Source organism: Arachis hypogaea, chromosome 13 (assembly GCF_003086295.3).
Source record: "Arachis hypogaea cultivar Tifrunner chromosome 13, arahy.Tifrunner.gnm2.J5K5, whole genome shotgun sequence".
Classification (NCBI taxonomy): domain Eukaryota; kingdom Viridiplantae; phylum Streptophyta; class Magnoliopsida; order Fabales; family Fabaceae; genus Arachis; species Arachis hypogaea.
Genome location: NC_092048.1, coordinates 110954077 through 111026165, shown reverse-complemented (window position 1 = coordinate 111026165; position 72089 = coordinate 110954077). Strand labels below are relative to the sequence as shown.

At 35.6% G+C, this 72089-nt stretch overlaps 5 protein-coding genes across 19 annotated transcripts in view; 1 reads left to right on the top strand and 4 right to left on the bottom strand.

Annotated features, from left to right (window-relative positions):
* LOC112732674 (general transcription and DNA repair factor IIH helicase/translocase subunit XPB1-like) overlaps positions 1 to 3501 on the top strand; it is a 13280-nt gene extending 9779 nt beyond the window's left edge. For 5 of the 14 annotated variants that reach the window (XM_072212260.1, XM_072212263.1, XM_072212259.1 and 2 more), the window contains 5 exons: positions 470 to 553; positions 673 to 769; positions 910 to 1428; positions 1614 to 1742; positions 1944 to 2332. The gene's annotated coding sequence lies outside the window, so the exon portion shown is untranslated. Of the gene's footprint in view, positions 1 to 469; positions 554 to 669; positions 770 to 909; positions 1892 to 1943; positions 2333 to 2380; positions 2975 to 3052 lie in introns of those variants that run through there. The other 9 variants (XM_072212255.1, XM_072212256.1, XM_072212249.1 and 6 more) reach the window with 6 other exon arrangements.
* Positions 3502 to 6851: 3350 nt separating this feature from the next.
* Positions 6852 to 8862, bottom strand: LOC112732673 (uncharacterized). 2 transcript variants are annotated; one of them, XR_003168071.3, is made up of 5 exons: positions 8194 to 8862; positions 7965 to 8099; positions 7303 to 7452; positions 7072 to 7219; positions 6852 to 7038 (listed from the first exon to the last, which is right to left on the bottom strand). XR_003168071.3 is itself a non-coding variant. In XM_025781420.3 (4 exons), the coding sequence occupies exons 1-4, from the start codon at positions 8860 to 8862 to the stop codon at positions 7133 to 7135; spliced, it is 1041 nt and encodes a 346-aa protein (XP_025637205.1). In that variant the 3' UTR covers positions 6852 to 7132. The 2 variants fall into 2 exon arrangements, 1 of the variants encoding a protein (XP_025637205.1); XM_025781420.3 differs by having other exon boundaries at positions 6852 to 7219.
* A 31343-nt stretch (positions 8863 to 40205) lies between these two features.
* Positions 40206 to 41479, bottom strand: LOC112735229 (uncharacterized mitochondrial protein AtMg00810-like). The gene is made up of 3 exons (XM_025784791.1): positions 41350 to 41479; positions 40514 to 41161; positions 40206 to 40327 (listed from the first exon to the last, which is right to left on the bottom strand). The coding sequence occupies exons 1-3, from the start codon at positions 41477 to 41479 to the stop codon at positions 40206 to 40208; spliced, it is 900 nt and encodes a 299-aa protein (XP_025640576.1).
* Positions 41480 to 43092: 1613 nt separating this feature from the next.
* On the bottom strand, positions 43093 to 45158 carry LOC140177673 (uncharacterized). The gene is made up of 2 exons (XM_072210822.1): positions 43593 to 45158; positions 43093 to 43392 (listed from the first exon to the last, which is right to left on the bottom strand). Exons 1-2 carry the CDS (start codon positions 45156 to 45158, stop codon positions 43093 to 43095), a joined length of 1866 nt encoding a protein of 621 aa, XP_072066923.1.
* A 22186-nt stretch (positions 45159 to 67344) lies between these two features.
* Positions 67345 to 67800, bottom strand: LOC140177672 (uncharacterized). The gene has a single exon (XM_072210821.1). It carries the CDS (start codon positions 67798 to 67800, stop codon positions 67345 to 67347), a length of 456 nt encoding a protein of 151 aa, XP_072066922.1.
* Between the last annotated feature and the right edge of the window lie 4289 nt (positions 67801 to 72089).

The following is a 72089-nucleotide window of genomic DNA, read 5'->3' as shown; positions in this document are numbered from 1 at the left end:
TTATATGGAATGAGACTGAGCAGTGAGCTGGACTGAGCAGTGAAGCTTCCAGTACCTTCTAGTAACTAACTGACTAACTGAAAGGGGGAAGTGGAGCCTAACAGAATTAACAGCCTAACTGAATTAACAGAAAGCACATTACACATTCTAAACGTGCCAAAGTCTAACTATGCCATGACTCCTATCAATCTGATTGCTTGTTTATGCTATGCCGTGTTTGGTGAAAAGTAAATGTAGGTAACAAAACTATATATAAAATCAAAGTCTGAATATTAATACAGGGGCTCGTTCTTTTTTTTCTTTCCAATTCTCCTAGAAAATGTTGCATAATTGCCCAATTTTTTAGAAAATGTTTCATTAAGTGTTGCATAATTGCCATGCTATATCAATTGCAATTCATCTTGGCCATCGGAAGTGTTTTACCAAGATTTTAGTTGGTATATGCTTAGCTTTTGATTATACTTGACAGGTAATTACAAGCTTGCCTCCATCTGATGAAGGGCTTCGTTTGAGCTATTATCATCTTGAGGATCAACTTGCACTTCTTGCAAAGGTCTCCATTTTCATTCTGTTTAGAATTGGATTCAAATTTTTTCCAAGGAAAACAACTGACGCCCATCTATCTGGTATTGAATGCTGGTGATGATGCTGTTGGATCGGAACAACTAGAAGAAGATACAGATGAAATAGCTCTTCATGGTGCCCGTCGTTCTCAAACATCAATGAGCACCTTGTCAGGTGCAAAAGGGATAGTGTACATGGAGTACAGGTTTGTTATTCTCTTTGTTTGCCTGCTACATTAAAGTGTACTGCGTGTTAATCCATCTTGAGTTGTTGAATTTTGTTGTTCTTTACAACCTTAATTTGTTAACTACACATCTGTGGTGATCAACTTTCTTCCGCATGCAGTACTGGGCATAACACCGTCAAGCACAGATAAAAAATAAGCCAAAGGATCCATCAAAGAGACATTTGTTATTTCAAAAACGATATAGTTCAAACTGAAGCAAGCAGGGTATTGTGCAAGATAGTGATCAATAGAGTTTACAACCTGTTAATATAATGCTGTTCTCCCTCCCTGTAACAAAGTACATGTAGATATAAATCATTTGCCCCCTTTCCCCCCCCCCCCCCCCTTTTTTTTCAGTTTTTTCATTAGTCTATGTTGCGAAATGAAAAGCTTGCTTACCCTGTGCCTAAGGTGCATTTGTGATTTGCAATCTTAGAGATGAAGGGAGGGACGCAATGAATAAAGTGGAGAGTTCATTTTACTCTCCAATTTATTCCCTTTCCTTTCTTTCCCTCTTTGACCTCAATTCACAAATGTGCAGTCTAAGGGGCCTTTTCTGGTTTTTCTACTAGTTGGAGCACAGAATATCAATAGCACTCATCTGGCATCTCTTCCCAAAGGAAACAAAGTCAATTCAGGTAGTTAGGTCTTCCATAACAGTTGTTGCACCATCTGTGTAAATGGCTCCAGTGCATGGATGTGAATGCAACTGGCTTGATCATCTTGAATTTAATTGTTTGTGTACATACATATGACATGTACTAATCTAGCTTTTCTCAAATTTTTAGTTTGTCATGGAGTTTCATTTGAGAATGAATTTCAGGTTCTACCATAAGCAGCAGTCAGGAAAGACTGAAGAATAGAAGCTGAATTTTAATCTTGTCTAATCCTCACCCAAAACAGCTAGGCCCTATGTTGAAATAGCTATGCACCTTTGGGGCATATTTCGAAAGTAAAAACTCGAGTAAAAGTTGCACTTGCACCTCATATTTCTAAAATATTTGCAAGAAATAGGCTTTCCCATACTGCTATATTATTATTATTATTGTTGTTGTTGTTTGGGTTAGAAAATTCTAATCTCATATTTGAAAATTTCGTGCTGATCTGCTCTCTGAATGTGTTGCCTAATTCGTAATTGCGTATAATTATGCAGGCTGGCTAATCAGATTGTTGCTCTAGAAAGTAGGTGAAGTGGTTCGCAGACACCAATCAACCATGTAAGAAAACACAAGGTACCTCTAAAATAGAGTACAACATGCTGATTTATGCTATTGCAAATTTCAAGTCTTCCTTTTTTTGGTTCATCTCGGTGTATTTCACTTAATTTGTTCAAATTATTCAATAATTAGATGGTTGGGTGTGTCTTGGATCACTTCTGCTTTGATAATTTGTACTAGATACTTATGGAGTAATTAGGATGATTTATATTTTAACGGTGTTATGTTGAGGCTTGAGAGTATCCGTGCATAGTGTGAGCTAACAAACTTCATATTACTACTCATGTGCTCGTTCTGTTGTTTTTTCCCCCTGCAACTTTTCTCAGTTCTTTTGAATTTTGATTAACTAATTGATAGTGGAGTACGAATTCAGAGATGTACAGGGCAGAGAACAGTGGAAATCACTAATCATGTCACTGTCAGATATTTGGTAAGAGGCCCACAAGAAGCACACTAGAGAGAGAAAACGAATTGATGGTTGCTTTTTGTGGATACTTTAGATGTTGGTGAAGGAACCTCTTGTCCTTGCAAAGACCTAATAAGGAGATCTAGCATTTGACTACTTTTGGGACATTCTCTTTGCTTTTGGCTTATGTGCAAATTGTATTTGATCATGAATCCCATTCCAAGATAAAGAGCTACTCATTACACCATGCTCGTGTGAAAGAAAAGTCAGCTAACCTACCTCAGCAATCGTTAAACATTTCATCTTTTCTCACCGGCATATGATTGACTTTCACAAATTCAAAGCCTTCAAGGCAAACATTAGACATTACACACATGCATTTGTCACCATTAATGTCTATTAAAGGGAAAATAAAACTCATTAAGGGAAGAAAAAAGAAGAAAGAAGTAACACTTTGTGGAAGCAATAACTCCCATTCTTAGGCATAGTCTGAGTGTGATGAAGTTGAGCCACTTTTGGTGACCATCTTGTGCTCATGGGATTCCCCACTGAAGCTAAAAGGTGCATTTCCAGTCTTACCCCTGACAAAAGTTCCATCGACATTAACATATTAACATGAGCTCTTTTCTTGTCTGCCAGATCACATATATTTTATGTAACTTGGCTTGTCCACTAAGGGCTCACACCATGGCATTCGTGCGAAGAAAACAATAAAATATCGATTTTGTGTTTGATTATCGTCAATCAAATCGCTAGAAATATATTCTATCGAACAATGGAACCTTCGATGTACCAATCATAAGCCTTTTGTTGGACTAAAGAAAAGGTCTAACCCTGTCCCTGTTGGACAACTTTCCTAAGCACTTATTATTTCCCCCTATATCTCACGGGAATGAAATTCGTTCTCCGTTGTCTGTAAATACGGCTAGGCAAATCATCTAATAATCTATAGCACTGCAATGATAGGATGTTGAAGTGTTTTTTGATATTCATTCTTGCTGGTCAAAAGTGGGTGTTTGGAATCATTATGGATGCTTAATTAAGATCAATTTTATAAGCATTCTTTTCTTACTGCTCTCCCCATTAAAGGCATTGTCTCCCTCTATTTTCAATTACATTCTCATTATAACAGGAAGCTAGTTACTTCATTATTATTTAACTATGAAGAATTCTAGGACCAGATGGTATAGAAAAGGCACTCCAACGTCTAAGTCATTGTGTATTAGAGCAATATTCTTTGTTATCCAACTATAACTTGGTTTTTAGCACACATTTTATTTTCTGTAACTGATTTGGAAAAGTAACTGCTCTTGTCGAGTTATTCCTAGTAGAAGATTTATTGATGAAAAAAAGGGTAGCTTATGGAGATTATAAACTGTGATAAACAACAATGGATATATTTTTAGAGAAGCAGCACGAGCTTTATAAATTGAAGCATCTCTTTTGGTCTGGCACTATACCATATATAAATATAAATGATTGACATTGTTTAGCTGAGAATCTGTCAAAACGGTCTTGGTATCTGTTTGCTGTGTTGCTCTGTCTTCAAAATGTTCTTTTTCATTTTCAGCATAAACTGATGTTGTGATAGCATCCTGTACAGAGTGGAACTTCCTTCCATTTCTCACATTATATATATATTATGTGCGAGTGAGTATTGCTGCCAAAATGGCAGCTCAACACATGTTACCGCACTTTATACCAGTGTATGGCATCTAAATAGCTTCACATTTTTTTAATTGGCCATTAAATTGCGTCTTTATGCTCTGAAGAGCAAAAGTATGCAACTTTGTGCTTTTGAAAATCGAAGCTAATTCTTAAAAATAGTTTATTAGTGTTTATCGAAAATACGAGGGATAAATTTAAAATTAACAAAATGTCGATGCAATTTTTTTAGTTTCTGAAAAGGTGGGGTGAATTACAATTTTTTATTAAAAATTTTTAAGAAGTAATTCACTTGGACAAATTGTATTTTTTTTTTAAAAAGGGCAAACTGTAAATAGTTTATTAATTCGTCCGTCAAATTGTTTGTATACCATAACTCAATAAATAAACAATTCCGCTATATCTATATCCTTCGTAATAAACATTAGAGTAAATTGACAATTAAATCATCGAACTAATTTGTTTTCAAAGTAAAAAAATATCAATTAGGCTTTCTACGATAATAGGCGGTGGATATGTATATTTTTCTGTCAATAAATAGTGTGAAACAAAATAAAATTGTATAATGGTGCGAATCCTGATGTTATTATATGTGTATAGAAATGATGTAGTTTCGGATAGTAAAATATTTTATTATTTTTTAAATTTTCATATAATTTTTATCAACTGTTTTTTATTTATCACGAATCCTACTAAAATAAGTAAAGTTTTGCTCTAAAAATTATTATTTATGTGATAATTTTTCATAAATAAACACATAACAGTAATTAACGGTATATATAAGTATCACTATTAAGTTTTACTAGATAAATTAATAGAAGGATATAATGTATCTATCGTTTGCTATTGTAAAAAAATTTATTGTCACTTTACTCTAAGCATTATTTTGACACAAATATTTTTCTAATAACCAAATACGTGGTAATTTTATTTTGTTAGTTAAAAATAATTTAAATATATAATTAATTAATAATAATTATATTTTTATATGGATGTCAATAGTATAGTATATAAATATTGCTTTTCATAAACTTTTATGCAATTCACTTTCTCTATTAATAAAAGAGAATCTTTTGCCTTCCATGATTCTGTATTGCAGGCTCATCACCGAAATGCCCAAGCCTAGTCCTACTATTATTTCCATTCACCGTTGGTTTACCGTTTACATTTTTTAAAGAGTAAAGTATCGTTTTTGTCTCCAACATTTGGGGTAAGTTCTATTTGTGTCTCTAACGTTTAAATCGTCTTATTTGTATCCTAAACTTTATAAATGGTTCAATATTATCTTACTATCAATTATACTAACAAATCAGATTATATTTTTTAATTATTTTCACTTGGATGTATTCATTTTCAATTAGGTCTCACTTGGATATGTTCGATTTTAATATTATACCCACTATTTGTATTTAGATTCAATTATGTCTCTAGAAAAGTGAATTATGTAAATGTTGTAGGAATTAGTTTCAACATTTGATGAGCTATTTTTTAGAGTAGATCATTGATTTTATCCCAAACATTTGTATTCTAACTTTAAGAATAGATTTTTAAAACTCAAATTAAAGCGCTCATGATGTGTAATCGACGGCAGGATAACATTGAATCACTTTTATAAACGTTAGGAATACAAATAGGACGATTTGAACGTTAGGGACACAAATAAAATTTACCCCAAATGTTGGAGACAAAAAAGATATTTTACTTTTTTTTTTTTAAATGAAAAGGTTTTCACTTTCAAGAAGATAGGTTAGAATATTATCCTTTTTTTTTTCCGTAGTCTACGATTAATTATTAATTTAGGAACGTTGTATTTCAAGAAAATAGGAAAAGTTGTGTTGGGAAGCTGAAATTAATCATAAGTAGTCCACTTCTGCTGAAATTATGTTTATTTTCATTCTGACTTCCAATTCGCGAGAAAAATTTATATATCAGTTAGAAGGAGGTATTGAAATTGAATTTGCACTTTGGCAAACCCATCATTCTTGTGTGCTAAGTCATCATTACGGCCGAAGATTTGACGGCACTAGATTGTAAAAATATAAACTAATTAACCTTTATATCCTTGGAATTTGTTTGACTGGTGTTTGATTGGAAGATACAATTCCCACTGCACTAAATTGTTATTTTGAAATTAAAGAGACTACTATTTTAGTTATTTATCAACCTTTTTTTTTCTCCCCCAAAAAGGCAAGCACAAAAATTTTCGCATTTGCTATTTCATATGTTTTTTGAGAGTCAAATTGTGAAGATTACGATTTACGAGCCAATTTGAACCTATAGTCCTATACCATTGAACTGTTCTAGGAATGTTGCGGCACATCTCACAGTCGATTATCATTATTCGTTTTGACTCCAATATAAAAAAGCGATTATGCGGTAATTGGGTTGAATGCAATAAAAAATAAAAAATCACCGAAGATGAAATGTAGTGGCATGTTGTGAGGAACAACTTGTGATTTTCGTTAGTTAAGCCAAGTTGACAATTTGTGGTAGCTGAGTAGCTGCATAGCTAGAAAATGCTATGCCACATTCTGCTCTAAAAAATTGTTAAATATCGAGTTTGCGGTGACCGGGGTACCTACTTACTAGACTCCACATGGGGGTTCGAATTGAGAGAGAAGAGACAAATGATAAGTTAAAAGTTGTTGTGTAAATAAAATTTAGAACCACATAATTTTTATTTTGGTATATGGTATAAGTTGAAGACGAATGGATGAAATATATATATAATAAGTTTGGTGTAAGGGCTTACTAGAAAGAAAAGCATATTTACTATATCATGTCATGATTATGGGATAAGTGATATTATTATTTATTATCTATACTCTAATTGGCGACAATCAATCATAACCTGGAAGAAAAAAAAAGAAAAACAGAGAGAAAATAGGGGCCAAGAATAACTTAACTATAAACTAACTAGGGGCTCCCTCCTCCAAGTACCCAACTTCTTCATATTTGACCTCATCAATACCTCATATTCTACATATTTTGACTTTGTTATCTGTTTCTTAAAAATGAATTTCTTTAATTACCACCAACAACAGAACTCTGCTGTTAGAAACGAAAGTACTGAAACTGATTAGGTCCATAAGCGTTGACTGTTACATCCTCCTGCTCTTCATGCAACTGCAACCCTTCAATCTAATATTATAACAATATATGATAAGTTCAAATAAGCGATTTATGTATTCATGTTGGAATTTGATAGAGAAATAGTAGTTTACCCAGAAATCGACTTCTTCGTCTTCATCATCTCGGGCTGAACATGGAGCGTTGTGATTTGGAATAGGAATAATGTCGCGCTCCTCGTCGTTGCGTGCGAATCTGCCACGTATGCGCGGTCGATTGTCGGCTAGTGTTTTTCGGCATGCATACTGTTACCCCACACAACAAATTAAACTATGGTGCTTCAAAAAAAAAAAAGTGAGGTCTAACTTGCTATTAAAAAAATTAAAAATTAATATTCAATTTAAAAAAATAAAAAAGATAATTAGATACCAACCAATAAGTATTATAGAATTTGTTTTAAATTATTCAAAAATAATACTAAAATTAATTATCATATATTTAGATACAAATATATATATTATTTAATTTATTTTTAATACATATGTTATATTTCAATATATATTTTATATTAATAACTAATTTTAATAACAGATTTTAATATATATGTGCATAATTAAAATTATATATTTACTCTATATTAGTATTTTTTTTTTTTAAATCTTCTTATACATTTCTTTCTTTCTTTTTCAATTAATTTTTATTTTATCAATAAATTATTAAACTAATTTGGTTGAAATTGATTATCAAAATAGTTTGGTCAGTACTAATATTAATACCATATTTTATTCTAATTATTCATCTTAATTATTATACATACCTTGATGGTTTTGTTGAAGTTCCTCTGGCTTCTCTTGGCTCTATATTTTGATATTCTTTCTTTTCTTTCTTCAGCACTATAACGCCCTACTTTGAAATTCGGTTCCTCCAACAATGATCCTTCCCTTTGACACTTCTGATACATGATCATTTTTTCAGTCAAACAATTAATCAACTTACAAAAGGAAATAATAATGCATAAAATATGTTTTTGATTATTTAATTTGTACCTGCAGATCTCCAGTGCTGCACACCCTCCTCATTTGTCCATTGAAGGCACTGTTTTCAGGTGAACTCATATCATGTCTTTGAAAACTTGGAGATTCCATGTTGTTATTATTATTATTGTTGTTTAGTGTGTCAGAGTGATTATTTTGGAACAGAAAATTCCCAGGTTTGCCATGAAAGGAGTTGCTGCTGAAACTCCTCTGCATGTATTTTGCCACATTCTCAGCACCGCTATAACTGTGGGGAAAAAAGTGTTGGTGATTATGATTATTATATCCATAATCAAATTCAACAGCGATTTGGCACTCCTCGCTCTTCACTACTTGTGTCACATCAAAACCCGATGAGAAACTTGCAAAGTCACTCTCCAAATTGGGATCAACACGGTTGTTCTTGTTGTTGGCCTGAAGGCTAAGGTTTTCTAAGTGCGTACTTGGAGGAGAGAAAGAAAAGAAGCAAGATGAAAAAGGGTCAACAGAAGAAGAAGAAAGAGCCTCATCGAACATGCTTTGGTTGCTCGAACAGTGTTGACCAATATCATTAGTAGTGCTGTTTTCGAAGAAAGGAAAAGGGTCAGTGAGAAAAGCAAGGTCTCCTCCATCAGCAGTGACCATGTCTGAGCTTGAATGTGCTTGGAAAGTGGTTTCAAATGAATACAGACCAGAAGACATTGAATTGAAAAATGAAAAACAGGAACAAGCAGCTAGTTGTGTTTTGTCGTTACAATGAACAAAAATAGAAACGAAATAAAAACAAAATTATGACGATGAGGGGTGCTATTTTGTCAGTGTATTATTATATTGGTAACTTGTTGAACAACAAGACATAATCCAAGCTTATGTTACTTTCTTCAATGACGTTCCATTCATCTCTGCTTCAATGCTTATATATACAAGAATGATTAAATAACATATTTACAAATTTGCACATTTGCCCCTCCTCTTTCAATATTCTACTTCTACTACATGCCTTCCAGTTGACTGGTGGGGTCCTTTTTAATTAATTTTAAATAATTCCCTGTCGCCGGAATTCATTTGATATTTTTTCAATTTTATACTATTATTATATTTAATCTCTGATCAGGGGATGGTCAATAATCTTTTATTTCTCTTTTTGGTGAATCATTCTACTAGCTAGCATTACGTTAACTCATTGGTTGAATAAACAGGTAGAAAGTTTAATTTTGGGCTACTGTTCTGTTGAACGAATGAAATTAAAGTGTGGTTAACTTGATATTGTTGATACATTCTTAGCACAACTTGTTAAGTCCAACATGCAATTTGGTTTTTGAATTATTATTTATATTGTCTCAACAATATAATATCTTAGCACTGCTTTGTTGTGATGAAACCGGCTCAAGTTTGGTTTGATAAAGTTTTTATTTATTTTTTAAATAATTTATAAAAATTAATTTTTTAAAAATAAATTTTTAAAAATTATAGTATTTATATTTAATAAATTCAAACGATAACAAATATATTTGATAATAATTTTTAAAATTAAAAATATTATAATAGATATTAATATAAGAATTAAATTTAAATATTAATTAATATATAAAGTTATATTATATTTTTTAATTTTAATAAATATAAATTAATTTTAAAAAAAATTAAAAAATTTTAAATATACCATACCTTTTAAAAATTATAAATATAAACATAAGATAAGAGATTTACCAAACCAAGTTTTAATATATCTCTCTGGTAATAGAGTCCAGCCTGTTGCCTAAACTCAAATGAGGTAAAAGCTTACTTTAAGAGTTTGTTTCAGTCTCATGAGAGAATTAACTCTTTTTTTTTATTAAAGATAGAGAGACTCGAACTGGCAACTTTTTAGGTGAGTATGGAGAAACTATGCTATTTGAGTTATAACTCATTGGCAGAGAATTAACTCTTTTTATTCATTACTTTTTTTTAAATTAATTTTTTATCCTTATATTTATGACCTTTTTATCTTGAATTTTTTAAATCATAACACTAAATCTTAAAAAAAATAATTTAAAAAAAAATCTAAAATAATCTTGAATGTTTATACCGTTTTAGGTTTTTATCTACTGACATTCTTTTAGATTATTTTTTTAAATTAAATAATAAATACCGTGCTCAAATACAATTTTTAAGGATCCAGTTTAATGACTAAAAGATTCAACTCAAAACTACTATCTATATCTGTGTTTTTCTTATCTGTTTTGTCTATGTTTGTTTTTGAGAGATCCCTTTAACAGGTGGAGGAGGCACTGAGGGTTGTTCCACCTAAAGTTGGAGGATTGCTGAGAAAAGAAACGGAGAGTTAGATTAGAAACACTTAGATATAGTCACCATGAGTTTGGTTTAGAGAAAACTTTAGGACATGAATTTGGATTGTTGGAGTTTTGGAATGTCTCTGGCTTTTCGAGACATTATTTATTAACTATTCGGGCACCTTTACCATGTTGAGAACTCCCAATTCTCATTCCATACATATATTGTTGTTTTTCAGATGCAGGACGCGAGGCACCTCGCTGAGCATGTTGGAGGCTCTGCTGAAGCGAAGATCTACTTTTGGGTTTTGTGTTGTACCTTGTATATGTATATATGTATATAGGTTCTCCATCTTGTGTATATTTTTATTTTGTCCTCTTAGAGGTTGACTTGGAGAAACAGGATCTTATTCCATCTTTTGGAACTATTTTGGGGTTATATATATATATATATATATATATATATATATATATATATATATATATATATATATATATATATATATATATATATATAAAATTATACTCTGACCGGTCTTTGCTTCGCAGGTCGAGTTAAGAGCTTACTACTTGTATCTTTTTGGAACTTCATGTATATATATGTACATTATCTTTACTATACGTTGTTATCTATCCCTTTTTACGCTTAGCCGTTTCGATGCAATGCGTTTCTGTTTGTTTCATCAAGTTTTTCTTCAAGACTCCTAGTTAAAACTTCTTTCCATACATGCCTATGTATGCATTTTTCTTTTAGAGGTCATAATACTCCACTACCTCTAATTTATGAACTTATGCGTAAAGTTCTGTGTGGTATGGTGCTACATTAATCATTCTGTAATTTACATTGAAAATAAGAAAAAATTAAAAGAAAAAAAATACCAGAATAAAAATGGAGAACCAAATTGCTGAATCAGTACAATCAACATTGAGAAGTGCACCTCGGTAGACAAGTCATGGAGAACTTGAAGTTTAATAGAAAATCAATCGAGCCAGTCCAAACAAATTAAAATTCTAGACCCAAGAATCATAATAGCATGCTTAATTACTTATGAACTAAGATAAATGCGGATAAGAGAATTCTAATTTTAATCTAAATTAACCTAACTAGCAAAAACTAGTTTGACTAAATGAAATTACTGAGTAAGAATTAAAAACTAACTAAACCGTAATGAATTAAAATAGAGAAGATCAAAATGAGTTTTTCCAAAAACCTAAAAATTGAAGAACAGAGAAATAAAAGGTGGAGGAGAGGAGGTTGCAGGCTTGCATGCAGCTGCACTGTAGTGTCGCCAGAACAATAGAGCGGTAGAAGGGTGGTCACCAGAATGCGTTAGAACTCGCCAGCAGCACAGGAGTTGCTACGGTTCTGCATCTTTGGTTCGCGAAGAGGAGGAGACAAGAAAAAAGAATAAGAGGAAGAAGGAGAAGAGAAGGGAGAGAAGGGTTGCTCGCCGGTGGTGGTTCGGCGACAGTGGATGAGAAAAGAGGTGTTTTGAGTGGTGGTTCGGCACAGAACAAGGAGTGCATCGCACGCAGTGGAGAAGTGTGCGTGGAGAAGAGCACCGCACGTGGAGGAGAGCACAATGCCATGGAAAAGCATACCGCGCGATGGAGAAGAGCGTTGAGTTGCGCTGTCACCGTTAGGTTCATTGATTGGAGCTGCACAGTAAAAAAGAGATGCGTAGGTTAGGGCTTCTGGTATTGTTTCAAATGAACTGATGATGATACCTAAATCTATTTTTATTTTTTTTTCTTTTTTTAAGTTATTTGGAGGAAAAAAAGAGGTGAGAATATGATTAAAAATTTTTCTCTAAAATTTTTAACTATGAACAATTTTAGGCAACTTTTTATAAATTTTATTTGTTAAAATTTTTTATCAACTCTTATAAAATGTTATATTTCTATTTAAAAATATTGTCTTAGTTTTTTTATATTGCAATATTTTATAAATATAGTTTTAGATATCAAAGACAACTATATTTTTGGGTTGTAAAAAATTTTGTTATCTTTGTCCTGTTCAAAGGTAACTCGTCGAAAATATTGCCTTTGCCTATTTGAGGCAACTTTTGTTAAATGTTGTTTCGAGTAAAGATTACCTTAGGCAAAAAATATTGTAGTAAATAATGATGATGATGATGATGATGATGATGATGATGATGATGATTTCCCATCACTTGAGTTAATATATATTTTTGTGTGATTATGCTTTTTGTTTAACTCATCCAGCTCTAGTTGAGCTTACTATTTTTTCAATAAATGAGGTACACTTTGAGTGTCAAAATATTTCTCCAATGTATAACTCATTGAAGGTGTTCCTGCGTGGATCTGGATGATCCGAGGTATAACTTGTCCTGTTGGAGCCGAGACCGGCTTTCCTTGGAGTAGAAGGGTGGAACGTTGTCTGTTTACTGGGAGGGCGGCGTTGGGCACCTGCAAAGGGACTCCAACACTCAAGTAAGTAAGAGTGTAAAGTAATTCAGAGTGAAACTGAATGTATTGTGTACCTGTGACTGAGTGAATCACTCGTATGTAATGGAATTATTAGAAGACCGTTATCTACATTGTTTGTTACTGATTTGACTGTAGCCCGATATTTCGGGACTTGAGTGGCTTTGGAGAGAGATTTGGGAGGAGTTGTGTGCTGTTCTTGATTCCGAGATTCTTGTTATGACTCGATTTTAGGCTAACGGATCATAACCCCCAAGGTTGACCTGTTTCGGGAGTCGAGATATAAACATGTTAATCTTTTTTCAAGTGTTATAACTCGGAACCAGGATCTGAAGTGGGTTGCTTTCGTTTGTTGGCGACTTTGGAGTGTGGTGATTTAAGTGTGCCGAGTTATAGCTCGGAGCCCCCAAGGTTAACTTGTTTATTGTCGGCTTCGAAAAGTGGGAGGAGGTTATTCTTTTGAATTTTCGTGCTAATAACTTTCGTGCGCCTCTTAGGGAGGAAAGAGAAATGTTGGAAAAGATATTTGCTTTTAACGCGTGTTGGGTATTGTAACGGCGGTGAGATCTAGCTGCTGATTTGCTTTTTGGGTTTTACGATCGATGGCTAGGGATTGTTCTTGAATGCATATCGTTTGCAGAAGGTATGGGGTAGTGGGCTGGTGGGTGGTTTTTTGTTTGGATTGTTTGATTATCTGGTTTTGGGACTTGCTTTTCTTTTTTCGCTTGTGTTTCCGGAAGATGAGTAAAAAAGGTTAGTTATTCCTTTCCCCCCTGTTCTTTATTTTCTGTGTGCTTGTTTATTTTCGGAATGGATAAGGGAAAAAAGGTTGAGATAGGGACAGCTGTGAGTGGTAAGACAGAAGTTAAACTCGTGGAGGATGTCTGGGTTTGGAATCCTGTGAGTCCTTTTTCTGAGGTGGCAAATTCGGTGAAGGGGTATGCTTCTGTATTTGACGATGAGCAAAGTATGTCGCAGTTAGGGTTAGTGTCTTCGTGGGTTAGAGAAGGTAGTGATATTAAGCTTAGGTTCGTGCCGTGTAGTGCCGATGATTGTGTCTTTCACCGTGGGGAAGGGTTTAAGTTTTTCTTCATGTACAGTTGCATTTTTGTGGATTTGGGTGTTAAATTTCCCTTTTCTGAATTCTAGTGTGGCATACTTATGCAGCTTAAGTGTGCACCATCACAGCTGCACCATAATTCCTATGCGTTCATTAGGGCTTTTCAGATTCTGATGGGATATTTAGAAATTGAGCCATCCTTGGAAGTCTTCTTTGCTCTGTTTCAGTGTAAAGGGGTTAGGCGTGGTTGTTGGTTGAACCTTGCTAGTGTTTCAGGTCGTGCTATTTTTAGCCTATATAGTTCTTCGTATAAAGGGGTTAAGTCTATGTTTTTGAAGATTGGTGTTGCTGAAGGTGAATTTCCATGGTTTGTAGATGAGTGCTTTTTGGAGAGGTTCCCGTTGTTCTGGGTTCCGAGGCCTAGGAAGATATTAGGTATGGAGGGGATGGAATATAGAAATGAGATGGTTGTGGAGTTTTTGGTTAATCATATTTCATCTTCGGGTTTGTTGTTGGTTGTTGAACTCCTAGAGTTGGAAATGGATAAAGATGCCTTGGCTAGATATATAGGTATTTGTTTTGTGTAACTTATTTTTGTGTGGTTTGGTGATGGTTGTTTATTCGTTTCCTGTTTATTTTGCTTATAGTTGAAAAGGCTCCAAATTTGACCTCAAGCAGCTTGCGAGCGTATTTTCGAACGAAGAATGTTAAAAGGCAAGGTTCCACTAGTCATATTATGGCGGAGAAAGGTACTGAAGTTAATCAGCCATCTCCGAAGAAGGTTAGAGTTAAAAGGAAAAGGGGTGAGGTAAAGAAGGATAGGCCTGTGGGTGTGGCCGAGGATAAGCTTGGAGGAAAAGAGATTGATCTTGAGGTGGTCAAGCGTTTTACCGAGAACCAAAGGGCGCTTCATGGTTATCGCGGGGATGAAGATTTGACTTCCCTTTGGAGTGAGCATTTCCCGTTGAGTATGGTGGCGGATGAGCATTGTCAAAATCCGGCCGATGTTAGACTTGTTCAGGAGATTGGTGATATTGGAGTTTGTCAGTATCTGCAAGTATAACAAGTTTACGTGGCTTTTTCTTAGTAGTGTTTGCTTGTGTAGGTTTTTACTTGTTATCTTTGTTTATTGTAGGTGATGGGAGTTCGGCTGATGTTTATTGGCCGAACCCAAGAGTTGAAGCATGCAAGAGATTCGTTTGATAGGGATGTTGTTGATTAGCTGATGCGAGATAACTTGGAGAAGGGAAACAAGCTTCGTACGGCTTTGGATATGGTTGATTCTTTGCAGGAGAAGTTGACGGCTGCTAAGGATGCTGGAAAAAAGATCGGCGAGGAGAAGACAGCCTTGGAGGCTAGGCTGATTGTCCTTGGTGTTGAGAAGAAATAGCTTGAGACTGAGAAAGAGGATCATGGGATTGAAATGTTCGCTGCTGGTTTCTAGAGAGCTGTTGAGCAAGCAAAGTTTCTGGCGCCTGCTGCTGATTTATCGATGATAGATTCCTGCAAAGTGGTTGTTGGGGACAAGTTGGTGGAGGATGATGATGGTGTTAAGGGTGAAGGCAAGAATCCTGGTGCTTAGTTTGTAATAGATTAATTTGGTTTCATAGTTTGTCTGTTTTTGTACTTTTAAACAATTTGCATTTTGGTTCTGTGCGTTTTCAGAACATGTTTGACTTTCTTTGAACAAGTTGGTATGATATTTCCTCGTATGAGGATTTGTTTTGCTATAAGTTTTCAATAGTTTGTTCATATCTGTGACGTGTTAGGTCTTTTGGCGAAGTGTTTGTCGAATATTTCGTACTGTTTGATTTAGTCTTTGTGTTTTTGGTAGTATTTGGAAAATTGCGAAACGAAATATATACTGTGAGTACTGTTTGTAGTATAAGATAATGAACGAATGAATTACGGGGTGGTGTGCCTCATTAAAACCTCTCCAACAAAACCCTCCTTAGGGATAAAATCTGGTAGTAGAAAAAAGAGTGCATTACCATGTCCGACTTATAGACTAGCTGAAATACATTTTTAAAGAAGATGTATTCCAAGTGTTTGGTAGGATTGTTCCATCAAGCTTTTGTATTTTGTATGCTCCTTTACCGATCACTTTTTGGATCCGGAATGGGTAGTCCCAAGTGGTGCTTAGTTTGCCGTGCCCTTGTGGTTTACGTATATCTTCTATCCTTCTGAGAACGAGGTCTTCTTCTGAGAATGTCCTCGGTTTGAGCTTCTTATTGTATTTCCGAGTTATAGCTCGTTTAGCAACTAATTGATGTAGTGCTGATTTGTCTCGATTTTCTTCGATGAGGTCAAGCTCGGTCCTTCTGTTTTTGATGTGGTCGCTTTTGTTGACGTTTGTAGTTCTGGTGTTTTGTAGAGATACCTCGACGGGTATCATGGCATCACATCCGTAGACGAGCCTAAAGGGGGTTTCCCTTGTTGATGATTGCTTAGTTGTGTTATAGCTCCATAGTACTTCAGGAATAAGCTCAGCCCATTCTCCTTTTGAGTCTTCAAGCTTCTTTTTAAGGCCATGTAAAATGATCTTATTGCTAGCTTCGGCTAAACCGTTAGTTTGTGGGTGTTCGAGAGAAGAGAATTGTTGAACTATTTTAAAATTTTGTAAGAAAGTTGTGAACTTTTGATCTATAAATTGTCTACCGTTATCAGTAATAATGAATTGAGGAATACCGAATCGGCATAGTATGCTTTTTCATACAAAAAAAATTATTTTTTTGGAAGTGATTTTTGCCAATGGTGTTGCCTCTATCCATTTTGTAAAATAATCACTGGCGACAATTAAAAATTTAACCTGGCCTGGAGCGGGTGGAAACGGTCCGATGATATCTAGCCCCCATTTGTTGAATGGCCAGCATATCTCGGATGTATGTAATTGGTCGGCTGGGTTGTGAATGATTTGCGCATCGCGTTGGCAGTGATCGTAGTGTTTGACTTTGTTCATGCAGTCTTGTTGTAACATCGGCCAGTAGTAGCCGGATCGGAGGATTTTGGCGGCTAGACTTCGGCTGCCAATGTGCGTTCCACAGACGCCTTCGTGAACTTCGTCTATTGCTAGCTTGGCTTCTGCCGTGTTTAGGCATCTTAGGAGAGGTCTTGTAAATCCTCTTTTGTATAGTTCGGTTCCGAGTATTGTGTAGAAACTTGCTTGTCTTTTGAACTTTCTTTGGTTTTGAACATTGCTTGGTATGCTACCTGTTTGCAAATAGGTTATGAAAGGTGATCTCCAGTCATCTTTCCGCGAAATGCTCGAAATTGTTGTTAGCATAACACTAGGTTCGTTGAGTGTTAGTTGAGATAATATAGGTGTTGTACTTTGACTTCTTGTTGTTGCTAATTTTGAAAGGATGTCAGCCCTATCATTTTGTTCGCGGGGTGTGTGGGATATATGGAATTTTTGAAAATTGTTGACGAGGTTGTTGAAAATGGTATTGTATTTTTCTAGTAATGTATCTTTTACCTGGAAGTTAACTGTTACCTGTTGTACCACAAGGAGGGAATCGCATTTCACATTCAGCTGTGTGATGCCCATTGTGTGAGCCAGTCGCAGTCCTGCTATTAGAGCTTCATACTCTGCTTGGTTATTACGTGCATGGAAAGTAAATTGCAGGGATTGTTCTATTGCTATTCCGTGTTCGTCCTTGAGGAGTATTCCTGCTCCAGAACCCTTGCTGTTTGAGGCTCCGTTGACATATAGTGTCCATATGTTGTCTTTAGGATCTTTCTCATCTAAAGTTAGTTCTGCAATGAAGTCGGATAGTGCTTGCGATTTGATGGCTCCTCTGGACTCATATTGGATGTCGTATTCTGACAACTCGATCGACCATTTGATTAGCCTTCCTGCTAGTTCAGGCTTCGTCAGTATTTGTCTTAAGGGTTGTTCTGTTCTGACCACAATGGTATGGCTTTGGAAGTAGTGTCGCAGGCGTCTGGCTGTTGTGACAAGAGCTAGAGCCAGTTTTTCTAGCTTCGGGTATCGGACCTCGGTGTTTTGAAGGGTTTTGCTGACAAAGTATATCGGATGTTGTTTCTTTCCTGTTTTTGTTATCAAGACAGAACTGATGGCATGGTTAGTAATAGATAAATAGAGATAAAGTAGTTTACCAGCCTCTGGGGTTTGGAGGATTGGAGGTGCTAAAAGTATGGCTTTGAGCTCGGTGAAAGATGTTTCGCATTCTTTGGTCCAATGGAACTCTTCTTATTTCCTTAGAGTTTTGAAAAAATGATGTGATTGGTGGGCTATACGGGGTAGAAACCTGGCCAATGCTGCAAGTCGGCTAGTCAGTTGTTGGACTTCTTTGACTGTCTTTGGGCTCCTCATGTTTAGGATTGTCTGGCATTTGTCGGGGATTTGCTTCAATACCTCGCCAAGTTAGCATGAAGCCGAGGAATTTTCCACTCTGCACTCCGAAGGCGCATTTTTCTGGGTTGAGCTTCATGTTGTACCTTCGAAGTTGTTGCAGTATCTCTGTTAGATCGTTGACATGGTTTGCCGTATGTGTTGATTTTGCCACCATGTCATTGACATAGACATCTATGTTTCGGCCGATTTGATTTATGAAAATTTTGTCCATAAGTCTTTGGTAAGTAGCACTTGCATTTTTTAGTCCAAACGGCATAACCTTATAGCAGAAATTGCCATTGTAAGTAATAAAAGCAGTTTTATCTTGGTCAGTCTCATGCGTTAGGATTTGGTTATAGCTAGAATAAGCATCCATGAAACTTAAACATTGAAAACTAGAGGAACTATCGACAAGTTTATCAATGCATGGGAGGGGGTATGAGTCCTTTGGACAGGCATTGTTAAGGTTTGTATAGTCCACACACATCCTCTACTTACCATTGTTCTTTTTTACCATTACCACGTTGGCTAACCAAGTAGAGTATCTGAGTTCTTTGATGAAGCCAAAGTTGAGTAGTTTTTGGGTTTCTTCCAGAGAGGCTGCTCTCTTGTCTGTGCCGAGGTGTTGTTTCTTCAGGGCTACAGGTCGGACTGATGGGTTGGTGGCTAACTTGTGGCATATGATGTTGGGATCTATTCCTGGCATGTCTGTTGGGGTCTATGCGAACAGATCGACATTTTGTCTTAATAGCTTGGCTAATTGATCTTGTTCATCATTTCTTAGTGTGTTGACGAGGTATGTATATTTTCCTTCGTCGGTTGTGAACTGGATCTTAGTAAGGTCGTCTGTTGGCATCGGCCATTCTTAATAGTTGGTTCTGATATGTACTTGCCCTGTTTGGGAGTTTGATGAGTTTTGAATGCAGTATGTCCTTTATAATGTCCTCCCTCTTTGCATTAAGGTGGGTGTAGCTGTCAAACTTGGGTGTTAGTCTGAACGATCTTTGGTCTGTTCTACTGCTTGGGTGCATGTTTCGTCTTTCCTCTTCCCTATTTGAAGTAGGTTTTTCCGCTCTCCGCAGTGCTCAAAATTCTTCAATTTCGATCTGAGTTGTTGCTTTTTCTCGGAACTCGGCCAGGGTCTTTGGTTTTGCTATAACTATAGATTCTTGGAATTTTCATGGGCGGAGACCACTCTTTAGGGCGTGGAGATGAACTTCGGGATTTAGGTTGGGTATCTCGTTGGTTGCTTCGGCGAACCTGGTCATGTAGTCTTTCAGGTTTTCGTTCGACCCTTGTTTTATGGTGCTCATGTAATCAGAATTGTGGACGTATATTTTGGATGCAGCGAAGTGATTGACGAACTGGTCGGCCAGCTCATCGAAGTTTGAGATGGAACCTTCAGGGAGGTTGGAGAACCAAATTAAGGTAGCTCCATCCAGAAAGGTTGGGAAGGTTCGGCATAGGATCGAGTCGGATTCTTTGTTCATGAACATCATGGCATGAAATTTGGTGACGTGGACATTTGGGTCTCCTATTCCTTGGTAGGGTTTTAGGATTGAAGGTAGTGTGAATTTTTTGGGCATTTTAAAGCTCATAACTTCCTTTGTGAAGGGGTTGGTTCTTTTGGTAGTTGTTTTTGTGGCTTTCGGGATGGCGTGTTTAGTTTCTGAGGTGTGTTCATCGTTGTTGTCTTTGTTCTCGGCATTCTTGTCTCCTTCTTTACTACGGTCATGCTCCATCTGGCATAGGAGTTCGGCCATCCTTTAGTTTTCTGCCTTGAGGGTCTCATTGATTGCCAGGATTTCGGCTTGATTGATACTCGAAGGAGCGTGACTATGTTCGTCCGCCATGCGTCGTGACCTGCAAAAAAGAGTAGAAAGATATATAGAGTAAAAGGCTGTGGGGTTAGAGAAATCGTTGGCCCCACGGTGGGCACCAAATGTTCCTGCGTGGATTTGGATGCTCCAAGGTATAACTCGTTGTGAGTTAAGAGAGAAGGGGATAGTGAATCAAATAGCGCAATTCTTCAAGGCGTGTGTTACACACACTTTTCTTTAGGCTTAATTCGCCCCCACCAATATACAATGGTGTGCAAAATAGGTTACTGGCGAATTTTCTGTAGGATACAATGAAGAACACTTGACTTGTTTATGCACTCACACAATCAAGCCTTACACTAAATGATAATTTACAGAATAATATTCTCTATTCTTTCTTTTGCGCATAAAGAAAGTGTTGAGATGGATGCTGGCAAAAATGAAATGAGGGAAATTTATAGAGATGGAGTACATGCAGCTACATACTCAACAGACACAACTTTTCAAATAGTTACAACCTTTCAACAGACATAACTATTCAAATAGTTGAATAGTTGCAACCTTTCAACAGACATAACTATTCAAATATTTGCAACCTTTTAATAGACATAACTATTCAAATAGTTGCAACCTTTTAACAGGCATAAATTTTGATTAAGTCACAACTCTATGAAGAGATGTAACTCTTCAAAATAACTTTTCACATATTTTGAAAATATATCTCACAATCTCCCACCATTTTCAAAATTTCTTTTCAATCCTATTATTCTGGAAGTTTTATGCTTTCAGTAGAGGTATCTTGCGATTTGAACCTTTACCTAGTAACCAGTGGTATTCACTCATCCGAATTTAAAATGGTAGACAAGCTTTGAACCATTTAACTCATATGAACAAGCGTGCACTGATGACACATAAAATTTCAGTATCATTTAAATGTTATATTTAATATGACACATTTAGTAGGCCTTGTGTCTTGTATCCTTTCGTGAGTGCTTTAAGAGTAAAATCTTAACTCTGAAAACCAGCCTCAGTTCACACTCATATAGGTAGACCCTATCAAAGTATCTCATAATTAAACACTTCAGCAATAATATACTTGCTATAGGTCTATTAAGAGCAAAGCTCATCCTGTTCCTTTATACCATTATGGTTCCAAGTACTTTTTACTTTGGGATGAAAGAAATTATTATGAGTACTTGCAATTATTCTAATAGTGTACTTTACCGCATTGAACTCAAGACTTGATGTTACTCAAGTGTGAGTTGGGTTTCCACCATTGGTGATTATTTAAAATACGGATTTTAGTCCCATCCCTTTTGATGTTTTAAACACCAAATCCCTTGTCAATCTTTTCGTCAAAAGATCTGCAAGATTTTGTTCTGACCTTATAAAATTTATAGATATAACTCCATTACCAATAAGGTTTTTAATATAGCTATGTCTTACTCCAATGTGCCTAGATTTTCCATTATAGACTTGGCTATAAGTCTTTGATAATGTTGCTTGGCTATCACAATGTATAGAGATTTGTGCCATTAGTTTTGGCCAAACTGAAATTTCATGTAATAAATCTCTAAGCCATTCAGCTTCCTTGCTTGCTGCTGCCAAAGCAACAAATTCTGCAGCCATGGTAGAGTCCGTTATGTAAATTTGTTTCTTGGATCCCCAAGAAACAGTACCCCCACCAAGAGTAAAGATCCAACCACTTGTTGATGCATGATCCTCTGTATAGCTTATACAACTGGCATCTGTATATCCTTCTAAAATAGAAGGTTCACCACTATACAACAAAGTATAGTTTATTGTTCCTTTCAAATATTTTAATATTCTTCGGAAAGCATGCCAATGGTCTTTACTTGGATTGCTTGTATACCGACTTAAGCGACCTACAGCATATGCTATATCTGGTCTAGTACAAGTCATAGCATACATTAAGCATCTAATTATTTTTGCATACTCAATTTGTAAAACAGACGAACCTGTATTGGGTACTAATTTAATACTTGGATTAAAAGGAGTACTCACCGAATATCCTTCAAACTCATCAAACCTTTTTAATAATTTTTCTTTATAATGAGATTGAGATAATCCTAAATTATGACCATCTCTAACAATTTTAATTCCTAAAATTATATCTGCAGCTCCCATATCTTTCATATCAAAATTACTAGACAAAAAATGTTTAGTTTTTTTCTACCTCTTCTAAATTAATACAAAAAATAAGCATATCATCAACATATAAACAAATCATAACACCTTTACCATTTTTAACTTTACTATACACACATTTATCAGATTCATTTATTTTATATCCATTAGCACGGACAGTTTCATCAAATTTTTTATGCCATTGCTTAGGGGCTTGTTTCAGTCCATATAAAGACTTAACTAATTTGCACACTTTATTTTCTTGACCAGCAACTATAAATCCTTCGGGTTGCTTCATATACACCTCTTCGTCTAGTTCACCATTTAAGAAAGCTGTTTTAACATCCATTTGGTGAATGACAAAATTAAAGATTGAAGCAAGTGCTATAAGCACTCTAATTGTAGCAATTCTTGCTACTGGTACATATGTATCAAAGTAATCAATTCCTTCTTTTTGTGCAAACCCCTTAGCAACTAAACATACTTTAAACTTATCAACAGTTCCATCTACTTTCATTTTCTTTTTGAAAATCCATTTAGAACCAATGGCTTTTGACCCACGAGGAAGATCCACTAATTTCCAAGTGTTGTTTCTCATTATTGAGTCCATCTCATCTTGTATTGCTTCTTTCCAAAAATCTGAATCTCGAGACCTTATAGCCTCTTCATAGGTCTCAGGATCACCTTCTATATGAAGGCATATAGGTGCAATGCTATCTATTGATTCTCCTGTCCCTTCCACAAGGAACATAAAGAAATCTGGTCCATAAGTCTTTGCTTTTCTTATTCTTTTACTTTTTCTAGGTTCAATATTTTCAACGGGCTTATTTTCTACATTTTCTTCTATTTCTAAGTGAATTTTACTTTCAGGTCTTGGAGTTGAATTAAATCTATCCTCTAAGAAAATTGCATCTCTTGATTCAATAACTGTATTAACAGAGTATGATTCATTAGATTCAATAACTACAAACCTATAAGCTTTACTGTTCTCAGCATATTCTAAAAAAATACATTCTATACCTCTTTCTCCTAATTTCTTTCTTTTAGGTTCAAGAACTTTTACTATTGCTCTACAGCCCCAAACTTTAAGATATTTAAGATTAGGCTTTTTATTCTTCCAAAGTTCATATGGAGTTATTTTATTCCTTTTATTAGGAATTCTATTTAAAATATAACATGCAGTTAACATAGAATCACCCCAATAACCTTTTGCTAGACCAGAATAAGATAGCATAACATTAACCATTTCTTCCAGCACCCTATTTTTTCTTTCAGCAATACCATTCTGTTGTGAAAAATATGGTGCAGTGGTTTGATGAATAATACTAGTGGACTCAAAATAACTAGGATTATAATATTCTCCTCCACGGTCAGACCTTAAGCACTTAATACAGGTTTCATGTTGTAATTCAACTTCAGTTTTAAAAATCTTAAATTTATCCAAGACTTCATCTTTAGAATGCATCAAATATATGTAACAATATCTACTGAAATCATCAATAAAGTTACAAAATATTTCTTTCCACCTATAGTAGGCCAACCATGCAAATCACATACATCAGAATGTATTAATTCTAATAACTTTGAATTTCTTTATACTTTTTGAAAAGGAAGTCTTGTTATCTTGGTTAACATACAAGTTGTACATACATCTGAATTTTTAATTAATTTTGGAATAAGATCATATTTTATCATATCATTTAATTTATAAAAATTAACATGTCCTAAGCGATTATGCCATAAATCAAAGGACTCAGCAATATAAACAGAAACATTATTATTATTATTAGTATTTACAATATTCAATTTAAACATATTCTCACATAGATATCCTTTACCCACAAACACTCCACCCTTAGACAGAATAAATTTGTCTCCTTCAAATACAGACTTAAACCCATACTTGTTAAGTAGAGGACCAGAAACTAAATTTTTTCTGACTTCGAGTACATAATTCACATCAGTAAGAGTCAGTACTCTTCCAGAAGTGAATTCAAGTTCCACCATTCCTTTGCCCATTACTTGAACAGTTAATGCATTTTCCATGTATAGAATAGTCCCATTCTCTTCTTTGAATGTCTTGAAAAAATCTCTATTCTCGCATACATGTCAAGTTACACCAGAATCTATCCACCATGATCCAATATCTTCAATTATGTTGATCTCAGAAATTACAGCAATAAGATTATCTTTTATTGCTGTGTCATTCTTTTCTTTCTTTTTCCATAAGAAACGACATTCTTTCTTAAAATGTCCTACTTTTCCACAATGAAAACAATTTCCTTTCTTTTTATTTTTTCTGAAATCACCATTGTTACTTTGAGATTTATTAAAATCTCGGTATCTCTTCTTGCTGGGCTTGTTGGATTTTTCATCTTTCATTACGTAAAGATTAGCATGAGCACTTTGCTTTTTAGTATCGTCTTGTTTACGATACTCTTCTTCAAGACGAAGGTGATTACTTAGTTGCTCAAGAGAAACATCATCCTTTCTATGTTTCATAGTTCTTTTGAATTCTTTCCATGATGGAGGGAGTTTATCAATAATTGAAGATACAATGATGGTATCATCCATGTGCATGTTATGTTGCTTAAAATTATTTAAAATACGCTCAATTTCATGCAGTTGTTCCATAACAGATCTACCATCAACCATCTTATAATTATTAAAGCGGGTGACAAGAAATTTCTTACTTGTTGCGTCCTCGGCCATATATTTTGCCTCTAATTTGTCCCATAATTATTTTGCGCTCGCAACATTTTGGTAGACATCAAATAGTGCATCAATCATGCCATTGAGTATGTGCCCGGTGCATATATAGTCATCGTTGTCCCATTTTTGCCTGGCTTGTGTTTCTGCAATAGCCTCCCCTTCAATTTCGGGTGGTTTTGGTATGGTAAGAACATATGCCACTTTTAGTGTTGTGAGAAGGAAGTGCATCTTCTTTTGCCATCGTATGAAATTTTCACCATTAAATCTTTCTAACTTGACAAAATCCGATGCCATCTCCTTAATTGATGCGGTGACCATTTTTTGTTTTATTGGTGAAAATTAAGCCTAAAGATTGTGAGTTAAGAGAGAATGGGATAGTGAATCAAATAGCGCAATTCTTCAAGGCGTGTGTTACACACACTTTCCTTTAGGCTTAATTCGCCCTACCAATATACAATGGTGTGCAAAATGGGTTACTGGCGAATTTTCTGTAGGATACAATGAAGAACACTTGACTTGTTTATGCACTCACACAGTCAAGCCTTACACTAAATGATAATTTACAGAATAATATTCTCTATTCTTTCTTTTGCGCATAAAGAAAGTGTTGAGATGGATGCTGGTAAAAATAAAATGAGGGAAATTTATAGAGACGGAGTACATGCAGCTACGTACTCAACAGACATAACTTTTCAAATAGTTACAACCTTTCAACAGACACAACTTTTCAAATAGTTACAACCTTTCAACAGACATAACTATTCAAATAGTTGCAACCTTTCAATAGACATAACTATTCAAATAGTTGCAACCTTTTAACAGGCATAACTTTTGATTAAGTCACAACTCTATGAAGAGATGTAACTCTTCAAAATAACTTTTCACATATTTTGAAAATATATCTCACACTCGTCCTGTTAGAGCCAAGACTGGCTTTCCTTGGAGCAGAAGGGTGGAACGTTGTCTTCTTACTGGGAGGCGGCATTGGGCACCTGCAAAGGGACTCCAACGCTCAAGTAAGTAAGAGTGTAAAGTAATTCAGAGTGAAACTGAATGTATCGCGTACCTGTGACTGAGTGAATTACTCGTATATAATGGAATTATTAGAAGACCATTATCTACATTGTTTGTTACTGATTTGATTGTAGCCCGATATTTCGGGACTTGAGTGGCTTTGGAGAGAGATTTACGAAGGAGTTGTGTGCTAATCTTGATTCCGATATTCTTGTTATGACTCGGTTTTAGGCTAACGGATCAGAAGGTATGGTTGACAAATGGATTTTTGATGGTATAGAATTTCACAAATGAATTCTCGTTGCAAGTATAGTTTCTAAACCAATCACTAATCCTTTCATACAAAAAGTTGTTTGTCACTAGTACAAACCCCTAAAATTTATAAACCGAAGTATTGGACCTCGGGTCGTTCTCCCTAGGAATTACAATAAAGTGTCTTGTTATTGGTTATGAGTTATTTTGGGGTTTTGGATAATAAGCATGAAAAGTAAATGGCAATGAAAATAAACTAACAACTATAAAAGGCTCTTGGTAAGGTGTGAGAACTAGAAGTCCTATCCTAGTTATCCTTCTCAATTGTGATGAGAATTGTTCATTGCTACCACTTAGTTAACCCTTACTAATTAAAGGAAAGTCAAGTGGATGAATTGACTTGAGCCACAAGTCCTAGCCAACTCCCAAGGAAAGACTAGCTTTAGTGCACTCCAAACCAATTAGCAATCTCTCCAATTATCAATCAACAAAGGAATTAGATAACTCAAGTGTCACTAATTACTCTACCTAGGCCAAGAGGAACAAAATCTACACTAAGACTAAAAGAGACATTTCAACAAACACATAAAGTGCAAGAGGAGTAAACATTATTAAATGCAAGAATTAAAGGAATCTACAACTACAAAAACAAGAGATCAACAATAGAAAAGCAAAGAAGACACATTTATTATGAATTACCTCTTATTGAATTGGAAGAATGTAGAAGGAACAATACTAGATCTACAACAAAGTATAAGAACAACATAAAGGAAATTACAACAAAGGAATAGAAGAAGATTGAATGTAGCAACAAAGAATTGAGAGATAGAAGTGGAAGAAAGCAAAGATTAAAACCTAGATCTAAAAACTAAACCTAATTCTAATCCTAATTCTAGAGAGAAGAGAGAGAGCTTCTCTCTCTAGAAACTAACTCTCACTACTAAACTAAGCTAAAACTAAACTAATGGTAACTAACTTCTAAAGTATGAAAAGTATGTAAAAGTATATTGATTCCCTTTCAATCCTTGGCTTAAATAGCATCAGAAATGAGTTGGATTGGGCCCACAAGGCTTCTAAAATCGCTGGCCACGTTTGCATTAAGTGGGTCATGTGCCACCATCGGCGCGTCCGCGTACCGTGCGCGTGCGCGCCCCTATGCGCGATGCAACTATGGCAAATCTTATATCGTTTCGAAGCCCCGGATGTTAGCTTTCCAACCCAACTGGAACCGCATCAATTGGACCTCTGTAGCTCAAGTTATGGTCGTTTAAGTGCAAAGAGGTCGGCTTGACAGCTTTCCGGTTCTTCCATTTCTTCATGAGTTCTCCAACTTTTCATGCTTTCTTTCTTCATTCCCTTGATCCAATCTTTACCTCCTAAACCTTAAATCACTTAACAAACATATCAAGGCATCTAATAGAATCAAGGTGAATTAAATTTAGCTAATTTGAATCCTAAAAAGCATGTTTTCACATTCAAGCACAATTAAAGGAGAATATAAAAAATCATGCTATTTCTTGAACAAATATGGGTAAAAGGTGATAAAATCCCCAAAAATCAATACAAAACAAACCGTCAAATTGGGGTTTGTCAACCTCCCCACACTTAAACCAAGCATGTCCTCATGCTTAAACCAAGAATGAAGTAAGGGTATGGCATTTATTCAATGGAAACTAACTAAGTGCAATCTACCTATATGCAACTATCTAAATGAATGCAAGTGCTTAGTCAAAATAAATCAATTCCCAAGAAACATATATGCACAAGGGCTAAGGACTAGCAAGTCTAATCTACAATTGAATTGAGTTATTAAATATTTTTACAAACTTGCATGAAGAATGATGATCATAGGTGAAAACATGTAATTGAGCATCAAACCCTCACCGGTAGTGTTTACACTCTATTCACTCAAGTGTCTAGGGTTGATTCACTCAATTCTCCTCTATTTCATGCTTTCCAAGATTTGTTTTTCTTCTAACAATCAACATTTATTTCATGCATGCATACAAGTATCATGAGGTCTTTTCATTGGTTGTAATGGGGCTAGGGTCAAGGTAGGATGTATATTTGGTCAAGTGAGCTTGAAATTTGAATCTTTGATAAGCTTAAACTTCCCACCTAACCTATGACATCCTATACAATTAAGTTCTAATCTAGCTACCCATTTTTCACCTTTTCACATACTCATGCATTTTCTTTTCATTTCACAACTCATATGCATTGATCTTATTGAGCTTCACCTTGGGGCATTTTGTCCCCTTTTTATTTCTTTCTTTTTCGTTTTCTTTCTTTTTCCATTTTTTTCTATACTTTTCATATATATTTTTTTGTTTTTCTCATTTTTTCTTTCTTTCAAACTATATACAAGAGTACCAATGCATAAGGTCTATACATTTAATCAATACATGAGCATGTACCCAATTCCCAATTTTTACAATAATAATACAAAACACCCTTTTATTCACCCAATGTCCCAAGGTTCCCACACTTGAATGATATTCACACACACTAGCCTAAGCTAATCAAAGATCCAAATTAAGGGACAATTATTGTTTTTCGCTTTAAGGCTTGTAATGTGCTAAAATAAGAATAAGTGGGTTAAGCGTAGGCTCAAAGTTGGCTAACAATGGGAGATAAAAGGTAAGGCCATTTGGGTAAGTGAGCTAATGAAATGATGGCCTCAATCATATAAATGCATGAATACACAAAATAATGGACATAAAGAGTCAAACAAATCAAAGATTACAATCATAGAAAGAGAATCATGCACACAAGAAGGAAAAATAAGTGGTTATAAGATGTAACCACGCTATTAGGCTCAAGTCTCACAAGCTTGTGTTCTTAGCTCAAAACATGATCCATAATATATATAATTCAAGCAAGTTCTATGAAAAGTTTTCACTCAAATCAATTGAGGTGCCCTATAGATAGAAATCCTTGAAAAATTTCATTATTTTGACTAAGCTTATTGTGTATACATATGCAAAAATAAGAAAATGCAAGTGAAAATCCTAAAATCCTAGAATGAAATGCAAAAGTATCGGAGTTAGAAATTTGTCACCCAAGATTGCCGATCGGTCGGACGACCTCCCCACACTTAAAAGTTTGCACCGTCCTCGGTGCACTCAAAGATGAGCAAGGGGGTACGACGACTCTCCGGATTGCTATGTGTTCTTTCTTCCGCCTCCATGGTTGCTTGTGGTGCATGCGTTATGAAAAACAAAAATAAAACACCATAAGATGAGAAGATATAAAAGCAAGGAAGCATACATTGTTGGAATGAGGTAAATCACTAGAATGAGGTGAGTGAATTAGTGTGACATTAAGAAATATTAGGTGTGTGAATTCTAAATTGCGTGGTTTAGAATACACATTAGCATAAAAGCTATGTCACAAAAGAAGCATGCACTTCACTTATCCTAGTGTGCTTGAGATGCTTTAAGTAAGCTTGTAAGGTAAGACAAGCATTAGAGAAGCATGAAAGCATTCAAGTCAAACATATGGATGGATATAATCATGAACACAATGCATTAAGGTAAATGCACAACATCATCCATCAAAAGGTTGCCTAATTCGAGGGAAAAGGATCCAAATCACATGGTGGCTAGCTACAACATGCAATTCAAAAGAGTTATAAGCTTGAAGACAATTCTCATCACTTGGTATTTTTTCAAAAGGTAAGCATGAAGAACTCAAAACCAAGTAACAAAATATAACCTCAATCATAGAATCCAACAAAGATTATCTAAAAACATTCAGGCTAAAATAGCATTTAGGCAACAAGGGGCAGCAATGTATAGTAAACAAAGTCAATACTCCAACACTTATGATGAAAAGAGAGAAAATAAAATGAAAACTAAACTAAAACTAACCAATCAACTAACTAACTAACTAATTTGTTAACTAAAATAAATGGTTGTCAATGGTGTTTGGAAGTGTTGGATGAGGGGTAGGAGGAGGGAAGAAGAAAGGAAAAAGGGAGAAATGGAAGGAGGAGAAGAAAAGAAATGGATGGAAGAAAGGGCATCCACGCGCACGCGCGCATGCCGCGCGCGCGTTGTTAGCGTATTTCGAGAGTGGCGCGTACGCGTCATGTGCACGTGTACGCAAGTGGGGTTTGTGCCAGAGGCACAACGTTGGCGCGGCGCAGGCACAACTCTCTGGAAAATGTATGGAGGTTGGAACTTCTCAATCCACGCGTACGCATGCATGGCGCACTCGCGTGGATGGTCCAAGACGCTTGATGCACGCGTACGCACGTAGTGCGCGTACGCGTGGATGGTGCTCTGTTTTTCAAAATATTTTTAATTTTTTTTTAGTATTTTATTTATTTATTTATTTATTATTATATTATTATTATTTTTTTTTTTTATTAAAAAAATTTTTTCATTTATATTAAAAGAAAAAAATTTCTAAGAAAGGAAGAAGAAGAAAAAAAAATTAGAAAGAAAGAAGAAGAGAAGAGGAAAGAAGGGGAAAGGAGGAAGGAGAAAAGCAGGGTGCAAATCCGCGCGCGCGCGCACAGCGCGCTCACGCGTGGATGCAGCAAGGACGATCCGCGTGCGCGCGCACAGCGCGCTTACGCGTGGATGAGCTTGTGCTCCCAGCACAATGCTGGCACAACGCGCGCACAACTCTCTGGATTTTGTACCAGAAGTTGCGGAAGTGCAATGTGCGCGCGCGCGCACAGCGTGCTAACGCGCCGATGGCCGTTTTTTTTTTTTTTTTTTTTTTTTTTTTGCACCAATCTCAGCATTCTAAACCTCCAAGCATCTACCAAAACACCCTAAAACCTTATTTAACATACTAAACTACCAATTAAACTCAACTATCTAAACAAAACATGAAATTAAACTAATTCTATCAATATGTACAAAAGAGAAAATGAAAGGATTTTACCATGGTGGGTTGTCTCCCACCTAGCACTTTTGTTTATTGTCCTTAAGTTGGACTTATGGGGAGCTCCTCATCAAGGTGGCTTGTGCTTGTATTCATCTTGGAACTCCCACCAATGCTTGGTTCTCCATTGTGCCCCAAGATTCTTCATGGATTGAGCCAAGTCTTGATGGAGTTCTTCACAAGCTTGGGGCTCCCAAAGTTGATCCTCTTCTTGTAATCCGGGATCCCACACTTTGTTTTCACACCCGTCTTGAGGTTGATCATCATTATTAGTCCAACCGGGTGGTGAGTGAGGTGAATTCTCTATATAGTGGCCAACAATCCTCCTAGACCCATCTATTTGAGCACTACTCCAACCTTTATATCTCATGTTTGATGCATCAACCATAATGAGCCTTGATTTGTAACGCCAACCACAAAACCTTTTTCGTTTACGCTTCATCCCACAAAGCTCCCTAAGTTGGCCATCCGTTTCAAGCAAACCATATTCAAGTGGGATAATAAAGCTAATAGAAATAAATTTCACCCACTCAAATGAAGGAGTAGATGGCAACCTAGGCAAAGACAACTCCAAGAGTTTTGATAAAGCGTATTCAATTCCCATCCTCCTTTTTCTAAGGATTTCCACCTCTTCACAAGACTTCTCAATTATAATCCTTTGTTCAACAATTTTATATAAACCTTTTCTCCTACTCAAGTCATAAATGGGAGGGTAAGAAAAATTTACCTCCACATTGCTTTCCATCTCGTTGGGAGAAGGTTCTTCATGCTCAAAGGATTCTTCACCACTAAGGTTTGATGCTTGATCTTCATCACCAAGGGAACTCACTTCTTGCTCTATCCCATCCAAATCTTCATATGGAATATGTCTTGAAAGGTGTGCACTTTCCTTCCTAGCATCAATTTCAATCATCTTGGAGGGGTTTTCTTCAATTCTAGATTCCCATGGAGGCTCCGCATCTCCTAAGTCTTCAACCAATTCTTCCCTTTCTTCAATAATCATAGCTTCCTCCAATTGTTCCAATACAAAGCAACTTCCCTCATTCTCCACCAATCTCTCTTTTATGTTATGCTCTTCATTTGATTCCCCACATGTAACCATGGGAGTTCCTTGAGAGTTCAAGCATTGGGATGCTAACCGGTTTACCACCTCATCCAAGGCGGCCGTGAATTGTTGCACATCCCTTTTCATTTCCTCTTGTCCTTGAACAAGAACATCAAGGATGTCATCCATTGGAGGTTGGGGTGGATGGAAGGGTTCATCAATTTGGGGGAAGGGTTCATAGTAGGAAGGTGGTTCTTCTTGGTAGAGTTGTGGTGGTTCAATAATTTCCACTCTTTCCACTTGTTGCACAACACACTCCATGGTTGCTTGAAATTGATCCAATGCTTCCTTGAGACGATCCCTTGACTCTTGTTCCTCTTGGATAATATGATTAGGATCATGTGGCTCTTGGATCAATGGATATGAGTATTCTTCCATGGGAGGTTGTGGTGGAAAGTAGTATTCATCTTGTGGTTGAAAATTTTCATATATTGGAGGTGGTTCATCTTGGCAATAATGTGGAGGAGGTGGCTCTTGAAAATATTGATGTTGGAATGGTGGTGGCTCTATATGCGGTTCATATTGCTCATATGGTTGTTGGTAGGATGGATATGGATTAGGGTCATATGAAGGTGTTTGTTGAAAATAGGCTTGTGAGTGTGGTTGAGGGTCATGTTGAGGATATGACTCATAGGCATATGGTGGTGGTTCTTGAAAATCACAAGGAGATTCACCATAGCCATTTGATTGATATGCATCAAAGAATGGCTCTTCCTCATAGTGCATTGATGGGGGTTGTTGCCATGAGGATTGATCGTAAGCATATGGCTCTTCCCACATTTGATTGTCCCATCCTTGATACACATCTCCATTATAGTCCTCATCACCTACAACAGGTTGATAACCAAACTCATAGCCAAGGTGAGAATTCATGATAGCAAGAGGAGAATGAAAATAAAATCAAATAAGAAGCAAGAAAATCAAATCCTAAAACTAGTAAGAGCTAACAAAAGCAAACATATTCACACTATTCACATATATACAATAACCAATAACATAACACCATTGCAATTCCCCGGCAACGGCGCCATTTTGACGAATGGATTTTTGATGGTATAGAATTTCACAAATGAATTCTCGTTGCAAGTATAGTTTCTAAACCAATCACTAATCCTTTCATACAAAAAGTTGTTTGTCACTAGTACAAACCCCTAAAATTTATAAACCGAAGTATTGGACCTCGGGTCGTTCTCCCTAGGAATTACAATAAAGTGTCTTGTTATTGGTTATGAGTTATTTTGGGGTTTTGGATAAGAATCATGAAAAGTAAATGGCAATGAAAATAAACTAACAACTATAAAAGGCTCTTGGTAAGGTGTGAGAACTAGAAGTCCTATCCTAGTTATCCTTCTCAATTGTGATGAGAATTGTTCATTGCTACCACTTAGTTAACCCTTACTAATTAAAGGAAAGTCAAGTGGATGAATTGACTTGAGCCACAAGTCCTAGCCAACTCCCAAGGAAAGACTAGCTTTAGTGCACTCCAAACCAATTAGCAATCTCTCCAATTATCAATCAACAAAGGAATTAGATAACTCAAGTGTCACTAATTACTCTACCTAGGCCAAGAGGAACAAAATCTACACTAAGACTAAAAGAGACATTTCAACAAACACATAAAGTGCAAGAGGAGTAAACATTATTAAATGCAAGAATTAAAGGAATCTACAACTACAAAAACAAGAGATCAACAATAGAAAAGCAAAGAAGACACATTTATTATGAATTACCTCTTATTGAATTGGAAGAATGTAGAAGGAACAATACTAGATCTACAACAAAGTATAAGAACAACATAAAGGAAATTACAACAAAGGAATAGAAGAAGATTGAATGTAGCAACAAAGAATTGAGAGATAGAAGTGGAAGAAAGCAAAGATTAAAACCTAGATCTAAAAACTAAACCTAATTCTAATCCTAATTCTAGAGAGAAGAGAGAGAGCTTCTCTCTCTAGAAACTAACTCTCACTACTAAACTAAGCTAAAACTAAACTAATGGTAACTAACTTCTAAAGTATGAAAAGTATGTAAAAGTATATTGATTCCCTTTCAATCCTTGGCTTAAATAGCATCAGAAATGAGTTGGATTGGGCCCACAAGGCTTCTAAAATCGCTGGCCACGTTTGCATTAAGTGGGTCATGTGCCACCATCGGCGCGTTCGCGTACCGTGCGCGTGCGCGCCCCTATGCGCGATGTAACTATGGCAAATCTTATATCGTTTCGAAGCCCCGGATGTTAGCTTTCCAACCCAACTGGAACCGCATCAATTGGACCTCTGTAGCTCAAGTTATGGTCATTTAAGTGCAAAGAGGTCGGCTTGACAGCTTTCCGGTTCTTCCATTTCTTCATGAGTTCTCCAACTTTTCATGCTTTCTTTCTTCATTCCCTTGATCCAATCTTTGCCTCCTAAACCTTAAATCACTTAACAAACATATCAAGGCATCTAATAGAATCAAGGTGAATTAAATTTAGCTATTTTGAGTCCTAAAAAGCATGTTTTCACATTCAAGCACAATTAAAGGAGAATATACAAAACCATGCTATTTCTTGAACAAATATGGGTAAAAGGTGATAAAATCCCCAAAAATCAATACAAAACAAACCGTCAAATTGGGGTTTGTCAACGGTTCATCGTCAAAATGAAGTGGTGATTCAGAGCTATAACTTAGCTGGAGAGTTATTCGTCGTAAGCTCTTCAATGGTAGTTGTTAGTGTCGAACCAAAAATAGATGGGGTGTACTTACAAAAGAAATTCAAATGCTCAAGTCAGTAGATATTTAGAGATATAATAATTCTCTTGTTATATCAAAAATAATATATTCGACAAATTTTTGATGTCGATGAAATACGACATATTTGGTGAAAATAACTCTTAAGTAAGTCAGATTTTGACAAATAAAAAAGGAAAGTAAAGTTATTTAAATTTTCGTAGGTCGATCAAGTTCCAAGTGTAAAAAAAATAATGCCTTGTGTTTTACATGGTCAACAGACAAGAATTAAAAGGAATGGAAGCAGTTACAATTTGCAAGGAAACAACTACTAAAAGTGCAAAGGAGCAGTTCAAGATTAAGATGTTTCACAAAGGGACGATGAGTAGAAGAAATCATTTAGCAATTATTAAACATTTTTATGAGCACCCCTGAAAATCAGACACCAGTCACACCACATAGTAATATTGATCAAGAAAGCATACCTATTGGAGGGGTGATAGTACAACTAGATAACTCACCCTCTTCTACTTTACCCAAAAAAAAAGCTGGTATTACTACGCCAAAACTATATACTGCTATTATGACAGATCTTGAAAATCTTAGACATAATGTGCCAACATCTATCTCACATATGGTTCCTTGTGACCCCTTCTCTTGATTCTAAAATCATAGGTAGTAGATGGATTTTTTTCCATCAAACACAACCCGAATGGTGATATTATGAAATATAAAGCTCGGTTGGTGGCTGAAAGCAATCACCAAATAGATGGCATTGACTTCGATCAAGTCTTTGCCCCTGTGATCAAGCCTACAACAATTAGGGTAGTATTAACAATGGCATTGACATATAAATGGATAATAAGACAATGTAATTTCAACAATGCATTCTTGAATGAGTTGGTTTTAATGTCACAACCTCCAGGCATTAATTCAGGTGATACTACTAAGGTTTGTAAGCTTCATAAATCTCTCTATAGGCTCAAACGGCTTGGTCTATAAAGCTGCATTCCACTCTATCTTCATTTGGATTCTTCAATACAAGGTCTGATCCATCCTTTTTGTAAAACAATCTTGTAATCTTCCTTACATTCTAGTTTATGTAGATGATATTTTAATAACTGGAAATGATGCTAAAACTATTCAATCCACCATTGATTAGTTACATAGTAGTTTCTCTTTAAAAGATTTGGGTGAATTTAGCTATTTTTTGGACATTGAAGTCACAAAAACATATTCTAATTCTTATCATATATCTCAAAGTAAATACATTAGAGATGTTCTCCATAAGGCTGGAATGCTGGATGTGAAGGGAGTGCCAACTTCTATGATTACTACTTACTACAATCAAACTATCAAAACATGGTGATGATGTCTTTGATAATCCTTCTATATAGACCAATAGTTGGTTCTTTACAATATGCAACTTTAACAAGACCAAAAATTTCATATTCAGTAAATAAAGTAAGTCAATATATGCATAGACCATTGATTTCTCATTAGAAGTGTGTAAAACATATTCTAAGGTATTTGGCAAGAAGTATAAATTGTACTATGTCTTTTCATGCTTGCACTAATTTGAGAATGTTTGCATTCTCTGATTCAGATTGGGGTTCTGATATCGATGATAGGCGCTCAACGTACAGATATTGTGTTTATATTGGTTCAAATTTGGTATCTTGGTCTAGCCGAAAACAACCAAGTGTCAGTCGAATTTAGGGCTGTACATGGTTTGCTTAATCCAAAAATCAAACTTGTTTTTGGGTTAGTCAAAAATATAATTTGGTTAATTAACCAAATTGGTTTTATATGATAAAATTGGTTATTAATCGGTTAGAAAATTCAAAATTGGTTTTTAATCGGTTATAAAAATAAAAACTAGTTTTGAAAAATAATCAATTTTTTTAAAAAAATTCAGTTTTTACATAGAAAATTTGAATTCTTCAAAAAAAAAATTTAAAAACGGTTTTTAACCGGTAAAAACCAATTTTAACCGGTTAAAAATTGGTTTTTACAAAAAAATCGGTTAACCAATTTAAACACAAGAGTTGCATAAAATTTTGTTTTGATTTTAGTTAACCGATTAAAAATCGATTTTTAAAATTTAGTTTTAGTTAACCACTTTTTAATAATATAGATATAATTTTTAAAATTATTTTATTAAATTAGTTAACTAAAATGTGGTTGAGTTTTTAACTGGTTAACCATAATTAGTTATTTTATGTACACCCCTACAGTCGATCATCAACGGAAGCAGAATATAGAGGCTTGGCAGCTGCAGATTCTGAGATAATTTGGATTCAAAACTTGCTTCAAGAACTGAGAGTCACATGTTCTATCACTCCAACACTGTTTTGTGATAATATTAGTGTTGTTCTATTGGCTGCTAATTCTATACTTCATAACCGGACAAATATTTTGAGTTAGATTTACATTTTGTAAGAGAATGTGTAAATCAAAGAAAATTACAAGTAGTTCACATAAAATTTTGGGTCAGGTGGCTGATATATTTACCAAGTCCCAGTCCATTGATTTCTTTGATAAGTTCAGATTCAAACTCAAAGTTACTCCAAAAATAACCTTGAGTTTGAAAGAGGCTAATAGAAGATTAATCTATAACAATCAAAATGCTCAGCATGTAGACAAAGTAGTTAAGTAATTGATGGTTCTAGTTGAACTTGAGAAGGGGGGTTGAATCAAGTTGGCTTAAAACTTAAAATTTCAAACTCTGTTTTTGCTGTTGCTCGAGTTGCAGGAGATTATTTGAAATTATCTCATACGCAGAAAATTAAAAGTGCAGAGAAGAGGAGAAAGAGGCCAGCATGTATCCTGGTTTGGATTCTTTGTACCATGAATCCTATATCCAGTCTCCACCATAAACCATGGTAGAATTTTCACTATAATTCTTAGGTTACATACACCAATACTATTGAATTACTCCCTAATTCAACTAGTATCTACCCCTAAGCTTTCTTCACCAAAGCTTAGCAACCCCAAAGTGCTATCCCAACTTGGAAGGGGAATCTACACAGATTCAATTCTCACCAAGTGCTAACCCAACTTGGCAAGGGGAACTAATCCTAGTTCATAAACCCAAATTACATCAGAAAAACAAACAGTGGCTATTTTTGCATCACTCTTGCCTTTTCTCTCTTGACTTTTGAACCTCACATAATTGCCTTTTCTCAAAACAGAAAATAACGCAAGACAGCCATAACAATAAATCAGAATTAAGCTTGAGTAGAAGAAAGAGATTTCAGCTCTGTGTTAGAGAAGGTGCTCTGAAAGTGTGTGCTCTCTTCCTTAACCTGAAATGTTGGAGTGAGGCTTGTTATATATCTTCAGCTTGGCTTCATGGTAGCTTCATCCTCTTTGCTTTTCCTTGCTGCCCGTTGGACTGGTCCTTGATGGCATGCAGTCCTTTCTTCATCCTGCTCCACCTCCCCTGCTGTCCGAGGAGCTCCACCACTACCTCTGCTGTCCTTGGTGTTTCTTTCTTCCTTGGCATGTTCCTCTTTTCCATTCTCCTCCATTTCTTTGCTGCAGCTCTATGCAAGTTTGTGTTTTGTATAACCACAATCCACAGCAGTGCTTTGCTGATGTCCTTGGGTTAGTGTGTGTGCCCTTTGTGTCCTTGCTTGCTTTTACAGAGCCACACTTGTCCTTGCATGATACAGCTGTCCTCATATTTCTTTTTTAGCAAATATATACATAATCATTTAATGTTGCTGAACGGTGCTATGAGGAATTGTTGGACTTGTTTACTGCACTAAGGAACAATGTGAGCTGTTTTTCTATTTGCTATGATGGGCTGTTGCAGCATAAACTAGTATACTTGGGCTTGCTACAATAAAACACCCATTAAACCATATTGGGCTTTCAACCCAATTAAATGTTTGTCATCATAATTAACCCAAAATTAAACTAGGCTCAACAATCTCCCCCTTGATGACAAACATGATAAAATAGGGAAATTAAAGACTAATTTGAAAGTGTTAAGAACACTTCCCTTTGATGACATTTGGATTGTGAGTTGCTCCCCCTCACTGTTAGCATTACTCCCCCTTGATCATGGCTTACTTCTTAACCTGGGCAAAACTTAAAAACAGCCAAGACCAATATTTCCAAACAGTATATCACAGTAATGAAAGAACAGAGCAATTAACACTAATCTCAACACAGGACAATTCACAGCAAATCATAGCACCACAAATCATATCATTGTTCTTAACTATTACTATTAATCCCTAAGCCAAAACTAACATTCCTTTTCTTTTCTCCCCCTTTTGTCATAAATGGAGGAAACGAAAAAATAACCTACACAAAATTTATTAGTGGCTGGTGCATATAGTTTAAGTAGCAGAGTAGTTAAAGTCTTTACAGTCATCCAAAATATTTAACAAGTTCAAAAGGAAACTAAGTCATAATCACAGATGAGATAAAATGAGCTAGGCATCAGAGTTGGATTCATCAGAGGTTCCATCGTCCTCCCCCTCATTGTCAGATGTGGTGAGGCTAACCTCAACATCCTCCACAAAGTTCCGCAGAATGTGAATCCTTCCTTTGGTCTTTTTGAGAGTATTTTCCTCCAAAACTTGGTTCCTTTTGTGCTCAGCACCATGATGGAGAATAAGGTCAGTCAGATTTATGAATTCTTCAAGCACATTCTTCAGAATGCGTATCATGACCTTGATTGTAGTGGAGGTGGAAGGGGGAATCAGAGGGAACATCAGTGCTGTCATCAGTTTGGCGATGCCTAGGAGCTGTTTTCTTTACTGCACCACCCCCTTTGATATATGAGTTACAATCTTTTGCAATTTCAGCCCCAAAATCAACATTGTAATATTGAAAAATTTTTGTAAGAAGCATGCGATATGGTAATGCATTTTTGGTACTGACACAAGCATACATATGCCTTACAAGTAAATAAGCAAAAGAGATGGGAATTTTTGAAAGCAGTGCATACAAAACCAGAGTGTCACAGAATGATACACGTTGAAAATGAATATAAGCCCCAAAAAAATTTGAAAGCCCATTTTTAGTAAAAATTGAAAAAGCCCCAAAGTGTTCAATAAAGAAAAGCCCATGAGTGCAGAGACTGCTTCAGCACTAGACGACCATCATGTATTGTGTTCAGATTTGAATCCATTGGCTTCATGGTGATTTAAAGAAGTTTGCTCATCATCTGCCAAAAAAATTTCACCGCGATTTATGAGATAAAACATAAAAGATCTCATAATCAGAAACATTACGAAAACAGGGATGAAATAAGAAAGCCCAGTTCAGTTCTCAACTTGCAGAACATCTCCTCTATCAATGGTTTGGTGAATATATCAGCTAGCTGACCTTCAGAATTAACAAACTGAATATCTAAATTTTTATTTTACACATGTTCTATTATAGAATGAAAACGAACTTCAATGTGCTTTGTTCTTGAGTGCAAAACAGGGTTTTTAGAAATATTAATAGCACTCATGTTGTCACAAAATAATGGAATATTTGAGACATTCAGTTTATAGTTAGCTAGTTGAGTTTTCAGCCATAATAATTGAGAACAACAAGAAGAGGCTGCAATATACTCAGCTTCGGCTGTTGAAAGAGCTACTGTAGCTTGCTTTTTGCTAGACCAAACAATGAGAGATTTTCCAAGAAAGCAGCACATGCCACTTGTGCTTCTTCTATCAATTCTATCCCCAACAAAATCTGCATCACAGAAACCCACTAATTGAAATGAATCAGTCTTAGGAAACCATAAACCATAATCAATGGTACCAAGCACATATCGGATGATCCTCTTGACAGCTGAGAGGTGGGACTCCTTAGGCTTTGATTGAAACCTTGAGCAAACTCCAACACTTTGGATGATATCAGGCCTTGAGGATGTTAGATACATCAAAGATCCAATTATCCCTCTATGGCGTGTCTCATCAACATCTCTACCATGTTCATCCTTATCAAGCTTGATGTTAGGATGCATGGGGGTTCCCATTGGCTTAGCACATTCCGGCCCAAAATTCTTGACAAGTTCCTTTGCATATTTTTCTTGATGGATGAATATGCCTTCTGCAGTTTGCTTAATTTGCAAGTCTAGAAAGAAGTTGAGCTCTCCCATCATGCTCATATCAAATTCATTGGTCATAAGCTTAGCAAAATCTGCACACAAATCCTCATTAGTCGAACCAAATATAATATCATCAACATAAACTTGCACAAGAATAAAATGATAATGATAGTTCCTAATAAATAAAGTGGTGTCAGTGGCTCCTCTTTGAAAATCATTTTTCAATAAAAATGAGCTAAGTCTCTCATACCAAGCTCTAGGAGCTTGTCTCAAACCATATAAGGCCTTAGCTAGTTTGAAAACATGGTTAGGAAAAGATTTGTTTTCAAACCCAGGTGGTTAAGCCACATAAACCTCTCTCTATCTATTATGCCATTGAGAAAAGCACACTTTACGTCCATTTGGAATAGCTTGAAGCCACAATGAGCTGCATAAGCAAGTAGCAATCTGATGGCTTCCATTCTAGCTACAGGCGCAAAGGACTCATCAAAGTCGATCCCTTCCTCTTGATCATATCCTTGAGCAACTAATCTAGCTTTGTTTCGGACTATGGATCCATTTTCACCCAGTTTGTTTCTGAAAATCTATTTAGTGCCAGTAACTTTCTTTCCATTTGGGTAAGGCACCAATGACTAGACCTAATTTTTCTCAAACTGCTGCAATTCCTCCTTCATAGCTAACACCCAAGATGAATCAGCAAGAGCTTCTTGGATGTTTTGAGGTTCAATCTTTGATAAAAGAGCTAAGTTGTTGGATTCAACTCTTTTCAAAGATGACCTTGTTGAAATACTTTTGGAGGGATCACCAATTATGAATTTTTCAGGATAATTTTTCAGAAACTTCCATTCCTTGGACCTTCTGATTTGTGTTGAAGATCCAGGTTCCTCTTGATCAATAATAGCTTCTGCATCAGTATTTTCTGCTGTGACAGGAGATAATTCCAAATTATCTCCTGCAGAATTGGAATTTTTGCAGCTAACAGGTGTAACTTCATGAGAACTTGGATTTTGTGGAACTGGTTCAGTGTTCTTTGGTAATTCATCTTCAAAACCTGGACTATCATCAATGCAAACACTGGGAACATTGTTAGATTCACAGAATGTAACATGCATGGTTTCCTCGACAGTTTTGGAGTTCTTGTTATAAACTCTATAGGCCTTGCTATTAGTGGAATAACCAAGAAAAATCCCTTCATGTGTTTTAGGATCAAATTTTCCTAAATTTTCTTTGATATTCAGAATGAAACACTTGCAGCCAAACACATGAAAATAACTAAGATTAGGAGGATGCCCTTTCCAAAGTTCATATGGGGTTTTCTTCAAAAACTTTCTAATGATGGTTCTATTTAAAACATGGCAAGCTGTATTCACAGCTTCAGCCCATAAGAACTTGGGGATTTCATATTCACATAACATAGCTCTAGCCATTTCTTGTAAACTTCTATTTCTTCTCTCAACAACACCATTTTGTTGAGGTGTTCTTGGACAAGAGAAGTTATGTGGTATGCCTTGTTCATCACAAAAAGATTCAAAGTATTGATTTTCAAATTCTTTACCATGATCACTTCTTATTAAAACAATTTTTGAACTTTTTTCATTTTGAATCTTTTTGCTGAACTTTTCAAAAACAGAAAAAGCCTCATGTTTATAAGCAAGAAAGAACACCCAGCCAAATCTAGTATAGTCATCCACAATTACCATGCCATAACTCTTTCCTCCAAGATTTTGAGTTCTAGTAGGTCCAAACAGATCAAGATGCAACAACTCCAGTGGTTTCTTAGTAGAGACATCTCTCTTGGGTTTGAAAGAGGTTTTAATTTGTTTACCCATTTGACAAGCATCACAAATGATGTCCTTATCAAATTTTATATTTGGAAGACCTCTAACTAAGCCTCTTTTTACAAGCTTAGAGATTTGAAACATGCTAGCATGTCCTAACCTCTTATGCCACATCCATTTTTCAGATTCCATTGAAGAAAAACAAGTTACATTTTGAACCTTTAGATCATCTAGAGTGATTCCATAAATATTGTCACTCCTTTTGGCAACAAATAAAACAGCCCCTGTTTTCTCATTTATGACCCACAATCAGATTTTCTAAAGGTTACAGCATATCCAAGGTCACACAATTGACTTATGCTCAATAGATTATGCTTTAACCCATCTACTAAAAAGACACTATCAATGCAAGTTGAAAAATCTTTGCCAACCTTACCAATGGCAATTATTTTACCTTTACCATTATCTCCAAAAATAACAAATCCTCCATTATACTTGTTGAGTTTAATGAAGAAAGTATCCCTTCCGGTCATATGCCTTGAACATCCACTATCAAGATACTCCATGTCCATTTTCTTCTTGGATGCAAGGCAAACCTGCATGTTCTTCAACTAACCTTAGATATCCAAATCCATTTGGATCCTTTGATGTGAAATCTTCTTGGTTGCCCAAGAGCATTATAATCATGAACAACTTTATATAATTTACTATCATTACCAAAAGACTTAAGAAAGATGAAACATTGAGGAGGATCATGACCATTTCTATTGCATTTGTAGCAATGATTCTTGCTTACTGATTTTTGAGTTTTGCTGAATCCTTTTGGTTTGAAAAGCTTGGAAGAGGAGGCTTCAGATTTTTTAAAGTTTTGTTTGAAAACAGCCTTGTTTTCCTCTATGAATCCAAGTCCAGATTTTTCAGATCCAAACCTTTGACTAGCAAGTAGTTTGTTCAGATTTTGAGAACTTTGAACAAACTTTGCTAAGTCTTCATTCAAATTTTTTATTTGTTCATTCAGCTTTTTGTTTTCAGAAATCAAATCAGTGGAAACAGTAACTTCATGCTTGAGTTTGAATTTTTCTAATTCAGTTCGCAAGGCAATGTTTTCTTCTTTTAAAAACTTTTCATTACTAGTTTCATTTGCCTTAACCTTTTTCAAAAGAAGATCATTTTCTGTCCTCAAAGCCTCATTTTCTTTCTTGCATTTAGCATACTTATCCAAGAGTTTCTTAGAGTTCACAGAAATGTCTTTGATAATGTAGTGCAGTTCATCAATAGATAAGTCAGAGAGATCTACCTCATCTTCATCATTATGATCTGCCATCAGACATAGTTGAGCTTCTTGATTTGAGCTCTCTGAGCTGGTGTCGTTCTCCAAGTCCTCCCATGTTGCCGTCATCACCTTCTTTTTGTCTTTCTTGGATTTTTCACCTTTCTTAAGTTGAGGGCAATCTGACTTGAAGTGACCAGGCTCCTTACAGTGATGGCAAGTGAACTTGACTTGATCTTTCTTGACATCTTTGGATGAAGAGCTTCTTTTGCCTTTGTTTTTGTATCTCAGTAGTCTTCTCATTTTTCTTGCAAAGAGCACCATTTCCTCATCTAAGAAACTGTCATCAGATTCTTTTCCTTGGGCTGTCATTCTTGATTTTAGTGCTATACTTTTCTTTTTGTCATCTTTGTCTTGAGACATGTAAGTGGTTTCATAAGCCAGTAGCTTGCCTCTCAGCTCATCATAGGTGATTTTGATCAAATCATTCCTTTCAGAGATGGCTGTGCTTTTCACTTCCCATTTCTTAGTAAGACTTCTCAGAATATTCCTTACCAAGGTTTCTTCAGAGTAGTTTCTTCCCATGGCATCCAGATTGTTGATGATTATTGAGAACCTTTCGAACATTTGATCGATGCTCTCGTCCTCTTTCATACTGAACATTTCATACTCCTTCATTAGCATGTCAATTCTGGTCTCCCTCACTTGCTTAGTGCCTTCATGAGTGAGTCTGAGCTTATCCCAGATTTCTTTAGCCGTTTTGCACCTTGACACTTTTCTGAACTCTTCAAAACTGATTGCACAGTGCATCAAGTTGATTGCCTTGGCATTGAGTTCAACCTTTTTCTTTTCTTCATCTGTCCATTCACTGTCTTCCTTTGCCACTACTTCTCCATCAGCATTCTGTTTGGTGGGAACGTCTGGTCCGTTAAGAATGATCTTCCAGATGTTGTAGTCGATTGATTGCACGAAGATTCTCATTCTTTCTTTCCAGTAGGAATAGTTGCTGCCATTGAAATAGGGAGGTCTATTATTAGACTGCCCTTCAGTAAGAGTGAAAGCCACGATGTTGGGATTCAAGTTGTTGGCCATAGATCTTTACTCCAAGCTGTGAAGCTTGCCTTTCTGAGACCTTGCTCTTGATACCAATTGATGGTTCTAGTTGAACTTGAGAAGGGGGGTTAAATCAAGTTGGCTTAAAACTTAAAGTTTCAAACTCTGTTTTTGCTATTTCTCGAGTTGCAGGAGATTATTTGAAATTATCTCATACGCAGAAAATTAAAAGTGCAGAGAAGAGGAGAAAGAGGCCAGCATGTATCCTGGTTCGGATTCTTTGTGTCATGAATCCTACATCCAGTCTCCACCACAAACCATGGTAGAATTTTCACTATAATTCTCAGGTTACATACACCAATACTATTGAATTACTCCCTAATTCAACTAGTATCTACCCCTAAGCTTTCTTCACCAAAGCTTAGCAACCCCAAAGTGCTATCCCAACTTAGAAGGAAAATCTACACAGATTCAATTCTCACCAAGTGCTAATCCAACTTGGCAAGGGGAACTAATCCTAGTTCATAAACCCAAATTACATCAGAAAAACAAACAGTGGCTATTTTTGCATCACTCTTGCCTTTTCTCTCTTGGCTTTTGAACCTCACATAATTGCCTTTTCTCAAAACAGAAAATAACGCAAGACAGCCATAACAATAAATCAGAATTAAGCTTGAGTAGAAGAAAGAGATTTCAGCTCTGTGTTAGAGAAGGTGCTCTGAAAGTGTGTGCTCTATTCCTTAACTTGAAATGTTGGAGTGAGGCTTGTTATATATCTTCAGCTTGGCTTCATGGTAGCTTCATCCTCTTTGCTTTTCCTTGCTGTCCGTTGGAGTGGTCCTTGATGGCATGCCGTCCTTTCTTCATCCTACTCCACCTCCCCTGCTGTCCGAGGAGCTCCACCACTACCTCTGCTATCCTTGGTGTTTCTTTCTTCCTTGGCATGTTCCTCTTTTCCATTCTGCTCCATTTCTTTGCTGCAGCTCTATGCAAGTTTGTGTTTTGCATAACCACGATCCACAGCAGTGCTTTGCTGATGTCCTTGAGTTAGTGTGTGTGCCCTTTGTGTCCTTGCTTGCTTTTACAGAGCCACACTTGTCCTTGCATGATACAGCTATCCTCATATTTCTTTTTTAGCAAATATATACATAATCATTTAATGTTGCTGAACGATGCTATGAGAAATTGTTGGACTTGTTTACTGCACTAAGGAACAATGTGAGCTGTTTTTCTATTTGTTGTGATGGGCTGTTGCAGCATAAACTAGTATATTTGGGCTTGCTACAATAAAACACCCATTAAACCATATTGGACTTTCAACCCAATTAAATGTTTGTCATCATAATTAACCCAAAATCAAACTAGGCTCAACAGTAATAGTCCATGCATACATGGGCTCCTTCATCTTATAATAGAATCTTGATGATATTCTTGCTCTACATCTATATAGGAAGAGTGCGTGAGCCTTGTATACACGCTTCAGATCAATAATCATTTTCATTCAGTCTTAGTAAATTTTCTCCCATTTAATTTCTTTACAAATCTCTTTAATAATGATTAAAAACAGTCTAAAATTAAAGATTAATTATAGAGATATTTATGAGAAAAATTTTATTTGATAACTAATTTATTGTAACTTTCATGTACAGGTAAGCATAACCGAAGGTCCAATTCCTATATGAAATAGAAGATCTACAGCCGTTAGCTCGCTGCTCCGCCAAAAATCGGTTGCCAACAAAACTATAATTTAACTGTGACTCCACCAAATAAATAATATAAAAAAGGGTCTCGTCTGTTAAAATTTAAGATGGCGAGTAAGCAGGGGAAGCAAGTAATTAATTAAGCATGCTTAATTCATGGAAATTATAATTTTCTTTGAAACACGGAGCCTTATTTTATTGCAGTTGCACCAGGTCACACTACCGATTTTATTATATTAATAATTTTGACTAGGTTGCGTGGAATGGAGCCAGACAGGACGAAGAACGTTAACATAAGCAGCATTCATTCAAAGTTAAACAAACACCTTGTCTCATAATTTATCGATTCTGCCCTCCTCTCCTCTATTCAACAAACCACGCCGGCTTACCTTTTCTCAGTCTTATTTAATTTTGATGAGACATGAATGAATTGATCACGTGTAAGGAAGTAGAAGCTAGCCAGCTATTACCATATAATCATAAGGATAATGTTAGGTAGACAAAAAAAAAAAAAAACAGCAAAAACTTGCCTTATTTAACATTAATTAATTGTCGCAACAATTAATGAATGCTAAATAAGACAAATTATGACTGTTTTTGGCTGATTTTCTTTGGTTACCAAACATTTCTGAATCATAATTGATTCCTCAGGTTATTTGCCTTACTCCTAACTTTGAAACCAATGAATTTAATGACTATCATTGTCAATTTAATGACTATAAATCATAACATCAATTTTATTTATCAATCTCTTGTTATGAAAAGAGCCCTTTGTATCACAACAAAGAGATATACTCACATGATTAATTTTATGATTTATATATGACTTGGACACATGATTAATTTTACGATTTATATATGATTTGGAAGTCGGAATGTCTTTTATAGTAGTCACGATCTTCTTTGTCCAAGTATACCTACCAAGTTCAATTTTTTCTAAGGCCAAATATAACTAAGAGGATTATCTACACTGGAACAATAATCTATAAGCAGAGAGAGGAAGAATGCAATGCAATGCAAGGCAACTGGTAGCAAGCCAAATCCAATTCTGTATATGAAAAAGTAATCTAAACCGAGATGGATATAATACCAATTCAATTAAACTGTAGGAGCCGCGGGTCCATTTGGAGGAGCTGAACTATGTACACACATAGATACATAGGGAAATGAAATGAAGAGATTAAGAAGAAGAAGAAGAAGCTAAGCATGAAATTCGGGAATGGCAGAAGCAGCCCAGAGGCCGTGATTGAAGAAATCATCTGGAATGAAGGGTGTCCGGCACAGAGGGCACGTGCTCTGATCGTAACCCATCCAACGGTCCACACAACCCCGGTGGAACACGTGCGTGCAGTTCACCAGCCGTCGGATCTCATCCTCCTGCTCGAAGTCCGTGAGGCACACGGCACACCTCTCAGGCGGCTCCACCAGCTCCGAGAACTTCACCACGGGAAGGATCTCTCTGATGAGGAGCTCCGACACGGGGTGGAATTGGGGCATTGTGTTATCGGTGTCATCGGGTTCGAGGAAGTTGGGGAGGCCCGTGTAGCTGAAGAAGGTGAAAATCAACCTTCTTATGTAACCCAATACGGAGAGGATTTGAAGAACAGGCTTTGGGAACAGAAGCTCTGTGTAACCCACTGGGAATCCCATATAGACGTCCGTTTCTGTTTGTGAATGGAAAGAATGAAAGCTAAACACTCAGCGACACCTGCCTATATATATACTACTCAGGTTTTAGGCTTCCCTCTGGAAATACCAATAATGCCCTTTGTCTTTTTCCACACTCATCTAACTAGACGACATTTATTAGGATTAGGGAACAACAGAGTAAGACCTTTAATTTGACGTTGAAATTGTTTTAAGACTCCTTCAAATAACTTCATTTTGTAGCGTCAAGTTAATGCCACCACAACTCATCATTTTGAGGTTTCACGTGGTCACAATAATAAACCAGTACCTAGTATAGCTAGAACCTTTCGTTCGAAATTGAAATCCCATCATCATTTGAATTTACTTCCTTCATCTTTTTCCTAGCTGTGCATTTTTTGAAAAACAAGTTCAAATCAGTTAGTTGAAAACAACGGGTTGGATGGGTTATTTAATTAGTAAGGATGTGGTTGCAGTTGCAATAATTTGTTGTTGAGCACCGTACCATGTCATTTCAGGGATCATTTGGTTCATGATGGTCCCTTGATAGTGATAGTGAAAATTAATGACTCTAGTAGTATATGACGAAGTTGAGCACATCATCCGTGAGCGTGAGTTGTTATAGTATATCTGGAGTTGAAATGTCCCATCTCATGATCCCATTTGAAAGGCCACTAAATTGAATGCAGCACTTTTGTTGGGGACAGGTGTCAGCTGTGTGATGGATGATCATGTTACTCTGGTACTTCTTGGATCAAGGAATTTCTTCAATTTCGATTTCCCATGGTGTCTGATGCAGCCAAGACATCATTGGTCCACACTCACCACTCCCCATTCATCATCCTTGCCTTCCTTTGTCTCATCTCAACCTCAATCTCAATATTGCAGCTTCTTCTAAAATCATATTTTTCATTTTATATGGTTCTGAATAGTAAATTAAATTTTGTGACTATGAATATCTTAGATATATAAGACAGTTCCATAAATAACTTAAGAAATTTCAACAAAGTTATATTTTACTAGATATTATATATTATTTACGTAAAAATATTTTTATGATGTGAGTAACCACCAATCTTTATGATATGGTCATTTACCAGATAAGATTAATTATTTTACCAGCCAAATATAAACCATGATGAATTCTTAGCAACATAGTACTTCCCACTTCAACTTCTTCTTGTTTTCGTTTTGTTATGCCTATATATTAATTTGATTCTCACCACTACTACTGACGATTAACAACTAAGCTAGTAGTGTGGTCATTGGAGATAAGTTATTAAAAAAATGGCGGGGAGGGTTATCGCTGCTAATTCCAAAACCTTTAATGTAAGCAGCATCAGAAGTTGCCTGCCATTAGGGTAAAAAATAATTAAATGTAAAACATAAAACAGAGCATAGCCTTTACAATATGCTTGTCAGATACTGTCTCTGGCCTCATCATATATAATGAAAAAAAAAAGGTGTTTTTTACCAGCAACAAACAAGTTGCACATATTTAATGAAAGCAAGGCGTGTAAACGGGTTCTGATTCGTCATCACTATTTATATCTCTTAGAATGGCATGGCATGTGAAAGCACGTTGATGATGGCTAATGTAGAAAGAGCTATTCAGCTATATACATATACTAGTAAACGACCCGCGGGATAGATATTGAATCAATGTAATAATCCAATTTACGTATCCTTGTAATAAAAACGATTAACATATATAAAGTGTAAAATCTAGATGCATTTTGGACACAACATTCACCTACATTTGTCTACTGTGTCTAACACGCGTGTCTACTCTATCCAACTGTCTTAATAAAAAGTAAAAAAATTTTCTTCGGACACACTTAGCGTGTCCAATCTCATTCTTAACATATATTCTTAAAATAAATTTAGATATAGTATATATTATTATTTATTAAAACAAAAAATATTTTAAATACTTTATATAATTAAAATAAGACATTAAAAATAATTAAAAAATTAATTTATATTTAATATCAATAACATATTAAAATATCATTACGATTTATCTATTTTATATGTATGTGTGTTCCTGTGTCTTATAAAATTTTAAAATTTGCATATTGACATGTCCCGTATTATATCATGTCCCATGTCCATATCAATATCCATGCATCATAGTGTAAAACACAATTGTAAGTCGTGTTTGGTTAGGATCTTTTCAGATATAAATATAACAGTGACACAAATATATAGAAAGATATAATAACAAGGATATACAAATTTTTATTACGTTTAATAATGATACACAAAATATATTAGTCTAAATCAAATATCAATTTTATTTTCATACAATATAATTGCTACTTTACCAATTACCAGTATTACCATTATTTTATCCACTTTTTATTTTTCTTATTGGAAATTTTGTGATGTTTTTTAATAATGTGAAAAATTGGGCCAAAAACCCTAATAAGCCAAGGCAAGTTTCGCATTACGTAAATAAGCCAAAAGCAAAATCGTTTCAGCAATGAGCCAAGGCCTATTTTAATGTAATTCGAACCAGCATGGTTCAAACTACATTCCTTAGTAAATCGAACCAACTTAGTTCAAATTAGGAGGAGAAAAAGTTGAACGTAATTCGAACCGATCTGGTTCGAACTCAAATTGCACATAATTCGAACAAGGCAAGTTCGAATTATACCAACCATAGCTAACCATGTAATTCGAACCAACCTGGTTCGAATTACCCTTCTCGTGACTCCAATAGTAATTCGAACCACCCTGGTTCGAATTACTCAAGATTCGGCTATATAAGGAGTTTGAATCAGCCTCATTCGAACCATTCTTCATTTCTCCTACCCCACCAAATCCCAGAGAAAATGACCTAGATTCTCTCCGACGAAGATCTGAACGGAATACTCTGCTGATGGGGGACGATCCGGCACGATTATATCGCTTGGACGGAGTTACTCATATAGCCGGGGTCATCAACGACGAGGTTAGTACAGAAATAACTTCGTGCTAGTGGTATATGTGACTTAGTGGTTTTGCCTTTGGTTTTAGTGGCGGTTTATGTTAGCGGTAAAGCGTAGTGGTATTGCTGGTGGTTTAGTTGAGAGGTTTAGGATGCGGGTTAGATGGTGGTTTAGTTGGTGGTTTATTTAGTTAGTTTCTGTTGGTGGTTTATGTTAGTGGTTTATGTTAGTGTTTTACGTTAGTTGTTTAATGCTAGCTGTTTTACGTTAGTGGTAGGTGTTGGTTGTTTTAGGTTGGTGGTTTAGTTGGTGGTTTATGTTAGTTGTTTTATGTTAGTGGGATGGTTTAGTTGTTTTATGTTAGCTGCTTCATGTTAGTAGTTTATGTTGGTTTTTTTTATGTTGGTGGTTTATGTTAGTTGTTTTATGTTAGTGGTTTGTGTTAGTTGTTTTATATTAGTGGTTTGTGTTAGTTGTTTTATGTTAGCTGTTTTATGTTAATGGTTTTAGTTAAGCTGTTTTATGTTAGTGGTTCTAGTTAAGCTGTTTTATGTTAGTGGTTTAGTTGTGTGGTCTATGGTAGTTGTTTTGCATGTGGTTCTCGTTCATGGATTTTTATGCGGTTTGATTTAGTATGATGTTTTGTTGATGATTTATCGTGTTGGTTATGTTTGTCATTGGTTATGAAGCTGGTTCTAATAATGCGGTGCATGTCATGCGCAGCCTCAGCGATGCATCAGGAACATGCGACGGCAGCAGGGCATGCGACTGGATGACAGATACGTTCCGTACTTGCAGATGGCCGGACTATACCATCTTGCAAGGCTAAACGATAGATGGTTCCGGTTAGACGAGGCCCTTGTCAGTGCATTCGTCGAGCGATGGCATCTGGAGATGCACACGTTTCATATGCCATTCGAAGAGTGCACAATCACACTTCAGGACGTGGCATACCAGTTGGGTTTGCCAGTGGACGGGCGTTACGTGAGTGGCTGCCTATCAGAATTTCAGATATACATCCAGGGTGGCCGTCCAGCCTGGGTGTGGTTCCAGGAGTTGCTTGGAGTGATTCCTCCTCCCAGCCAAGTTCAGAAGTATACAGTGAACTGCAGCTGGTTCCAGGAGACTTTTGGTGAGTGCCCCGAGGGAGCCGATGACAAGACTGTGCGGCGATATGCCCGTGCGTACATCATGATGTTGTAGGGTACGCAGCTGTTTGCGGACAAGTCCGGCAACCGCATTCACATCAGATGGCTTCCCTACATAGCTAGGCTGGAGAAGATGGGTACCTACAGCTGGGGTTCTGCAGCACTGGCATGGTTGTACCGGTGCATGTGCTGAGTGGCGAACAGACATGTGGTCAAGTTAGCGGGCCTACTTCAGCTACTTCAGTCTTGGATCTTCTAGCGATTTCCTCGGTTTAGGCCTGCAGGGTATGAGACGTTCAGCTGGCCATTGGCCTCGAGGTACTCTACTCAGCCTTCTCTATTTCAATTTAATATGCATAACTCCATGCTCATTAATAATGTATTACAAACCCTAAGCACACATTTAAGTAGCCATAAGACATATGTATGATGCAGGTGGTCAGGTTACAACCCTTCCGGTAGCGAGAAGGGTCCTAGAGTGCAGATGTGGAGGCTGCGGATAGACCGGTAGCGAGAAGGGTCCTAGAGTGCAGATGGTGCAGGGGCTGTTGCAGTTGCTGGTGGTAGTACCCATGATGGCGGACATGGAGGTGAGTGGTATGGGTTAGGTATGGGTGACAGGGCTGACACTGGTGATGCTGGGCTTGGAGCGGGGCCTTTTGGAGATTACTTCGTTGGTGTACCAGGCCATGACCAGGCTCTTCAGGAGAGTACCCCATGGGTTAGTCCGGGATCACAGTGGGCAGATTTTCTTGCCGCAGATACGCTTGATGCGAACTTCGGGGGTTCACACTTTCTAGACGAGATTACTGTCATTATGCAGGAGGACGCGTCTGTCCGGAGGCGTGGTCAGAGTTCCGGCACACAGGCACATTTAGATGTCGATTTGAACGAGCCTCCTACGACATCTGTTGCTGACCATTTTGCGTTGGGAGGTACCCCACCCTCCGCCTACACCGCTGCATCACGTTCAGTTGACGGGCCGTCTGCGGCACCCGTCCATTCTACGCCACCTGCACAGCCTGCCCCGGATGAGGAGGAGGATGAGATCGAGGACGAGGAGCCACTTATCCGCTGAGGTCATAGGACACGGGTACCCCGTCGTTGCTTTACGGGCTCGCATCTGTTTAGATGATTCATGTTTCATGTATGTTGGATTTTCATTTTCATTCATGTATGGTGGCCGTGTGTAGTTTTGTTGTTATTTTAGCCAACTTATTTTTTTTTTGTTCATGTTGTTGTACTTTGAAAACAGTTGTTTATTGGTTATATCATTGACTATCATAGTCATCGCATTAGATAACAATGTAATATGTAGATTTATTTATTAAAATTTGCATTCACCAAACTTGTAGAAATACTCAAAGTGAAACATAACATATTCAATAGTTAACGCAGCATCCACAATACAACGCACAAAGCTCAATAAATTACATGAGTGCTTAAATAAAACATCGAAACGCGAAAATTAAAAAAAAAAAGTGCCAAGACTAAGAACATGGCGACTAATGGCCCCCTGTGTGAGACGATCCAGCTAGCTGTGGGCAACTTCGACGTGTGTGTCTGGATTGGCGACATAGGCCACACCTCTTTGGCCGGTTCGGATCTGCCTCGTCCATATTCATCCGTATCCTAGTGGACCTCGGACGACCCTCTCTCGCACGCCTCTTGTCAAGGTCCGGCATCACAATGGGCCCATCGTATGGTGGCCAGAAACCCTCCGGGATCAGAGGTGTGAATCCCATGCGATACACACTGAATACCGAACTAATCCGATACACACTGTGAACATAAGAGGTCCAGGTAACCCGTGAGTAGGCACAACAAGCAAGTGCGTGTTGACACGGGAAATGAAGTGCCTGGAAGTACCCGTAGTCACATGTCTGAGAGGCAAGAGATACTCTGTAGCTACCCAATGAGAAAGAACCAGTCGGAGTGGTCTCTGCTACGGTGAACTCGGAGTTATCCCGGTCATACAAAGTCACCGTGAAGCACCTGACCATCTTCAAGTTGGCCTCAATACACTTCACCAAGTGCTGACTGAATTGTTGTCCGGTTCCCATCTGGGCCTCAGCCTCTCTCCCCTTGCGAACAAAGAGTTCCGCAAGCCTTCCATATGTTGCCTTCACCAGGGAGCATACAGGGAGGTTTCTGACACCCTTGAGGATTAAGTTCACACACTCGGAGATATTCGTCGTCATGTGACCGAATCTCCGCCCCTCGTCACAATGCTGAGTCCACAAGGAATAATCAATCCGGTTCGCCCACTCACACATTGCCGGGTCTTCAGACCGCAAAATATCAAACCAGTAATCAAACTCAACCTCAGTCTTGGCATACGCGGCATTCACTAGAAGCCTATGTGCGTCTTTGTCCTTGAAGGTAAGGGCAAAATTAGCCGCTACGTGTCGAATGCAGAATGCACGGTATGCAGATGGAGGTAACCAACCTCCGTCAGGAGCCTCAAGCGCAGCCTTGATGCCGTTATGCCGGTCCGATATAACCAGTAGACCCGGCTGCGGTGTCACGTGCTATCAAAGGTGGGAGAGAAAGAATGTCCAAGACTCTGCATTCTCACCCTCTACTAGTGCGAATGCAACAGGTAGAATGTTGGAGTTTCCGTCCTGTGCAATCGCGATGAGCAACGTTCCCCCCGTACTTGCCGTACAGATGGGTGCCGTCAATGCTAACTAGCGGCTTGCAATGACGGAATGCCTCGATGCACGGTGGAAACGTCCAGAAAAGTCTGTGAAAATAGGCTTGAGACTCGTCTACTTGTCCACCAACTCGAACGGGGCTCGTCCGTAGGACTGCAACAGTACCAGGCATCGTCAACTGGACTCCCAACACCCACCTGGGGAGCTGTATGACTCATCCCAGTCACCGTAGATGATGGCAATTGCCTTCTGCTTCGCCATCCAGACCCTTCTGTAAGTCGGCCTAAACCCAAAGTGTGCTGCCGTGGCATTTAGGAGCACCTTGATGCTGACGGATGCATCAGCCCTACCATTGGCATAATGAACGCCGATATCACATGATAATCCAAACTCCTGTGGTCACTCGAGATGGAGGTGGCAAGGCAAGTGTGAGGTCCATTGTACCGTTTGACCTCCCAAATGCCCTTGCGTTGCCGGAGACTCAGTCGAATCAACCATGTGCACCCATTCCCAAACTCAGAACACTTGCCCACATACCGGCGATAATCAGACTCCACTACCTTGTACTGTACCCCTCGCCGGATGCTGTAAGTCTTCACACTTACAGGGCCTCATCTTTATCCTGAAATTGCTGACCAACCTGGAACTCTGTCAGACCAGCAGTCCCTTCCGCATCTCTAGCTCTGAATCCAACAGAGTGCCCAGAAACCCCCTCCTGCCTCATGGCATCCAAGTCCAAAGAGAAAAAATGTGGTGGATACTGCTGTGTGCCAGAGCTAGAACCACCTACCGCCAGTGCAGGCTCACTCGCTCCGATATCATCGCCGCTGTCATCATCAATCATATCCGGCTCGACGTCATCATCCTCTGCATCACCCAACAATCCGTCTCCAACGCCAAGCGGTGCAACGCCTTGTAAAGCGTTCGACAGAATATCAAATGATCCTACCTCGTTGCCTACGCTGTCATTTAGATCAACAGCAAAAGACGGGGAGGCGACAGGTTGGACCGCTAGCTCGTACACAGGGACGGAGGAAGAAGCAACGGCAGGCCTGGAACTAGAACCGGCTGCCATGGCTAAAGTGGTGGTATTCCGGTTCGAACCCCCTGAGCTGGATACCACATCAACCAGCTTTGCTAACAATTCTGGTGTCCTCACCTCCGGAAACTGCCGCCGACAAAGAAACATGACTTGCAAGTCCTCATCACTACCAATCGTGAAACAATCATACTTCACGGTATCCTGGAGGACCATGATTGGAATGCGATAGAAAAACTTCTTAACCCGCTTCGCATCTTCCAGACCAAGCTTCATCAGCACAGATCTAACAAGGTCATCATAGCTCGTCGTAGGACTCACGACAATACAGAGAGGATCCTTATCTGTGAACTTCACACCGGAATGAGTTTTCCTCTTAATGGATCCTCTGTGATGAACCAAAACAACAAAACTCTCCTCACTAGCCATCTTACACCCTCTAATGAGAGCAACTCACGTTTACAACCATATATATACTGCTCTGTCTCCCACTAATTCGAACCAGCCTTCATCGAATTAGGGATTGTGTAATTCGAACCAGCCTGGTTCGAATTACTTGGTGCAGCTTCTCTCTCTATAATTCGAACCACTATGGTTCGAATTACGTGCGTTGCTAGTTCGAACCACCCTGGTTCGATTTAGTTAGATCTCTATTTTTGTAATTCGAACTGCTTTGGTTCGAATTATTACTAAATGCAGTTCGAACCACACTGGTTCGATTTATATAAATATATGCTTTGGCTCATTATTGAAACGATTTTGATTTTGGCTTATATACGTAAATTCGGCCTGGCAGTGGCTTATTATGGTTTTTTGCCCTGAAAAATTAGTGTATTTTTTTGTGAATGCCACAAATTTGAGTGTTAAATTTGTAATTTTTATTTATTTTTTAATATCACAAATATGAGGGTTAGATTTGTGATTTTTGTTTTTTAAAAAAAAATACAAATTTAAGGATCAGATTTATATTTTAGTATTAAAAAAAATTTTAAACATACAAATCAAACCTTTCAATTTATTTGAAAGCAAAAAGAAAAAATTTCATCTCACCACATATTAGACCTTTCAATTTATGTATTATAGAAATCTGATCCTCCGATTTTTTAAATCTGAGAATTTGATTTGTTATTTAAAATAAAATAAAAAATTTTAAATTTATATAAAAAATACACCAATTAACTATAATATTGGATTATGTAATACCCGGTCTAACCAAAATTTAGTAAATAATAAGTTAAATAGGAGCGAATATGGTTGGAATATTTGGCAATTGAAATTTGATAATTTAAATACGATATTTGGATTCAGTGAATTTTTCCGAGTCGGAAAATATAGTTTTCTGCGTAAAAGTGCGCAGTGGAATTTTGACCGGCAGTACCGGCTGAGATCTGTCTGGTACTACAACTGAGGAAATTGATTATGGGTAAATAAGATTAAGAAATGAGGAATTATAATTAGGAAAGGTAGAAATATTTAAAGTGCGATTTAGAGCGCTAATTTTAAAGGTTTTGGCCCAAAATTGGGCCAATGGGCAAAAATAAGTGAACCGGGCCTAAGTGGGCCCAAGACCCAACATATATAAACATTAGTTGTGAGCATTTCAGCTCATTTTACCCTAAAAAGAAGGGTTGGGGCGCTGATTTGAGAAGAGAGAAGAGAGAAGAGAAGAGAGAAAACCTAACTCTCTTTGATCTTCAAACCACCATAACTTGAGCTACGGAGCTCCGATTGACGAGCCGTTTGCGGCCACGCATTGCTCTTCTCATCCTCTACAATTCTATCTAAGTTTGGTGGTGAGTATTTCATTCATCTCTGCCCAGTTTTCGAAATTCCCCACTGTTACACGTTTTTGGGTAGTTAGTGTTGAAATCTTGTGATTTTGGGTGTTTAGGGATACTCCAACATGGATTCTAAGTGGGTTCTATCCCTACTTCATATGGGCTGAGGTAAGAAGTGCTCAAACCCTTGTGATTTGTCATTTTTATGAGCCCTAGGTTGATGTATGTATGTGACATTGGTTATGTTAGTGTATTTGGTGATGTTGGTGCACAATTGGGAGATTGGTATTGCTTGAGGAGCTTTGGTAAGGCTTGGAGCTAAGGTTGGTGAAGAATTCCAAAGAAGAGGCTTAATTGGTTTGGCTACAAGAGGTACGGTTTAAGTTTCATTTAAGTACCGTGTGTTGTGATGAGAATTCCTAGGCTAGATGCCCCTAGGATTAAGTTTGGATTGTGTAAATGGTTGGTGCTAATATGCATAGTTGATATGTAATGTGAATTAATGATTGGGTTGAGAATTTGATGTACTGGGTAATGAGTATTGATTTGTGGTTTATGCATTTAAATTGTGAAAATTGGGCCGGAGGCCGTGAATTTTGGGCCGGAGGCCGGAAAGAGGTAAGAAAGGTAAGTCGATGTGTGCATTGTATGATGGCACAAGTGATTGGATGAATTTCAGATAATGAATATATGAATGATTAGGTTGGTTATTGAAGAATAAGGTTTGAGAAGTTGAAGTGTGGAATTTGGTAATTTTGGGTGAAATTATGTAGACGAGGTATGTTTGGTTCGGTTGAGATATATTATGTGATCATATATGTGATTATGATTATTGATGCCTTGATGGTATGATGATGCATTAGAGATATGTATGTTGTGATATATGCTTGGGGAATGATTAAGGTTGATTTGTGGGTGAAATCACGTGATAGTGAGTATGATATTGATTACGTATAATGATGGTTGATTGGAAATGGTATTATTGGAAATTGGGATGAGGAAGGATGTATGACATGATATTGTGTTTGTCCTTTAGCCATTTGATTGAGAAGTGTTAAAATGATTAGATGTGGTTTTGGAAATTTTTGGTAAAGTGTCAATGTGTGAGTTGAGGATGGCTTGATGTGGATTTTGGTACATTTTGATTGATTTCAAAAAGGGTTGAAATTGGCATGTTTTGGTTGATTTTGAAAAGAGTTGAAAATGGCTTGTTTTGAAAATGGCACCTAGTGGTTTTGTATGAAAATATGGTTTTTGGGCATACTTTGACGGGACATAACTTGGACTACGGATCTCTGTTTTGTGCCAAATCTATTTAGAAATGAAATTGGATCTGAGATGTCCATGCCGTTTGAAGAACGGGTGAAAAATGATTTAAAATGATAAAGTTATGTCCGTCGGAAGATTGGGGGTTGAATCTGTAAATTCTGCAGCTTTTAACTTAGTTGGCGCGTACGCGTCGTTCTTCAAGAAGGCACTATCCACGCGTGCGCGTGGTGTGCGCGGGCGCGTTGATGCGCTGCACCAAATGCCCAGCTATTTTCCCGAGAGTTATGCCAGAGTTGTGCCAGTTTTGTGCCTGGGGCGCAAGAGCACCCACGCGTACGCGTGGCTGACGCTTGCGCGTTGTTTGGCTATTTTTCAACCCGCGCGTCCGCGCGTATGACGCTTGCGCGTCGATGAGTTTTGTGGCCATCCACGCGTGCGCGTGGAGTGCGCGTACGCGTGGCCCTGTTTTCATGCCAAAGTTGATTTTTGAGTTTTAAAAGCCAAATCTCATACTTCTAAGCCTCCGATCTCACCTCTTATGTATTAAATCATTCTGATATGCCTAGCAATGAGCTAGGGGATGTGGTAACTTGCGAGTGAAGCAAGGGGAAAAGTTATGATCAATGATGATCAAAGATGATTATATGAGATATGGAGGATGACGGTGGAAGTACCGTGTATGCCATGAGCCGGAGGGCTATATTTATTGATAAATGGCCCGTTCTTGATTGGACCATGAGCCGGATGGCTGAGTTATTGCCGAGTTACGGCAAAGCCATTATCGTTTATGGCTGAGTATAAATGCATATATGATTAATGAATGAATATGTTAAATGGATAATAATGAAAAAATATTGAAATGTGATGTGCGACCCCGGGTAGTAGGCAGTGGCGTTATCCACTTGCTCTGGGTATGAGACGGAAAAGGAGGATTATGATAAACGAGTTTAATCGTGGGGTTTTGAATAAATGTGTATTTGTGATACCTGGGTAGTAGCAAGGGTCGTGGTTCGTCCCGCTTGCTCCGGGTCATTGTCTGAGGATTGATAATAATGAAGGGTGATTATGAATAAATGTTTATTTGTGATACTTGGGTAGTAGCAAGGGTTGTGGTTCGTCCCACTTGCTCCAAGTTAATGTTTGAGATTTGATAACAATGAATGTTGATAATATGAATTGAGATTGAATGAATATATGTTTGAGATGCCTGGGCAGTAGCAAGGGTTGTGGTTCGTCCCACTTGCTCCGGGCCAATGCTTGAGATACCTGGATAGTAGCAAGGGTTGTGGTTCGTCCCACTTGCTCCAGGTCAGAGATTGCGACGCCTGGGTAGTAGCGGCAGTAGTGGTGAATCCACTCGCTCCAGGTTGAGCTTTTAGACACCCGCCTGGGTAGTAGCCGCAGTAGTGATTATTTCACTGGCTCTGGGTTGAGCGGGCAGTAGCAAGGGGGTTGTAGCTCAAACCTACTTGCTCCGCAAGGGGTGTTTTTGTCCAATGGTTAGCTACCAGGACATGTCGGGTTGGCTATATAACCGACAGATGATATCATCAGCCATAGGGCAGACATTCATCATTTGCGTATGTTTGAATTGTTTGGGTTTGCCATTTGTCTTGGATTTCTACATTATATATGCCATGTTACCTGACTATATGCTACTTGTTCTACTTGTATCATGTTTGTGTATTACTTGCCTGTATTGCTTGTGTTTGTACAACTGAGAGGCCCCTCATGCTGGTGTCGGTGGGTGTGAGGGCTGTTCTTGATAGGATGAATTGATGATGCGATTGCATGATGATGTATTGATATAGAACTGCTGAGGTAGAACAACTGGTGATGGTTTTGCTTATGATTCTGAGTCTGATTCGTGGAAGAGTCAGCGAGTTGGGAAACATGTGAAACATGAATTGAATTTAGCACTCCCTTATGACAGTTGCCTATTCATGGATTAGTGAGAACCTAGGATGAATAATTGGTGAAGAAGTTTAGGATGCTTAGTGAGTTTTTGTTGCAGTACATTGAATTTATTTGGCACTTTTACCGTACTAGGAACCCATGGGCCCGGGGTTCTCATTCCGTATATATCTCTTGTTTTTCAGATACAGGTCCAAGTGCTCAGAAGTGAGTTGTGGGTCGTCTGAGAGACGGCGAAGATCTTTATTTCCTCTACTTTGTGTTTTGATTAGAATCTCTCCACCTTTGTTTTGGAAAGTTTATATTATGTATTGAACTCTTTGAATTTGCCTATAGAGGCTCTCATGTTTCCTTCGGGAGAGATTAGGATATACTGTTGTCAACTAATTTCATAATGTACTCTAGCCGACCTAAACTTCGCGGGTCGCGACTAGTAGCTACTTACTTATGTTATATATATCTATCTGTTATCTATCTCTTAATCTCCTCTACGCCTTGTCCGTATATTGTTTTCGGCTTCACGGTTTATCTTTTGTTGTCGAAACGTGAGAGATACGTCTTCGCGATTTTATTTCTACTCTTTTCAGGCTTCTCGATTAATACTCCTTTCGAAATTACCTATATTTATTTATTAAAAATCCACCTGAGAGTCGTACCACCGTAATATCATTGACTTATGACTCGAGCATAAGGATTTGAATATTAGAGTGTTACAGATTATACATCACTTTTTTTATTTCTAAAAAAATTAGTTTATTTTATTCACTATCAGTCTATCACCACTATTTATTTTTCAACCTCATTCTAAAATACTACTATCAATAACTCTAGTTCAATAATAATATATTAATATTAATATTAATATTAATTAATATATATAATAATAAAAATTTAGTAAGTGGTTAGTTGATCGACAAGCGAAGCTTCAAATGTTCAACAAATAGTTATTTTTATTGTGTTACACATTGCACTTAGTGTGTGTTTGGATTACAGTTTGCAAACGGGAGTTTGTATAAAATTGATTTTGCAAACTTGATTTTGATGAAAAGTAAGTTTGTGTCAAAGTGATTTATGTTTGGCAATCTTTATATCAAAATGGATTATAGTAAAATAAATGTTGTTTGGATTATACTACTCAAAATCACTTTTAGATAAAAAAATTACTAAAATAGACACCAACTTAAATAATTATCTTATCATTTTAATTTAGATATTTGAATAGATCTTATTAATTAATTCTATAATAAAATTAATATTTATACACTAAAATAAAAAAATATATAAAAATTGGCAAAATATATTTTTAATTAAAACTAACAAAATATAAATTTTAGAGAGTACTAAGAATAATAAAAAAATTAAATATTGATCTTGGTAGTAATTGAAATAAATCAAAAAAAATTTATAATATTTTTTTATATAGTATATTTTTAGTACTCTTAATACTCTTTTTTAATATGCTATAATTTATTATTATTATTATTTACAATTATTTTTTTTTTAATTTATTTTACCTAATAGAGTCAATAAATCATATTATAAAAAGATAATAAAAATAATACAAAAAATTGTAATTATAAAAGTGTATAATATCGAAAAAATGATTAATAAAAAAATAATAAATAATAGAAAAAAAGAGTTCATGTAAACAAAAATAATAAGAATTCTATAAATAATATAATAACATGTATAAAGGATAAAGTTGGTAAAAGATAAATAAAGATGGAGTATTGATGGGTAAAAGCCCGTTGGTGAAACGCAGAAGCTCAAAATTGTAGCTTCTTGTAAACGTGGTTTTGAGAATAAAATCACTTCTGCGTTCATGGATCAAAAGTTTGCCAAACAAAAAATTGAAACTTTCAAGAAGGCTAAACGTACTTCTTCTCTTGTAACGTATTTGCCAAACACACCCTTACAATTAGAGCTAAAAACTATAATAAAATACTTATTGATTTGAATTTGAATTTTAAATAAAAAAGTCAGCGAAAATTTTACAGACATTTTCTTTTAAATAATTTCAAATGTCAAAATTATTGTCTTTCTTATCCTCAAATGTTTTTTCACTCCCAGAGAAACAAAAGCTGATAGACAAAAAAGGGCATGGATTGAGTAGGCAAGCTTTCTTTATGACATCGAAACGTCAAAAATCAATTTGACTGATAGTGCGCCAAACACGGCAAAATAAAAATGTTCATTTTAATGGGTCTTTTTTGTAATTGCATAAAAAATATAGAGGGATCATTTTTTAATTTTTTAAATAAATATATTTAACTTAATTGTTAAAATTAGTTAGACCCTCAATATTTAGTTAACTATTACGGCCGTCTCTCTTCTCTTCTCTTTCTAATTCTCTTTCTTTTTTTTCTGTCGTAGTAAGCGCTCGTAGTAAGCGCACCGCCCTTTCTATTATCTCCATCATCGACAATTTAAATCTCTCCACGGCCTCTCTTATTCTCTCTTTAGTCGCGCTACCAATTTCTTCTTCTCCCCACTCAGCTATCGTGGTTTTGGCACTGTCTTTCCCAGCACACTCGAAATTTACTGTCCACGTTCCGCTAAAAATTACCGTGACTCGTTAGATGAAATTTGGCGTTTTTAAACTATGAAACTCTTGATTGTTTGAAATTAAAAAAGTGTTCAGTGTAAATCTTTCTTTTAAGACGGATCCAAGCACACCAACAGCATACGTTATGTGATTCTACTGTGTTTTTTGCATTTAACTGGGTAAACAATTGACCGAGAGATTTAAAGTTTAAGTAAAATTTACGTAATTCCATTTTAAAATGAAAGAATTGTACCCAAATTCAACTCAATTCGACGAACATTGCAGAACAAGAGAAAATGTGGTGGGCCCATCATAATGGAACCAGCCAAAATGCCTTTCACCTTTCCTGTAGCAAATTCACAGATTCTACTTGTTATATTACTTTTATTAACTATAGTAATATACTTTGAAAAATAAATTTCTTTAGATTAATTTTATTAATTATAGTTAAATAATATAAAAAATAACTTTATTAATTATAGTAAGATGTCATGTGAAATTAATAATTTTTTTTAAAAATAACTTTATAAGTTATAGTAACATAATTTAAAAAATTAATTATTATTTCGGATAATTCTATTAATGAGAAATTAATAATTAGGTTAGATTAATTTTATTAACTATAGTAATATGTCATAAAAAAATATTAATTGTTTAGAATATTAATTACAGTAAGATGTTGTAAAAAAATTAATATTTTATTAATTAGTATTTAAGGTTTAGGATTTTAGAGTTTTTTTTATTTTTTTATTTTTGATATACGTCCATTCTTTTATTTGAACTTTAGAACTTACTATATATATTTTATTTTATTTTCGATTTATTCGCCAAGTCAGCGGTAACACCTATCAATTTAATAAAATTAATCTAAAAATATTAATTTTTTATAACATCATACTATAATTAATACTCTAAATAATTAATAAATTTTTATAACATATTACTATAATTAACAAAATAAATCTAACAATTATTAATTTTTAATATTATATTATTGTAATTAATAAAATTACTTTAAAAATTTACTAATTTCTCAGATTATATTACTATAATTAATAAAATTACTAAAAATAACTAATTTCCTAAATCATATTACTATAACTTATAAAGTTATTCTAAAAAATTGCTAACTTCACATAACATCTTACTATATAATTAATAAAATTATTCTTCATATCATTTAACTATAATTAATAAAATTAATATAACAAAATCACTAATTTTCAATACATATATTACTATAATTAATTAAGTTACTCTAAAAATTATTAATTTATATTTAGGGTTTAAGATTTAGGATTTAGGGTTAGAGTTTAGGATTTAGGATTTAGGGTTTAGGATTCAAGGTTTAATGGTTGAGGTTTAGAATTTTTTTCTCTTCTTCTCATCCTTGATATACATCTATTCTTTCATTTGAACTTTAAAAATTATTACATATATTTTTTTATTTTTGATTTATTCCTCAAGTTAGTCCTTAGTGGTAACACCTATCAATTTAATAAAATTAATCTAAAAATACTACTTTTTTATAGCATCATATTATAATTAATACTCTAAATAATTAATTAATTTTTATGACAATTATAATTAATAAAATTAATTTAGCAATTATTAATTTCTCATATCATATTATTATAATTAATAAAATTACTTTAAAAATTTACTAATTTATTAGATTATATTACTATGATTAATAAAATTACCAAAAAAATAATAGTTTCCTAAATCATATTACTATAACTTATAAAATTATTCTAAAAAATTACTAATTTCACATAACATCTTACTATATAATGAATAAATTATTTTCCATATCATTTAATTATAATTAATAAAATTAATGTAACATATCACTAATTTTCAATATATATTTTTTATTATAATTAATTAAGTTAATCTAAAAATTACTAATTTATATTTTTAGGTTTAGAGTTGGGTTTAAGATTTAGGGTTTAGGATTTAGAATTTTCTTTTCTTCTTCTTATTCTTAATATACGTCCATCTCTGTTATTTGAACATTAAAACTTTTTACATATATTTTTTTCATTTTTGATTTATTCCCCAAATCAGTGGTAACACCTATCAATTTGATAAAATTAATTTAAAAGATATTATTTTTTATAGCATATTACTATACTCTAAATAATTAACAAATTTGTAAGACATATTACTATAATTAATAAAATTAATCTAATAATTATTAATTTCTCATATCATATTATTATGATAATAAAATTACATTAAAATTTTAGTAGTTTCTCCGATTATATTACTGTAGTTAATAAAACTACTAAAAAGATAACTAATTTAAGGTTTAGTATTTAAGATTTAGAATTTAGGATTCACAATTTAGGGTTTCTTTTTCTTCTTCTTATCTTCAATATGTTCCATCCTATTATTTGAACCTTAGAACTTTCTACATATATTTTTTTTCTATTTTCGATTAATTCTCCAAGTTAGCGGCAACACCTATCAATTTGATAAAAATAATCTAAAAAATATTAATTTTTTATAACATCTTACTATAATTAATATTCTATATAATTAATAAATTTTTATAACATATTACAATAATTAATAAAATTAATCTAACAATTATTAATTTCTAATATCATATTATTATAATTAATAAAATTACTTTATAAATTTACTAATTTCTCATATTATATTACTATAATTAATAAAATTACTAAAAAATAACTAATTTCCTAAATCATATTACTATAATCTATAAAGTTACTCTAAAAAATTACTAATTTTACATAATATCTTACTATATAATTAATAAAATTATTCTCCAAATCATTAACTATAATTAATAAAATTAATATAACAAAATCACAAATTTTCAATATATATAATATTATAACTAATCAAGCTACTTTAAAAATTACTAATTTATGATTTAGGATTTAGGATTTATGGTTTAGGGTTTCTTTTTTTTTCTTCTTATCCTTCGTCCATCTTTTCATTTAAACCTTAGAACTTACTACATATATTTTTTTTTCATTTTCGATTTATTCCCCAAGTTAGCGATTATCCTATCAATTTAATAAAATTAATCTTAAAAATACTAATTTTTTATAGCATCTTAATATAATTAATACTCTAAATAATTAATAAAATTAATCTAAAAATTATTAATTTCTCATATCATATTACTATAATTAACTAGTATATGAACCCGTGCTCAACACGGAAAAATTTATAAAAGTAAAAAATATTTTTATATGTTTAAATATTTTAAGAAAAAGCACACAAAATAATTATTATCAAAATCAAAGTTTAACATAAAAACAGTGAGTAATTATTATTTTATATTTTTTTAAAGTAAAATAATTATATATTAATTTTAATACAAAATTTAAAATAAAATTATAATATTTACGTTAGAATTCTATTTTTTTTAAGACTTCTTTATAAACAATATTGATGGTTGAATTTGCAGATATTCCTACGTGATTTATAAGCAAAACTTTTAAACCTCTCTTACTCTTAACTCTTGAAAATGCTGTATATAGTTGGCCATGTGTAAATCCAATGTGAGATAAAGTTTGTTCCTGAGACTTATTAATTGTCATGGTAAAAGATACTATTACGGAAAACTGTCTTTGTTAAAATCTAATTGGGACAGTTTTATTTGTTGGTACCATATATTCATTTTTGGAATCAAAGCAATATGACCAACATTGTTACCTATTAAGACTTCACATTCTATGACATGATTTTCAAGCTTTTTAACTTGTAGCCTTGTACCATTATAAAGACCACTGGATTGGTCAATATTCCTTAGTAACATCATAGGAACACCAACCTTAAGTATCAATTTATGTAGAGGTAAACCAGAGTAATTTATGCTATTCAGTAATTCAGGATCATAAAGATCTAGTTGACTTTCCATATTCCCTTCATCTATACAAATTGAATCCGAACTAAGATATAATTTTTTGCCTCCAGGAATGATAGTCATCAGATAGTTGTTGACCTCTTCAGCGATGTCCAACGTGGGAGCCAGTATAGTTCTTGCTTTGAAAAAATTATTTGAAGACATATTTTTCAAATATTTGGATAAGAAAAATGAACCAATTCATCAAATGTCTAGTCCGAAGAAGAAATAACAATATCTTCCGGAAGACATATCTCAAATTCACCATCTATATCACTTATTAGACCATCACCAACTTTCAATAACTACTTACTAAATTGCTCTGTCTCATTTTGATCTGAAGAAGTTGTTCCTACAGAGAGTCTCATATTTTTTGTTAGTTTGAGCACCTGATAAAAATGAATTCACAGTTGAATGAACCATATCTTGTCTCGATCCTCATGGAATGATAGGAAGGATTTGTCTAAAGTCTCTACCTAGTACAACCACGTTTCCTCCAAAAGACAAATCTTTGTTATATGTTAGAGAAAACTTCTTGATATCACCCAAGTATTTATCGAGCGCTTCATAGCAGTACCTACTAACCATTGGAACCTCATCCCAAATTATAAATTTGGCTTTCAATAGCAAAATTGCTTGAGGAGAACCAGGTTTGATGTTACATATAAAATCCTCAATTATATTCAGTAGTATTTTGAACCTTGAGTGTACCGTTCTTCCATTGGAAAGAAGTAAAGAAGCAATAATACTTGAAGTAACGTTTAACACAATATCATCCTTTTGAGTGAATCTCAGCGGACGTAAGGTTCCAGAGAAATATTTTTTCAGTATCCCTATGACCATACACAAAGAAAAAACCCCTTCACCATAATATACAGCTGTAACAATGTTATCGAATGCATGTTTCTACTCAGGTATTGCGATGGCTAACATGTCTGAGGCATTTTTCTTTAACTCATCTTTGTTAAAGTTTATCTCTTCCCTGATAACTCTTTCGGTTAACAAAGAACTATCAACTTTAGTTGCTAAAGGCATAGGATGATAGTCTTTCAAGGTTTTACTATAGGAATGTAAGATCTTGTCTATATCCATTAAGCACAACTGCTTAATCTCATCATCTAACATGGTTAACTCTGCATATTATACAATACTGTAAAAATTTAATCAAAATAAAAGTGATCAATAATAAAAGACTTTTATAATTGTAATTAATAAAAACTCACCTTTATGTTCATCACCGTTCTTTGTCGATACAAAAAATATCATCTGAGAGTTCATGCCAATATCTATCTCAGACATGTTCTGGTCTTGAGATATTTTTGGATGTTAATAGAATGACAAACAACCTCCTGACATATGATCCTGAGGCTCACGAGCTTGCTTCCTTAATTGCATCCATGAATTCTCTATCATCTTGCAAGAGTTCAAGAGCGAAGCATGCATCTCTATAAGTAGCATGAATTGTTCCTCCTACTGTTCTTATATCTCGAAAATCTATACATTCTCTTTGAGTATTCAAGAGAAATTGTTGGTAATATTCTTCGATATTTGCTGCAAAAAACTTTGTTAAAATTCCACTTCTAAGTTGCTAAATGAATTAGGCTACACAATTTTAATTATTATGTAGCTACACATGCGTATAAAATTATTTTTTCTAAAAAATAGAGAACAATGCTAAAATTGTATAATCTATAGAGTATTAGATTATAACTGTTGAAAGTTATTTGAACATTTACTTTCTAGTATAGATAAATCGAATAAAATAGACGTGAGGTACATGCTGTTAAGATTTTAAATTTAAATCATCAAATAAATAAGATCAAAATTAAATATAAATTCATCATTACCTGCAGGTACATGAGTCAACCTTCCGATTGCAAAGCTTTGCTTTTGAGGAAACCACTTTGAAGCATCGTCCTTCCAAACAAACTTGGTTGAAAATTCAGTATAAGTCAGACTTCGAGCATAGGGATATGACATATTCGCCGCCATCCATACCAGAAATATGGACTTATGAGATACTGCTTTTTTGACGATATCATTTACATTAGAAGTTTCACTATAAACCACAAGTTGCTCATCCTCCAAATGGAATGGAAGTCTAATCACAAATGGTTCTTTCTCTTGGATTTCGTATCCAAATAAACGACAGACTACCTCACATGCCGAAGTGTACCTACAATCGTAGTAATTTCTAATTTCGTCAACAACTTGTGTGGCTTCTGACGAATCACCAGCGTTGTATAGGGTAGCTGTTATGCAATCATTACCCTTGTGTACATACTTAAGATACTTAATAGAACTTGTTTGGCATGTGTATCCCACATTTATGTGGCACCGGAACTTGAGAGCAAAAATTCTAGATTATATGAAACAATAAACTTATTATCTAGTACACATTCTCTTTTCTTCAATGTTCGACTATTATCAGTATGCCTATATTTGAAAAATCCAGCTTCATCAATGAGTGTTCGCTGCCTAAACTCTTTAGGATAAAACTTTGAACAGGATCCATTCTTCATGCAAGTTGAATTCTTGTTGTACGGACCACATGGACCATGTACCATGTAATTTTGATTTGGCCTTTTATTTTCATCAGAAATCTCAGCCGTTATATGTTTGTCTATGTCATCTGGTGTTTGTGGCTTGAACTCGTTACTCATGAATAAAATGATATGTGCATGCGGAAGCCCTCTCTTTTAAAACTCTATAGTACAAACATCTGAAAATTGAAAAAAAATAAATGAGTAAAACATTACAACATAAAATTTTAATAATGTGTTGCATAAACACAGACTTACATCCTAAAATTTTGCCAAAGATTTTTCTTTCATTTAGGTCATCAATCAAACCATCAAGCTTGATTTTGAAAACTCGACACAATATATCAGGGCAGTCTTCTGCCTTCAATCCAATGGGAGTCACTTCTCTTTTTATCTCATCCCATTTAAGGTTACATGTTATAGTGATAAAATAGCTAGGATATCCTAGAAGTGTTCATGGATCGGATCTGATCCGCATATCCGCGATATTTATCCGAATCCGATCCGAAAATTACAGATATGGATTCGATCCACACACTTATAGAATCGGATTGCGGATTTTATGTAGCTATCCGCATATTCACGGATCCGTAAAAATAAATAAATAAGTAAATATTCTTCTTATATTTTATTTTAACTAATAATTATCATATATGTTGTATTATTTTAATATTATTATTTAAGAAAAGTATGTTTAATATTATTTTAAGAGTAAATATATTTAAAAAATAGAAAAAAAATTTTATTAATATTTTTTAATAAAAATAAGCTTTTAAAAATATTTTTGTATTTTGCGGATATATCTGATATTCAATCCGATCTGATCAGCAAATATCCGGATCGGATCAGATCCAAGCTTAAAAATTGTAGATATTAGATCCGATCTGATGATTTTAGTGCGGATCGGATTGAAATTTCGGTCATATCTGATCCGATCCGATCCGCGTGCACCCCTAGAATATCCTGCATATATGCAAATTACAAATGCATCTTTGCAATTATTCATCATGTACCTAGGTCCATCGGTAAAAGTACTGGAAAGAATGATTCTTCTACCAAGCCTTGCAGCTTTACATCCCTGTTTATTAGACTTTTATGCAGACATTTGTATTTGTCAACCCTCAACTGTGGTTGTTTAAACCTAAAAAATTTTAACCTCTCTGATTTCACCATTGTGTAGGCATCCATAAGAAACTATTGGAATAATCTTTTTATCTCAGAATTAACGGAAATTCACCCATCCTTTTCTATAGGCGAAATAAAGAATTGTCGTAAAGTGATTGTTTTGTTTTTCTTTGAAGGCCTAGCAGAGATAGAATTTGATGTTGCAATACCCAACTAAAACCTATCCTCCCCATACAGAAACAATAATGGATATTGCAAAGCTAAATAAGATGGGTGAAAAACATCAATCCGTTGGAGCTTTCTAGTTTGACTCTCTATAATAATATCTCTATCTTTGCTTAGTTGTTCGACATCACCAACAATCAATGCAGCCACTTCAGATGCAGATGGGAAGTTGTATGTCTTGTCATCTGTAGTCTTTTTACTAATCAACTTAAGTTTTATGTTTGTGCAATTTTCCTGTTAGTACCTATCTCTTGCATAGTAAAAATTCTTTGCCAAACTGTTATATTTGTCTAGCATATTTTTTAATGTTGTCACAATTTTTCTCTCTCGCTCATTTACAGCTTCATTGGAACTGCAAAGAAAAAAAACACAATAAATATATGTTATTCTCTCTCATAGATAAAAAATAACTATTTGACTGGTTGCATAAAAATTATCGAAGTGTGCCTATCCGATTATCAATCTCATTTTCTGTGTCATAGATATATATAACTGGACAAATGTTGGTCGTAGACTATCCGGAGGAAGTAGACTACCAATGCTAATATGCTATAGTAGTTT

What these genes read in the sequence shown, in the direction of transcription:
- LOC140177673 (XM_072210822.1), bottom strand. Translation starts at nt 45,158, where the DNA reads ATGGCCAACAACTTGAATCCCAACATCGTGGCTTTCACTCTTACTGAA. An exon ending in TCAGCAAAACTCAAAAATCA is followed by an intron (nt 43,393 to 43,592) that starts GTAAGCAAGAAT and finishes AAGAACATGCAG; the next exon opens with GTTTGCCTTGCATCCAAGAA.
- LOC112735229 (XM_025784791.1), bottom strand. Translation starts at nt 41,479, where the DNA reads ATGGAAGCCATCAGATTGCTACTTGCTTATGCAGCTCATTGTGGCTTC. An exon ending in TATGTGGCTTAACCACCTGG is followed by an intron (nt 41,162 to 41,349) that starts GTTTGAAAACAA and finishes TTCTTGTGCAAG; the next exon opens with TTTATGTTGATGATATTATA. An exon ending in TATTGCAGCCTCTTCTTGTT is followed by an intron (nt 40,328 to 40,513) that starts GTTCTCAATTAT and finishes ATAAAAATTTAG; the next exon opens with ATATTCAGTTTGTTAATTCT.
- LOC140177672 (XM_072210821.1), bottom strand. Translation starts at nt 67,800, where the DNA reads ATGTCTTCAAATAATTTTTTCAAAGCAAGAACTATACTGGCTCCCACG.
- LOC112732673 (XM_025781420.3), bottom strand. Translation starts at nt 8,862, where the DNA reads ATGTCTTCTGGTCTGTATTCATTTGAAACCACTTTCCAAGCACATTCA. An exon ending in ACTTCAACAAAACCATCAAG is followed by an intron (nt 7,453 to 7,964) that starts GTATGTATAATA and finishes GTGGGGTAACAG; the next exon opens with TATGCATGCCGAAAAACACT. An exon ending in ACGAAGAAGTCGATTTCTGG is followed by an intron (nt 7,220 to 7,302) that starts GTAAACTACTAT and finishes TTATAATATTAG; the next exon opens with ATTGAAGGGTTGCAGTTGCA.